The sequence below is a fragment of the Ovis canadensis genome, chromosome 8 (genome assembly GCF_042477335.2).
Source record: "Ovis canadensis isolate MfBH-ARS-UI-01 breed Bighorn chromosome 8, ARS-UI_OviCan_v2, whole genome shotgun sequence".
In the NCBI taxonomy this organism is placed as follows: domain Eukaryota; kingdom Metazoa; phylum Chordata; class Mammalia; order Artiodactyla; family Bovidae; genus Ovis; species Ovis canadensis.
In genome coordinates this window covers 60,048,139-60,120,227 of record NC_091252.1, presented here as the reverse complement: position 1 = coordinate 60,120,227, position 72,089 = coordinate 60,048,139, and the positions used below count along the sequence as shown (strand labels likewise).

At 39.3% G+C, this 72,089-nt stretch overlaps 1 protein-coding gene across 1 annotated transcript; it reads left to right on the top strand.

Annotated features, from left to right (window-relative positions):
• The first annotated feature begins 12,888 nt into the window (after positions 1 to 12,888).
• SPACA1 (sperm acrosome associated 1) lies at positions 12,889 to 44,698 on the top strand. Its single transcript, XM_069598898.1, has 7 exons — positions 12,889 to 13,102; positions 18,154 to 18,210; positions 26,506 to 26,607; positions 27,338 to 27,444; positions 36,766 to 36,901; positions 42,616 to 42,736; positions 44,474 to 44,698. The coding sequence occupies exons 1-7, from the start codon at positions 12,889 to 12,891 to the stop codon at positions 44,628 to 44,630; spliced, it is 894 nt and encodes a 297-aa protein (XP_069454999.1). The 3' UTR covers positions 44,631 to 44,698.
• The last annotated feature ends 27,391 nt before the right edge of the window (positions 44,699 to 72,089 follow it).

Here is a 72,089-nt window from a genome sequence, read left to right as displayed (position 1 = left end):
TGCTGAGTAATGTTTTGTTGTATAGGTGTATCACAATGTACCCATTCATCTCTTTGTTGCTTCTACATATTAGCAGTTATGAATAAAGCTGCTATAGATACGTGTGCATGTTCTTGTGTAGTCTTAGGTTTTCAACTCATTCTGAATAAACATCAAGGAGCTCAAGTGTTCCTTGTTTGATAAGATGGTAAAACTATTTTTAGTTTTAGAAATACTTCCAAACCATCTTCTTTGCAATTCCCCTAGCAATGAGTGAGAGCTCATGTCATGAGAGTTATCAAATCCTCACCAGCATTTGATGTTTTGAATTTTAGGTATGTGTCATGTATGGATGTGAGAGATGGACTGTGAAGAAAGCTGAGCACAGAAGAATTGATGCTTTTGAACTGTGTTGTTGGAGAAGACTCTTGAGAGTCTTGGACTGCAAGGAGATCCAACCAGTCCATTGTAAAGGAGATCAGTCCTGGGTATTCATTAGAAGGACTGATGCTAAAGCTGAAACTCCAGTACTTTGGCCACCTCATGCGAAGAGTTGACTCATTGGAAAAGACTCTGATGCTGGGAGGGATTGGGTGCAGGAGGAGAAGGGGACAACAGAGGATGAGATGTCTACATGGCATCACTGACTCGATGGACGTGAGTCTGAGTGAACTCTGGGAGTTGGTGATGGACAGGGAGGCCTGGAATGCTGTGATTCATGGGGTCGCAAAGAGCTGGACATGACTGAGCAACTGAACTGAACTGAACTGAGCAATGTATTATTGTTGTTTTAATTCACAATTCTCTTATGATATTTGGTGTTAAGCAGCTTTTCATATGTTTATTTGCTACATATTCAAATCTTTTGCCCATTTTAAAAAAGGTTGTTTTATTATTGAGCTATAAGAATTCTTTGTATGTTTTAGATACCAGTCCTTTAACAGATATGTGTTTTGCAAATATTTTCTCCTAGATTGTGGCTGGGCTTTGTATCCTCTTAATATGTCTTTCACAAAGCATATGTTTTTTAATGAAGTCAACTTATCGATTTTTTCTTTCATGGATGAAGCTTTCGGAACGGTATTGTATCTAAGAAATGACTGCCAACCCCAAGGTCCCCTAGATTTTCTATGTTATCTTCTAGTTTTATAGTTTGATTTTACATTTAAGTATAAGTCCAATTTGAATTGATTTTTTGCATGTGATCATCTGTTATTGTGAAAGTCGTGTCCGACTCTTTGTGACCGCATGGACTATATAATCCATGGAATTCTCCAGGCCAGAATACTGGAGTTGGTAGCCTTACCCTTCTCCAGGGGATCTTCCCAATCCAGGGATCTGTTATTATAGCACCATTTGTTGAAAATGTTATCCTTTCTCTACTGGATTGCCTTTGCTCGCTCCTCTCAAAGATTCATTGACTGTATTTGTTTGGGTCTATTCCTCGGCTCTCTGCTGTTTTATTGAACTGCTTATCATTTTTTTTTTAATTTTGGCATGAGGAGGACAATATTACATTGTCTTGATTACTGTAGCTTTATATTAAATCTCAAAGTCAGATAATGTCCTTGACTTTGTTCTTCTCCTTTAAATATAGTGCTGGCTACTTTGATTCTTTCATCTTTCCATGGAAACTTTAGACTTAAGTTATTAACATGCATAAACTAGAACTGTGATTGTGATTATGTTAAATTTACAGATCAAGTTAGAAAGAACTGACAAGCTGAAAATATTGAGTCCTCCTATTTGTGTTCATGGAGTCTCTCTCAGTCATATCTCTATATATGTAGATATTCCTTATTTTCTCCATCAGAGTTTTGTAATTTATCACATACTGTCTTATATATATACTTAAGTGGGTTTCTTTGGTGCTTATATATATGATATTTGTGTTTTTATTTCATATTCCAATTTTCATTGCTGGCATATAAGAAAGCAATGACTTCTATATATTAACTTTGTCTCCTGCCACCTTGCTTTAATTGCTTATTAGTTCCAAAAGTATTTTTGTTGTTTATTCTTTCACACTTCTATATAATCATGTCTTCTGTGTATATATATATTTATAAAAATCTTATATATCTATAAAAATCATGAGTTTTTTCCCTTCTTTCCCAATCTTTATACTTTTATATTCTATTCCTTATTTTACTTCATGAACTAGGACTTCCAATACAGTGTTGATAAGGAGTGGTGAAAGCAGAAATTTTTGCCTTCTCCCTTATCTTAATGAGAAAGTATCTCATTTTTCACCATTTAATTATGTGTTAGCTGTAGAATGTTTGCAGATATTCTATATCAAGTTGAAAGTTCTCTGTTCTTAGTTTGTTCAGGGGTTTGTTTGTTTTTTAAATCATGACTGGGTGTTTAGTTCAGTTCAGTTCAGTTGCTCAGTCGTGTCTGATTCTTTGCAACCCCAAAGACTGCAGCATGCCAGCACTCCTTGTCCACCACCAAGTCCTGGAGTTTACTCAAACTCATGCTCATTGAGTCGGTGATGCCATCCAACCATCTCATCCTCTGTGAGCCCCTTCCCCTCCTGCCTTCAATCTTTCCCGCAAACAGGGTCTTTTCAAATGAGTCAATTCTTCACATCAGGTGGCCAAATTATTGGAGTTTCAGCTTCAGCATCAGTCCTTTCAGTGAATATTCAGGACTGTTTTCCTTTAGAATGGACAGGTTGTATCTCCTTGCAGTCCAAGGGACTTTCAAGAGTCTTCTCCAACACAACAGTTCAAAAGCATCAATTCTTTGGTGCTCAGCTTTCTTTACAGTCCAACTCTCACATCCATACTTGACTACTGGAAAAAAAATAGCTTTGACTAGACGGATGTTTGTTGGCGAAGTAATGTTTCTGCTTTTTAATAAGCTGTCTAAGTTGGTCATAGCTTTTTTTCCAAGCAGCAAGCATCTTTTGATTTCATGGCTGCAGTCGCCATCTGCAGTGATTCTGGAGCCCCCAAATATAAAGCATGTCACTGTTTCCACCGTTTCCCCATCTATTTGCCATGAGTGATGGGACCAGATGCCATGACCTTAGTTTTCTGAATGTTGAGTTTTAAACCAACTTTTTTAGTCTGCTCTTTCATTTTCATCAAGAGGCTCTTTAGTTCTTCTTCACTTTCTGCCATAAGGGTGGTGTCATCTGCATATCTGAGGTTATTGATATTTCTCCCGGAAATCTTGATTCCAGCTTGTGCTTCCTCCAGCCCAGCATTTCTCATGATGTACTCTGCATATAAGTTAAATAAGCAGGGTGACAATATACAGCCTTGACGTCCTCCTTTTCCTATTTGGAAGCAGTCTGTTGTTCCATGTCCAGTTCCAACTGTTGCTTCCTGACCTGCATACAGGTTTCTCAGGAGGCAGGTCAGGTGGTCTGGTATTCCCATCTCTTTCAGAATTTTCCACAGTTTGTTGTGATCCACACAGTCACAGGCTTTGGCATAGTCAATAAAGCAGAAGTAGATGTTTTTTGGAACTCTCTTGCTTTTTCGATGATCCAGCAGATGTTGGCAATTTGATCTCTGGTTCCTCTGCCTTTTCTAAATTCAGCTTGAACATCTGGAAGTTCATGGTTCACGTACTGTTGAAGCCTAGCTTATAGAATTTTGAGCCTTACTTTGCCAGTATGTGAGATGAGCGCAACTGGGTGGTAGTTTAAGCATTCTTTGGCATTGCCTTTCTTTGGAATTGGAATGAAAACTGACATTTTCCAGTTCTGTGGCCACTGTTGAGTTTTCCAAATTTGCTGGCATATTGAGTGCAGCACTTTCACAGCATCAGCTTTTAGGATTCGAGATAGCTCAACTGGAATTCCATCACCTCCACTAGCTTTGTTCATGCGGTGCTTCCTAAGGCCCACTTGACTTCACATTCCAGGATGTCTGGCTCTAGGTGAGTGTGAGTGATCACACCATCAAGATTATCTGGGTCGTGAAGATCTTTTTTGTACAGTTCTTCTATGTATTCTTGCCACCTCTTCTTAATATCTTCTGCTTCTCTTAGGTCCATACCATTTCTGTCCTTTAATACAGATTATCACCAAGTGTCAATAGTACATACCAAAATAAACCATATCCTGGGCCACAGAACAAACCTCAACAAATTTAAGAGAAGTGAAATCATACAGTGTGTTCTCTGACCACAATGGAATCAAATTAGGACTCAATAACAGAGAGATTACAGGAAAAGTTTCAAACATATGGAAACTGAACATTATGCTATTAAATAACCCATGAGTCAAAGAGAAAAATCTTAAGGGAAATAAAAATTTAAAATAAATAAAAATACAATATTATCAAAATTTCTGGGACACACCTAACGCTGAGATGAATATTTATAGCACGAAATGCTTACAATAGATAAGAGGAAAATTCTCAAATAAATAACCTAAGCTTGCACCTCAGGAACCTAGAAGAAGTCTTATCAAGACCTGGTTTGATTTCCCTAGAGTAGTGGGCTGGGGAGGGAGGAAGGGACGTTCAAGTGTGAGGGGACATAGGTAAACCTATGACAGACTGGTTCCAAATAGGAAAAGGAGTATGTCAAGGCTGTATATTGTCACCCTGCTTATTTAACTTACATGCAGAGTACATCATGAGAAACACTGGGCTGGAGGAAGCACAAGCTGGTCAAGATTGCCAGAAGAAATATCAATAACCTCAGATGCAGATGGCACCACCCTTATGGCAGAAAGTGAAGAGGAACTAAAAAGCCTCTTGATGAAAGTGAAAGAGGAGAGTGAAAAAGTTGGCTTAAAGCTCAACATCCAGAAAACTAAGGTCATGGCATCTGGTCCCATCACTTCATGGCAAATAGATGGGGAAACAGTGGAGAAACAGTGGCTGACTTTTTATTTTTCTGGGCTCCAAAATCACTGCAGATGGTAATTACAGCCATGAAATTAAAAGATGCTTACTCCTTGGAAGGAAAGTTATGACCAACCTAGAGAGCATATTAAAAAGCAGAGACATTACTTTGTCCACAAAGGTCCGTCTAGTCCAGGCTATGGTTATTCCAGTACTCACGAATGGATGTGAGAGTTGGACTATAAAGAAAGCTGAGCACCGAAGAGTGCTTTTGAACTGTGGTGTTGGAGAAGACTCTTGAGAGTCCCTTGGATGGCAAGGAGATCCAACCAGTCCATTCTAAAGGAGATCAGTCCTGGGTGTTCATTGGAAGGACTGATGTTGAAGTGGAAACTCCAATATTTTGGCCACCTGATGCAAAGAACTGACTCATTTGAAAAGACCCTGAGGCTGGGAAAGATTGAAGGCAGGAGGAGAGGGGGCCGACAGAGGATGAGATGGTTGGATGGCATCACTGACTCAGTGGACATGGGTTTGGGTAGACTCCGGGAGTTGGTGATGGACAGGGAAGCCTGGCGTGCTGCGGTTCATGGGGTCGCAAAGAGTCGGACACAACTGAGCGACTGAACTGAACTGAACTGATGACTGACTTATGTTGATGTTTGGTAGGAACCAATGCAATACTATAGAGCAAATATCCTTCAATTAAAAAAAAAGAAACTAGAAAAAGAAGTGAAAAATAAACCAAAAGCAAGCAGAAGAAAAGAAATAACATATGAATACAACTCAATGAAATTAAAGATAGAAATTAGGGAAAATTAATGAAACAAAAACGTCTCTCTTTGAAAAGATCAATAAAATTGACAAACCTCTAGCAAGTCTGACAAAGAAAAAAAGAGAAGACACAAATTATCAATATCAGGAATAAAACAAGGGGTGTCATTACAGACACTTCAGGCACCAAAAAGATAAGGGAGTTCTACAAAGAACTCTACACCTATAAATCTGACAACTTAGACAAAATGGACCAATTCCTCAGAAAGCACAAACTGCTAAAACTCACCCAACATGGAACAGATCATATGAACAGCCTTACAATTATTAAGAAAATTGATTTTGTAATTTAAAAATTCTCTCAAAAGAAATTAGAAGCCTAAATGGGTTCACTGGAGAATTCTTCCACGTGTTTAAAGAATTAATAGAAATTCTACAGAATCTCTTCCAGAAAATAGAAAGGGAATACTTTGCAATTCACTTGGTGAAACCAGTTTTACCCTGATATCCTCCCCAAAACAAAAACTAGTACAGAAAAAGAAAACTAGAGACCAACATCCCAAAAGAATTCAACTGTAAAATATTTAACAAAATACTAGCAGATAGGATTTAGCATTATATAAAAAAGAATTATACATTATGATCCAGTAGATTTATTCCAGGGATGCAAAGCTGGGTCAAAATTCAAAGATCAATCAATGTAATCTATCATATAATGAAAGTGAAAGTGAAGTCGCTCAGTCGTGTCCGACTCTTTGCGACCCCATAGACTGTAGCCTATCAGGCTCCTCCGTCCATGGGATTTTCCAGGCAAGAGTGCTGGAGTGGATTGCCATTTTCTTCTCCAGGGGATCTTCCCAACTGAGGAATCAAACCCTGGTCTCCTGCATTGCAGGCAGACACTTTACTGTCTGAGCCACCAGGGAAGCCCAATCCATCATATAAACAAGCTAAAAAGAAGAAAAATCACGTGATCATATCAACTGATGCAGAAAAAGCATTTAACAAAATTCAACATCTGTTCATGATATAACTCACAAAAAAATAGGAATAAGGATGACTTCCTCAACTTGTTAAAGAACATCTGCAAAAACCAATAGCTAATTTTGTACTTTCCTTCCAAAGCTGGGAAAAAGGCAAAGAGGTCTGTTCTCACCACTTTTTTTCAACCTTTTGATGGAAGTTCTGGGCAGTGTAGGAAAACAATGAAAGGAAATAAAAGTCATTCATATTGGAAAGGAAGAAATAACACTGTCCTCTTATTTACATATGGCATGATTGTGTGGAAAATTAAAAAAAAAAGCTGCACAAAATCTAGAACTAATAAGTGAATTTAGAAAGTACACTGGATACAAGATAAACATACAAAAGTCAATTGTATTTCTGCATACTTAATTTAAAATAAAATACCATTTAAAATCACCCCAAAACAGAAAAATGCTAAGGTATAAATCTAACAAAATGTGTAAAACACACATGGTAAAAACTACCACATAAATAAATAATAATTGGAAAAAAATCATGAGCACAATTGGCAGAGTCACATAGTGAAAATGTCAGTTCTCAAACTGATAAACAGGTTTAATATAATTCCTATGAAAATCATCAACATTTTTATAGATATAGATAAATTATTTTAGAATTTATATGAAAAGGTAAAGGAATTAGAAAAGCTAAAAAACATTTTTGTGGGGGGGGAAGAAAAGGAGTTGTGGAGAACAATCAAGATGTTCAAGATGTATTACATAGCTACAGTATCAGGACTCTGTATTGTTGACAGAGGGAGACACATAGATCAGTGGAATAGAACAAATAACTCAAGAAACAGGCCTGCAAATATGGCCATCAATCTTTGACAGAGGAGCCAATGCTATTCAGAGGAGGAAGAACAGCCTTTTTTTAACAGACTAACCTGGAATAACTGGATATCCAAAGGCAAACCCTGCCCCTTCCAAAACCAAACCAAAACAAACAAACAAGAAATCTAAGACTCAGTACTTATACAAAAATTGACTCAAAATAGGTCATAGACTTAGATACAAACTGTAAAAAAAAAAAAAATAGGAGAAAATCTTCAGGACAGGGCTAGGCAAAGAGTTGTTAGACTTGACAGCAACAGCCAGATCAATCAATGGAAAATTGTTTAACTGGTCTTCCTTAAAGTTAAAGCTTTCACCCTGTGTAAGACTCCATGAAGAGGTTGAAAAGACAAGCTACATATTCAGAGAAAACATTTTCATACCACATATCCAACAGGGGACTAGTAGCAAGAACACATAATACACTTATCAAAATAGGTAAAAATATTTTTTAAAAATATTTTTAAATTGAGAATACCCAGTACATCCGAGGTCAAGGGCAGAAGCTGGGAGGACCCCATGCCCGAGGGGCAGCGGCCAAGGGGAGTTACCCCTTGTGCGAGGTCAGGGGCAGCGGCCGAGAGTGCCAGTCTGCGACGGCACAGGAATGGCGAAGAGGAGCTAACCCGCATCCGAGTTACAGGAGCTGTTCCACATTCAAGGTCAGGAGGGGTGGCAGTGAGGAGATACCCCTCATCCAAGGTAAGGAGCAGTGGCTGCGCTTTGCTGGAACAGCCGTGAAGAGATATCCCACGTCCAAGGTAAGAGAAATCCAAGTAAGACAGTAGGTGTTGCAAGAGGGCATCAGCAGTGGCCACAGAACTGGAAAATGTTAGTTTTCATTCCAATTCCAAAGAAAGGCAATGCCAAAGAATGCTCAAACTACCGCACAATTGCACTCATCTCACAAGCTAGTCAAGTAATGCTCAAAATTCTCCAAGCCAGGCTTCAGCAATACATGAACCGTGAACTTTCAGATGTTCAAGCTGGTTTTAGAAAAGGAAGTGGAACCAGAGATCAAGTTGCCAACATCTGCTGGATCATGGAAAAAGCAAGAGAGTTCCAGAAAAACATCTATTTCTGCTTTATTGACTATGCCAAAGCCTTTGACTGTGTGGATCACAATAAACTGTGGAAAATTCTGAGAGAGATGGGAATATCAGACCACCTGACCTGCCTCTTGAGAAACCTATATGCAGTTCAAGAAACAGCAGTTAGAACTGGACATGGTACAACAGACTGGTTCCAAATAGGAAAAGGAGTACGCCAAGGCTGTATATTGTGACCCTACTTATTTAACTTACATGCAGAGTACATCATGAGAAACGCTGGACTGGAAGAAACAGAAGCTGGAATCAAGATTGCCAGGAGAAATATCAATCACCTCAGATATATAGATGACACCACCCTTATGGCAGAAAGTGAAGAGGAACTAAAACGCCTCTTGATGAAAGTGAAAGAGGAGAGCGAAAAAGTTGGCTTAAAGCTCAACATTCAGAAAACAAAGATCATGGCATCTGGTCCCATCACTTCATGGGAAATAGATGGGGAAACAGTGGACACAGTGTCAGACTTCATTTTTTGGGGGCTCCAAAATCAGGGCATATGGTGATTGCAGCCATGAAATTAAAAGATGCTTACTCCTTGGAAGAAAAGTTATGACCAACCTAGATAGCATATTGAAAAGCAGAGACATTACTTTGCCAACAAAGGTCCATCTAGTCAAGGCTATGGTTTTTCCTGTGGTCATGTATGGATGTGAGAGTTGGACTGTGAAGAAAGTTGAGCACTGAAGAATTGATGCTTTTGAAGTGTGGTGTTGGAGAAGACTCTTGAGAGTCCCTTGGACTGCAAGGATATCCAACCAGTCCATTCTAAAAGAGATCAGCCCTGGGTGTTCTTTGGAAGGAATGATGCTAAAGCTGAAACTCTAGTACTTTGGCATCTCATGCGAAGAGTTGACTCATTGGAAAAGACTCTGATGCTGGGAGGGATTGAGGGCAGGAAGAGAAGGAGACGACAAGGATGAGATGGCTGGATGGCATCATGGACTCGATGGATGTGAGTTTGAGTGAACTCTGGGAGTTGGTGATGGACAGGGAGGCCTGGCTTGTTGCAGTTCATGGGGTGGCAAATAATCAGACAAGACTGAGCAACTGAACTGAACTGAATGCTGGTGGGCTCACCTGGTAGCTCAGACAGTAAAGCATCTGCCTACAGTGCAGGAGACCTGGGTTCGATCCCTGGGTCAGGAAGATCCTCTGGAGAAGGAAATGGCAACCCACTCCTGTACTCTTGCCTGGAAAATCCCATAGATGGAGGAGCATGGTAGGCTACAGTCCTTGGGGTCGCAAAGAGTCGGATTTGACTGAGCAACTTCACTTCACTTCACTAATGCTGGTGAGCATGCAGAAATACTGGATCAGTCACACATTGCTGGTAGGAATGTAAAATAGTATAGTTACTCATTTGCCCATGAAACAAACATCTTTGTGTCTCAAGATCATGTCTTCTCATTTCTAACTTCCCTCATAATCTTGTGAGGTGCTATATTATGGTGTTTTAAATTATACAAAACATTATCATGGACTCCTTACTAATATCAATTTGAACTTTAATACTAACCATTGTTAGCAGTTCTTGTCTATTTTCAAAACTAGAAGCATTTTTTAAAGAAAAATTCAAATAAAAATTTCATTTATGTTTAAAGTAATTTACTTTTGGCACTAATAAGTGAGGCTGAAGATCCTCCTAGTAGGTATCTCAGATACTTGCTTAGCTGTTAGTTTGCTGAGGCTGGATGTAGTGTCATTGTCAGTTGCTCAGTTGTGTCTGACTCTTTGAGTCCCCAAGGGCTGCAGCACACCAGGCTTTCCTGTCCTTCACTATCTCCTGGAGTTTGTTCAAACTCATGTCTATTGAGTCAATGATGCCTTTCAACCATCTCATCCTCTGTCATCCCCTTCTCTTCCTGTCCCCAGTCCTTCTCAGCATCAGGGTCTTTTCCAGTAAGTTGGCTCCTCACATCAAGTGACCAAAGTATTGGAGCTTCAGCATCAGTCCTTCCAATGAATATTCAGGACTGATTTCCTTTAGCATTTATTAGTTCAATCTTCTTGCTGTCCAAGGGAGTCTGAAGAGTTTTCTCCAGCACCACAGTTAAAAAACATCAATTCTTCAGCACTCAGCCTTCTTTATGGTCCAACTCTCACATCAGTACATCTGGATGTATATATGTTCTAAAAGTCAGTTTATGTCTTAAGTTCACTCTGTAGTGATCACTCTTCAGCCCATGTGTCACAGCAATTTAGAGATTAAATCTCAAGGTAGGAGATAACATCACATAGAAACATAACCAAAAGAGCTTTGTTTTAAATCCCAGATAGAAATCCATCAAACTATCTCTTCATCAATACTTCTTAATACCACATTGTAGCCACTAGATCAAACCAAATGTGAAATAATGAATTTAACAAGATTAAAAAAATTTTAACCCTAATTTGTTTTCAGTGCTTGAACTCTTGGACAACTCCACTGCCTGTTTCTTTATTGTTAATTTTAAATTATACGAAATCACTAACATTGAATGAGCATTCAGGAAATGTAGTATGAAGCTCTGCATTGCAAATAATTTTCTGGATGATCTTGGATAAGTCATTTAATCTCTTCAGTTTCTAATCTCTTCACCTAAAAATGTGGAACTTGGACCCTTAGATTCTTTCTAAGCTTCTTTTGGACTCAGAAAAGTCATTGAATCTCTTAAAGAGGTCTTAATTAGAGCTGATTTCTTGAAATTAAATCATCAATTGAAGGAACCTAATGGATTTCATTTCTTTCTATGACAAAACTGGACACACTGATACTAAATACCATCAGGAGAGCAGTGGGGAAGTTACACCTCTAATGTTTTCCACTGATTTAAGCGGGAATGTCAAGGTATTCTTGCTTCCAGTCCGATTCAACCTTAGTAAAAGACACGACTCCTTGGGTTAAATCAACATGCGGATTAGTGGATCACTGTCAGAGACTGACTTCAGTTCAATTCAGTTTAGTCACTCAGTCGTGTCCGAGTCTTTGCGACCCCATGAACCGCAGCACACCAGGCCTCCCTGTCCATCTCCAACTGCCAGAGTCCACCCAAACCCATGTCCATTGAGTCGGTGATGCCATCCAACCGTCTTATCCTCTGCCGGCCCCTTCTCCTCCTGCTCTCAATATTTCCCAGCATCAGGGTCTTTTCAAATGAGTCAGCTCTTTGCATCAGGTGGCCAAAGTACTGGAGTTTCAGCTTTAGCATCAGTCCCTCGAATGAATAGTCAGGACTGATTTCCTTTAAGATGGACTGGTTGGATCTTCTTGCAGTTCAAGGGACTCTCGAGAGTATTCTCCAACATCACAGTTCAAAAGCATCAATTCTTCAGCACTCAGCTTTCTTCACAGTCCAACTCTCACATCCATACATGACCACTGGAAAAACCATAGCCTTGACTAGACAAAGTAATGTCTCTGCTTTTCAATAATATAGCCTGTTGCCCTTTAAAACATTTTCGTTACTGATCTGAAGGAAACATTTTCCAAATCAAACTTGGGATAAATATATTAAGGTAACAAAATCAGCCCCTAAAAGAATCTCAACGAGATTTTAAAAATAGGCCCAAAGCACAAAGACAGACATTCACAAGGAACAAAGATTAAGTCCGATATTTGGCTCCAAAAACATCAGCTCTCCGAATACAGAATGGAGAAAACTAGTTTGACAATACTTACATCCTCCCCTGCCCTCCTTTCCCACGCCACCTGGCATTCTAGCTCAGTGAAGTCCCATGTGGAGCTGACAGCACTGCACAAAATCTTGAGACGTGAGTACATGCTTGAGGTGCATTAACAAGAGTGTTCGGATCAGAGTGTGAAAGTGTAGCCCCTATATCCTCTACAAATCAAGCCTCGCCGGCTGTTACGGTTTAAGTTTGGGGCAACCTACTTGACAAGGCTTAACAAGATGAATCATTCTTGATACACACTGAATTGGATACTGTGCATAAGGAATCTGAAGCCAAGTCACAGGGAGCATACTCGAGGGTTCTAGTGAGTCTGGTTTAGAAAGGAGACATCACCTTTCAAAAATACACACGGTGAGTAAGAAAAATCACCCAGGGCGCTTGGCGAAGCTTGCTAACTGAGGAAGAGTGAGGGCGTGGCCCCGCCCAGTGAAGCAACACGTCCTGCAACGCTGGAAGGGGTGGGGCGTGGCCCGAGCGCCGTCGGAAGTGGCCCAGGGGGCGCCATGTTGGAAGCCTTGCAAGTGTTCTATGGGCTGCGGGAGATGGTGACGACCTGTGACGCCCCAGTGGTTGCTGGGGCACGGTGCAGGCGTTCGGAGTCTGGCGGCTCCTCTTTTTTACACATCAATCGTCAGGAGCGGGCGGCTGCGACTGCGCCTTGGGCAGCCGTCCGGGCCTAGAACCATGAGATCCGGGGGCGCGGGCTGCTCTGCTAGGCTGCTGCTGACAGTCGGCTGGCTGCTCCTGGCGGGCCTCCAGTCAACGTGCGGGATTAACGTCACCGCGATCCAAGATCCCAGCTTGGCCCGCGAAGGCGAGGGCGAACCGGAGGGCGATGAGGAGCCCGAGAATGATAGCGAGGCGGAGAACGAGCCCCAGGCTGAGCCCGAGGATGATAGTGAGGGTGAGAGGCTCTTTGGCGGGGACCCAGAGGCACCTGTTGAAGGCAAAGCCTTCCCTGCTTTTTGAGGAAGATGAGAATTACCCAAGTTAACGTCTGTTAACTCTCGAAAGCTTTCTCGAAAGCAGCCCCAAATGTATACATTATTGCAAACTTAATGGCCCTGCAAAAAAGGATGTGCTAATTCTCCAAAACCTCAGCAAGATAAACTAGCATGTATATAGAAATTGCTACAGAAATGTTGTTAAATATTGCTCTGGACAAGGGAATAGATGCTTAATTTTCTAAGGGTAGGAGTCACAAAGTAACCGTCCACCCACTTGCAGTTATGATTTTCTTTCCCGTTTGTGTGTGTGTGTGTGTTGCTCAGTCGTGTCCAACTCTTTGCGACTCCATGGACTGTAGTCCACCAGACTCCTCTGTCTATGGAATTCTCCAGGCAAGAATACTGGAGTAGGTTGTCATTTCCTTCTCCAGGGCATCTTCTTGCTCTAGGGATGGAACTCAGGTCTCCTCTCCTGCATTACAGGCGGAGTTTTTACTAACTGAGTCACCAGGGACCTTCCCTCTGTAGCTTTTTTTTTTTTTTTTTTTAGTGCAGATTGCCTGAAGTCTTTCTTTTCACATTTGCCCTTTGGATTGGAACTCAAGGGAATTCCAAATTCCCTTCATTGTGACACATCTAGATAAATCAAGGTGCTGACAGAATAGCCCAGAAAACCTCTGTTAGTTTCATGCAGCCCCTCCACAGTGTGATGGTGTTTTAAGTTCAACTTCGAATCACAGAGAAAGGGTGGCAGTAGAAAACACCTATCAAGGGATTCAACTAGAGGCTTTGTTAAATGATATACATTTTAACGAAAGAAGACTAGCCTATATTTGATACATAAATTTGCTTTATTCTCCTGGCTCATTAAGCAATAAAACTTAACAAGCTGGGATATTGATTAGTTAGCTCACATGCTGGTAGGTAAAAGGTCAGTTGCAGGTTTGCAGTCATCTAAAGGAGAATGATTCTCTTCCCTCTGTAAATGACCCAGTTGAGATTCTTTTTAATATCTTTGGCAGTCTCCTGCCTCCTATACATATCAAGTAGGTGATGCATTCTTTTATATCCTGATGACAGTGACCCTCAGTGACATAAAGAAATTGACTGTCTGAGGTTAGTGGTGTAATTGAGGTTTGTATTACCTTGATAAGGTTACATGTAAGAGAGCTTGGAGAGGTCCTCTACTTTGGAAATGTGAAAAGAGAACTAGGGTAGAAAAGAACTTTCTGAAGCATAGTTGCTTTTGTTTTGAAAGTAATTGAGTTAACAATATTAAACTGGTTAAGGGATAGTTGTAAAATGCTAGAGTGTAGGCAGGTGATGGAGTTATAATGCCTTAGATTTCAGTTCAAATGTAGGCAAGTTATTCTCTCAGTTTCTCCGTTTCATCCTCTGAACTTCAGGGAGCCCTTGTACCATTTAATATATACAATTATATGTGCAGCTATTTTATTTTTTTCTGGGGAGAATGAGAATCCAGAACTTAATCCAAGATATCTGAGATCTAAAAATTTCCAGAATCATTAATTAAAATTTGGCAAAGTCCCTTTTAACCCTCAGCAGACCAGTAAAAGCAATCATCATTATTTATGTATATATATAAAGCTTAAGGTATTTACAAATGACTTGCAAATGTAAGAGTAAAGGGATAGTGAATACAACTTATTTGAGATTATAAGTTGTTTGTAATAATAAGAATTTAAACCTGGAAAGCTCCAAATTTTTATTCTATATTTCTTGGGTTTGAAGGAATATATACCCTAATTGGGCAAAGTACTCTGAATGCAGCTGAATGCTCATCAGCTGTTATGCATGAATCTGGAATGTATCCATTTTGTAAATACTGATTCCAGATTTCAAGTACATCCCTAACAGATTCTAGTTTATCATTACTTTGGTTTCTTTTTGCACTGGCATTGCCAAAACACAGTACTTTTGAAATCTATGAAGGCACATATTTTGTTCAGTAGAAGACTGCCATCTTGTTTGTTCCATAATTTCAAAGATATGGAGAGTATTCTTTCCCAACATTTACTTGATAAGACTTGTAAATGAACAAATCATGATGGCAGGTGTGTATATAAAGGTGATCAAAGAAAACATTACATAGAAATGAATAAAATTCATTGGACTGATCATTCTAATTGGCATTTATAAATCTAAAAAGAATACTCTCCACATCCTTTTTAACAAAATAATATGGTCTGGCTTGTTTTCCCCAAATATTTTAGAATCAAGTTCTTCCTGTTGAAAGACCAACTAGATGAGAATAGCATATATCCTTCTCATCCTTCAAAATATAATATTCATTCACTGATTCTTGAGTGAAAAGAAAATTCATCTAGAATATTTATTTAAGATACCATCTCTCACTTTGCTTATGGAGTCAACTTCACTATTATCATCTAAAGTGTTGCTCTCTCTTTGCATTTATCTTCTACTTCATCCAATAACTGTGAATGGTATTCCTCTGTCATCTTTATTCTCTGCCATTATAGACAAACAAAAAAGAAAAATTCAAAAATCTCAACTCTGTCCAATGAAAGCTGAAAATAGACTACAAGAAAGGTGCCTTTAGACTTATTTTATATCTTCCTGAGAGATTATACAATACATTGGACAAAGTAGCAAGAAAACAAAGGATGATGTAAAAGCTGTGATTTATTTCACAGTTATGTCATCTTTCCCGGACAGCCCCACCATTCTTCCATTTTATTCAGTCTTTTCTTTTTAAATAGAGTTGGGAATAATTGATGAGCAATAATGAAATCTATCATTATGGATGATAAAATAACAAAATGTTTCAAAATATAGAAAAACTAAAAACAGACTATGAGAAAGTTTACTCAAAAATTAAAATTGATTTTTGATGGTATATACCAACAGTTAAAGTGTGCTGTACAGAATTGAAGAGAACATTTTAGGATCTGGCCAGAAAAAAAGAGATCAGGATCATTACATCATTGTGGATGCCAAGCTTTTATCTGCATGGTGAAAGACTCAGTAGATTTTTAGGAAAGCTTTGTCACTTTCTTGACTCCTGGTGAACTCTTCACTCATTTTCACCTGTTCTATCAAATTAAGATAGCCTGTATAATATTTTGGGAACAGTTGACTTTTCAGCTGTATGTGCAGAAGTTTTTGATCCTCTGACATTTCCTTTTGTTAGATTTGCCCATTATTCCACCCTGTCAGTTTTAAATCCAGATTTATCTTCAGTTTTTTTTTTGTCCTTCCTAGTTTTGCATGATCCCCAGATTCAGTCACTATGGTATCAGTATTTTTCAAATCATTCGTAAAAATGTTGAACAGGACAGAGTTCTGTGACAGATCACTAATAACACATGACACCAACCAATCAGTTAGCTTCAGTGGATCTTACTGTTTAACAAGTTACACATGAAACCTAACTGACCATACTTTTTATTCACAGGTATATAATGGGAAATTTTGACAAATACCACGCAAGTCAAGATACATAAAATTTCCCAGACCCACTGCTATAGGATTTCCACCAAAAAAGAAAGTTATTGAATGTCCAATAGGGCAAAAGGAACTTTAGAGACTATTAGACTGAATCTCATTTTTTTCTAAAGTTAGAAGTAGTTAAGTATTAGCAACTTTCCTAAAGTAGCATAGCAGAGCTGATAAATTATTTTTTTGGAAAGAGGTTATATTTAAGGTAGTCTAGTATTCATTTGCATACTCTTGTTTTCTGTTTTTAAGATTTGGCTTTTAATTTCTATTTCTTAATGTACCAGCAGAACGTATCCAAACATTTCAAGCAAAAATGTCAATTCAGAATCGATCATCATGATAATCCAATTTCACAAAATCAATATTAATTTACTTGTATATTCATCAAGTATAAATTTGTTTACTGTATATTCAAGGCACTGTATTTGGTGCTTGTAAGTATAGAAATGTTTATGAAAAATTATAATAATAAAAATGGAAAAAAATTCTAGACTTGAATAGAATTAGTAATTACAAATGAATGAATGAAATGTGAGTGAGGTTATATCTTAGGCATGTTTAGAAGGCTAAACGATATACAGAATGCTTGCATATATGTTATCACATTTAATTCTTACAATAATATCAGTGATATAGGTTCTCCTTTCCAAATTTTACAGAGAGGTTAATTAGGCCTGACTCAGTTTAAGGAATTTGTCCAAACTCAGAATAGCTAGTTAGTGGTAGAAGTAGCAATTTGGACTCCAATTTTGATGCATTTTCCCATGTAATAAATGTTGTTGCCTCACAACATCATGCCTTTTTAAAATTACCTTCTAGCACCTCATTTAATTTTTTTTCCTGAGATTTTAGTCCTAATCTGAGTGAGCAAGAATTGATTATATACAGCTAGTAGAATTCATGTCAAATTGCAGAACAATTAGAAAAAGAGAAACATGAGATTTAAAACCAATAATTTTTAACTACTCAAATACTTGTAAATTCCTTGATCACCCTGCTAAATAAAATGTTGAAATAAATTCTTAGGAGTAACTTACCATCTTAACCTGAGAATGAGTAGAACCAATTTATAACATAATTTTAATGAATACTTAGCATGAAGGTTTCTTTTTGGATAGAAATAATACACTCAAAATTTTGTGAAAGTAGAGAATAGAAAAAATTGGGCCCTGTAATTGGCAAGCTTTTTTTTTTCTTTTTGTAATTTTTCTGACCTTCTATATAACTTTTAACTCACCATATATTAAACTGATGAAAAGCATTATTTTAAAAATTATGTATAGGTTTAAATATAAATCTTTGCAAGTTATTTCCTAATTTAATTCTTTAAAGGTTTAGCTTTCTTTTGATTTAAACAATAATAGAAGATGTACTAGTAATGGCATTCCTTTTCTGATTTAATATTTTTTAAATGTCTGCTTCCCATATGATTAGTGCTTATATCCTCCATCTCCAAGTAAGAGTTTTTCACTTAGAAAAGTTTTCCTATGATTAAATAATGTATTTTTGCATTTATTTTTAGTTTCAAATAGGACGATAGTCAAAGAAGTAGAATTTGGGATGTGCACCGTTACATGTGGTAAGTAACATAGAGCAGATAAATAACATTGTAGTGGAGATGGGGGAACAAAGTGTACTATCATGCATCTCTTTCTGATTTCTGTTTGTAATTGTGATTTACACACAAAACTCAAACTGGTTGCTTTCTAAGGGAGGATATTTTCAGTTCATAACCTCTAAATCTTATTTTAAGCCTGCTCTGTAATATATACATATTATTATTTTGTGGGGCGGGGGTGAGCACATAAACTGCTTTCACAAGAGTAAAACTTTATCTCACAGGTTTGGAAGATTAAAGGTCTTCTGATGCATCTCACAGATGTCTTCCACATACTGTGTTGGCAAATCTATCAAAAGATTTGCTTTTTAAAATAGTCTATTCTAAATTTTACAGTTTTCCATTTTATATGTCATGTCTTAGAAAAAAGAGGTATTGGCTTTGTGGGAAAAATAATATTCAAAGACTGTGATTTGTTTTGATCATTCCTTGGATAGAAATTGGACGTAAAATCTCTTATATAAGTACTAAGACTACATGTGCTGTAATAAGACCGCGAGTGCTCAGTTGTGTCGGACTCTTTTGTGATCCCATGCACTATAGCCCACCAGGCTCCTCTGTCCGTGGGATTTCTGAGGCAAGAATACTGGACTGGGTTGCCATTTCCTTCTCCAGGGGAGCTTCCCAAATCAGGGATCCAACCTGCATCTCCTATATCTCCTGCATTGGCGGGTGAATTCTTTACCATTGCACCACCCCAGACTTAAAAGTGTTCACCATAAGTGCCTGAAGGGCTTGTTAAAACATGGATTGTGAGTCCTACTTCAGAATTTCTGACTCACTTAGGTCTTCAATGAGGTCTAAGAATTTATATTTCGAAAGTAAGTTCACAAATGAAGCTGATGCTGCTTTTTCAAAGACCATTTTTGAGAACCACTGTAGACTAATATACTAAGAAGACAGTAGATAATTCACAATGTAATTAAGTTTATTCTAAATAGAGTCTGCCTTGGAAAAAGATAGTGTCAGAAGGGAAGAACAAAAGCCAGAGGGGAAGAAATCAAAGTCCATGCAGATATAGATCAAAATGGTTTTTATTTGTTTGGTCAAAAATTATAGCTAAATTGTTTTTATTTGAGATAAGGTTTTAAAAATGATGCTGAGATAAACTTAACAAAATTTACACTTTTAACCATTTTTAAATGTATGTTTTAATGACGTTAAGCACATTCATTTTGTCATGCAGTCATTACTGCAATCCACTTCCAAATTTTTCATCATCCCAAACTGAAACCTCTGTACCAGTTAAACACTAATTTCCCACTTAGCCCAATCCCTTGCAACAGTTATTCTACTTCCTGTCTCTTGAGATAGTTTTAAACCTGTTTTTTTACCTTAATTTCTTGGTCAGTCACAGACAGAGATGAGAGGAATCTTTGTAATAATCTTGTATTTATTCATTTGCAATTTATATTTTTATTCTGCTTACTTGTGAAATTCTCACAGAGAATGATTTTTATGACAATTCTAATAATTGGTATTGTCCTACTCTTTAAAGATGTACTTCAGCAATTATATATCTTTATTCAATAAATTTGGGCTTCCCTAGTGGCTCAGATGATAAAGGATCCATCTGCAGTGTGGGAGACCCAGGTTGGATCTCTGGGTTAGGAAGATCCCTTGGAGGAGTGCATGGCAACCCACTCCAGTATTCTTGCCTGGAGAATCCCATGGACAGAGGAGCCTGGTGGGCTACATACAGGGCCTGGGATTGCAAAGAGTCGGACACAACTGAGTGTCTAACACACATTCAACAAGTTGGTTTTTCTTTTTTCCTTTTAAGTTTTTGCCTACTATGTGCCAGGTATTATTATAGGTGTTAGAATACAGCAGTAAACAAAGCAGTGAAAACTCTGCCTTTACGGAATATATTTTTTAGTAGAGTCAAAGAGATACATAATGTAAAACATGTAATATGTCAGATGGTGGTAAGTTCTAAAAATAAACCATAAAAGGCAATATTTCACATCTATAATATTTAACTATTAAAAATATTTTCAATCTGTAAAAATTATTTAAAAGAAAAAAATGCTTTAGTGAAAATTCTGTTGAACTCCCAAAACAATATTTTAGCATTCAAAAAGTCTTGTTTTCTTGGAACACACAAGCATATTTTTAAGTATTGACTTACATGTCACATCTACACACATCATTGCAATGAACTCTATTTGGCTAAATAAATAAATACATAAAATACCTGCTTGGAAAATATTTATGCATTTCAAAATAAGACTATCCCCCTAAAGAAGTACTATTCATAAATTTAAGTGGAGCCATTCTACAGCCATTCTTAAGAATCTCATTTAATCAAAAGAGACCTTTCCCCATCCAACCTTCCCTCTCCTTATCTCGTATGGAGGACTCTCTTGTTTGCTTCTCAAAGTTTGGTCCACAGGCTAGCTACATCAGCATAGCCTGAGAGCTTGTGAGAAATTTAGAACCTCAGGACCTACTGCAGACCTACTGACTGCATCATAATATGCACGTTAGTATATCTCAGGTGTTTTGCATGCACTCTGAAGATTGAAACACGCTCTTATAAGCCATCTTTTATATGATAAATCAACAGATTATAAGCCATCTCTTGTATTATAAGCCAAGCTCTATACAGTCAGCCAAAACAAGACCGGGAGCTGACTTTGGCTCGGATCATGAACTCTTTATTGCAGAATTCAGACTTAAATTGAAGAAAGTAGGGAAAACCACTAGACCATTCAGGTATGACCTAAATCAAATCCCTTATGACTATACAGTGGAAGTGAGAAATAGATTTAAGGGACTAGATCTGATAGAGTGCCTTAAAAACTGTGGATGGAGGTTCATGACATTGTCCAGGAGACTGATAAGCCATCCCCAAGAAAAAGAAATGCAAAAAGGTAAAATGATTGTCTGAGGAGGCCTTAAAAATAGCTGAGAAAAGAAGAGAAGTGAAAGGCAAAGGGAAAAAGGGAAGATATACCCATCTGAATGCAGAGTTCCAAAGAGTAGCAAGAAGAGATAAGAGAGCCTTCCTCAGTGATCAATGCAAAGAAATAGAAGAAAATGAGAGAACAGGAAAAACTAGATATCTCTTCAAGAGAATTAGAGATACCAAGGGAACATTTCATGCAAAGATGGGCACAATAAAGGACAGAAATGATATAGACCTAACAGAAGCAGAAGATATTAAGAAGAGGTAGAAAGAATACACAGAAGAACTATACAAAAAAGATCTTAGTGACCCAGATAACCACAATGGTGTGATCACTCACCTAGAGCCAGGTATCCTGGAATGCAAAGTCAAATGGACCTTAGGAAGCATCACTATGAACAAAGCTAGTGGAGGTGATGGAATTCCAACTGAGCTACTTCAAGTCCTAAAAGCTGATGCTGTGAAAGTGCTGTACTCAGTTCAGTTCAGTTCAGTCACTCAGTCGGGTCCGACTCTTTGCAACCCCATGAATCGCAGCATGCCAGGCCTCCCTGTCAATGACCAACTCCCGGAGTTCACTCAGACTCATGTCCATCGAGTCAGTGATGCCATCCAGCCACCTCATCCTCTGTTGTCCCCTTCTCCTCCTGCCCCCAATCCCTCCCAGCATCAGAGTCTTTTCCAATGAGTCAACTCTTCACATGAGGTGGCCAAAGTACTGGAGCTTCAGCTTTAGCATCAGTCCTTCCAAAGAAATCCCAGGGCTGATCTCCTTCAGAATGGACTGGTTGGATCTCCTGGCAGACCAAGGGACTCTCAAGAGTCTTCTCCAACACCACAGCTCAAAAGCATCAATTCTTCGGTGCTCAGCTTTCTTCACAGTCCAACTCTCACATCCATACATGACCACTGGAAAAACCATACCCTTGACTAGACGGACCTTTGTTGGCAAAGTAATGTCTCTGCATTTGAATATGCTATCTAGGTTGGTCATAACTTTTCTTCCAAGGAGTAAGCATCTTTTAATTTCATGGCTGCAATCACCATCTGCAGTGATTTTGGAGCCCCCAAAAATAAAGTCTGACACTGTGTCCACTGTTTCCCCATCTATTTTCCATGAAGTGATGGGACCAGATGCCATGATCTTCATTTTCTGAATGTTGAGCTTTAAGTCAACTTTTTCATTCTCCTCTTTCACTTTCATCAAGAGGCTTTTTAGTTCTTCTTCACTTTCTGTCATAAGGGTGGTGTCATCTGCATATCTGAGGTTATGGGTATTTCTCCCGGCAATCTTGATTCCAGTTTGTGCTTCTTCTAGCCCAGCGTTTCCCATGATGTACTCTGCATATAAGTTAAATAAGCAGGGTGACAATATACAGCCTTGACGTACTCGTTTTCCTATTTGGAACCAGTCTGTTGTTCCATGTCCAGTTCTAACTGTTGCTTCCTGGCCTGCATATAGAGATACCAAGGGAACATTTCATGCAAAGATGGCCTCAATAAAGGACAGAAATGGTATGGACCTAACAGAAGCAGAAGATATTAAGAAGAGGTGGCAAGAATACACAGAAAAACTGTACAAAAAAGATCTTCATGACCAAGATAATCACGATGGTGTGATCACTCACCTAGAGCCAGACATCCTGGAGTGTGAACTTAAGTGGGCCTTAGGAAGCATCACTACGAACAAAGCTAGTGGAGGTGATGGAATTCCAGTTGAGCTATTTCAAATCCTGAAAGCTGATGCTGTGAAACTGCTGGACTCAATATCCAGCAAATTTGGAAAACTCAGCAGTGGCCACAGGACTGGAAAAGGTCAGTTCTCATTCCAATCCCAAAGAATGGCAATGCCAAAGAATGCTCAAACTACCTCACAATTGCAGTCATCCCACATGCTAGTAAAGTAATGCTCAAAATTCTCCAAGCCAGGCTTTAGCAATACGTGAACCGTGAAGTTCCAGATGTTCAAGCTGGTTTTAGAAAAGGCAGAGGAACCAGAGATCAAATTGCCAACATCCGCTGGATCATGGAAAAAACAAGAGTTCCAGAAAAACATCTATTTCTGCTGTACTCAATATGCCAGCAAATTTCAAAAACTCAGCAATGGCCACAGGACTGGAAAAGGTCAGTTTTCATTCCAATCCCAAAGAAACACAATGCCAAAGAATGTTCAAACTACTGCACAGTTGCACTTCTCTCATACACTAGCAGCTTCCCTAGTGGCTTAGAGGGTAAAGGGTCTGCCTGCAATGTGGGAGACCTGGGTTCGATCCCTAGGTTGGGAAGATCCCCTGGGGCAGGAAATGGCAACCCACTCCAGTATTCTTGCCTGGTGAATCCCATGGATGGAGGAGCCTGGTAAGCTATAGTCCATGGGGTCACAAAGAGCCAGACACAACTGAGCGACTTCACTTTCACATGCTAGCAAAGAAATGCTCAGTATTCTCTAAGCTAGGCTTCAGCAGTACGTGAACCAAGAACTTCCAGATGTTCAATCTGGATTTAGAAAAGGCAGAGGAACCAGAGATCAAATTGCCAACATCCATTGGATCATAGAAAAAGCAAGAGAATTCCAGAAAACCATCTACATCTGCTTTATTGACTATGCAAAAGCCTTTGACTGTGTTGCTGCTATTGCTGCTGCTAAGTCACTTCAGTCATGTCCAACTCTGTGTGACCCCATAGATGGCAGCCCACTAGGGTCCTCTGTCCCTGGGATTCTCCAGGCAAGAATACTGGAGTGGGTTGCCATTTCCTTCTCCAGTGCATGAAAGGGAAAAGTGAAAGTGAAGTCGCTTAGTGGTGTCTGACTCTTAGCGACCCCATGGACCACAGCCTACCAGGCTCCTCCATCCATGGGATTTTCCAGGCAAGAGTGCTGGAGTGGGGTGCCATTGCCTTCTCCGTGACTGTGTTGAATAAGTCTTAAAAGAGATGGGAATACCAGACCACCTTACCTGCCTCCTGAGAAACCTGTTTGCAGGTCAAAAGCAACAGTTAGACCTGGACATGAAACAAAGGACTGGTTCCAAATTGGGAAAGCAGTACATCAAGGCTGTATATTGTCACCTTGCTAATTTAACCTATAAGCAGAATCTGTCATGCGAAATGCTGGGCTGGATGAAGCATAAGCTGGAACCAGGATTGCAGAGACAAGTATCAATAACTTCACATATGCAGATGACACCATGGTTATGGCTGAAAGCAAGAAACTAAAGACTTGCTTCTTAATGAAAGTGAAAGAGAAGAGTGAAAAAACTGGCTTAAAACTCAACATTTGAAAAACTAAGATCATGGCATAGGGTCCCATCACTTCATGGCAAATATATGGGGAAACAATGGAAAGAGTGACAGACTTTATTTTCTTGGGCTCCAAAATTACTACACACGACTGCAGCCATGAATTAAAAGACGCTTGCTCCTTGGAAGAAAAGCTATGACCAACCTAGAGAGTGAAAGTGAAAGTTGCTCAGTTATGTCTGACTCTGCAATCCCATGGACTGTGCAGTCCATGGAATTATCCAGGCCAGAATACTGAAGTGGGTAACCTTTCCCTTCTTGAGGGTATCTTCCCAACCCATGGATCAAACCTAGGTCTCCTGCCTTGCAGGCAGATTCTTTACCAGCTGAGCCAGAAGGGAACCCCAACTATGACCAACCTAGACAGTATATTGAAAAGCAGAGACATGACTTTGCTGACAAATGTCTGTCTAGTCAAAGCTATGGTTTTTCCAGTAGTCATGTATGAATATGAAAGTTGGACCATAAGGAAAGCTGAATGCTGAAGAATTGATGCTTTTGAACTGTGGTGTTGGAGAAGACTCTTGACAGTCCCTTGGACTGCAAGGAGATCAAACCAATCCATCCTAAAGGAAATCAGTCCTGAATATTCATTGGAAGGACCGATGCTGAAGCTGAAGCTCTGATACTTTGGCTACCTGATGTGAAGAACTGACTCATTAGAAAAGATTGGGAAAGATTGAAGGCGGGAGGAGAAGGGGATGACAGAGGATGAGATGGTTGGATTGCATCACAGACTCAATGGACATGAGTTTGAGCAAGCTCTGGGAGTTTGTGATGGAAAGGGAAACCTGGGATCCTGCAGTCCATGGGGTCTCAAAGAGTCAGAAATGAGTGAGTGACTGAACTGAACTGAAGCCATCTCTAGACTTCAGCTTACCCTTGTTTTGAGATTGGGTGGTATGATTAACATCTTACAGGGACTGAAAGAAGGAACTTGGTAGGAAGAATATGAAGATGGACTACTCCTTAGCCTGTGACAGCACAGTCTCATCATAGGACATGTTCGCCATGTCACTGAACCAGCTTTTAACCAGCTTTTATAATCTCTCTCACTTCTGGTGTTGAGATCTGAGATGGGCCAGTAAAAGAGAGATCTGAGATGGGTCAGTAAAGACTTGATTTCTTATGAAATGTGTGGCAATTCTAACAAGAGTTATCACTTTGAAAATGGAGGTCTGGTCATTAAGTCTATCTTGATAAATTTAATACAGAGATTTTTATCAGTCTAGGTGTTAAAAAGCATCATTTATGTTACAATGTAATTTTTGTAATTTCCTCTGCAAGATCCAACTCCCCCCATTCCAAAGTTCCATGGTCAAATAAATTTGGAAGATCCTGTGTGTTACTGCTTTCTACTATTTCAGTAGTAGGCTTTATTAGCTGTAATAAGCACATTTTATATATCTCTAAGAAGGAAAAATACTGTCATTCTTGACATGCTGTCAGCTGAAATGCATTCAGATCTCAAAAATGTTAGCATGTAAAACTTTTGCATCTTTGATCAATGAAAATTTACACATAATAGCACATTCATTTACTAGCATATTAAAAGGTCCTCTAAAATTCTGAGGAGATTCATTTCATTTTAATTTAATGTATAATTTCCAAATGTAACTAATCATGGAATCTCTTTTCTTATGTTATCAACCAGAGGAACTAGTGTTTCATGTGACTCATTTTGGAAAATGTTTTATGAAATAATTCAAATTGCTTGTGCTCATGCTTAGTCACTTCCCTTGTATCCTACTCATTTTGAACTCATGGACTGTAGCCCACCAGGCTCCTCTCCAGGCAAGAATACTGGAGTGGGTAACCATTCCCTTCTCCAGGGGATCTTTCTGACTCAGGGATCAAACCCAGGTCTCCTGCATTGCAGGTTGATTCTTTACCTGCTGAGCCATCTCTAAATGTTATTACCTTGAATTTAGGAATTTAATTTCTGAAATTAGGAGAAAAGTTTCAAAATGACCTAGGTGGAAAAATAAAATAACCCTGGAATTCTTCTTTTTTCTTTTAACATTTGCCAATTTCTTTTATCAAAGGTATTGGTATTAGAGAAGTTATATTGACAAACGGATGCCCTGGTGGTGAATCCAAGTGTATCGTACGAGTGGAAGAATGTCGTGGACCAGTAGATTGTGGCTGTGAGTTGGAGGGAGACAGAGGGGCCATGTTTACTCTGGGGAGATATCCTTAACCTCAGTTTGCCTTGAGTGGAGGGAGATGATCAAAATGATTTACTGAAAGGAAATCATAAGAAAACTTAAAATTCCACTTCTCCAAACAGTTATAGGTCTTTCTACTTTTCTTTACATTTTTTCAGTTGTGTCTAAATTGAACATACATTCTCTCTAGCACACTGGAACCTTACTGCACTCAGGTTTTGGTTGAAGCCATCCTCCAGAGAAATACTTTCGACCTTGTGGTTGTGACAGTCTATCAGTAGATTGGTAAACTCTACATTGGGAACTTTGAGAGCTTTTCTGTATCAAATTTCACTAGTCTGAGGTTTCATTATCCTAAGCCAGAAAGAGGTAGACAGGGGAGGGGTTGTTCCTAACCAGAAAATTGGCAGCCACTAGTAAGTATATCTCAAAGTTTAATAGATCACTAAGTAGTTTGCCCTTACTGTCTCTTCTCTATAGTTTATTTTGCCAAAGGAACAGACAGGTATGGTGTTTACTTGCCTCTTCCGTGACTTCATCGTTGCATCCATGACGACTTCCTGCTCCTCTACAGTCAAACTTCCAGTAAACGTTTACTAACTTCCAGCATGTAATTTCTTTTCAAATTGGGAGTGACTTTTAAAAGTAGTATTGTGTATAAAGCAGTTCACAAGGCCCATTGGTATATATGTATGTAATTTTTTTTCAGGGGGAAGACCAATTTCAGAAAGCCTTGAACGTGTTAGGCTTGCATGTGTTCATACATCTCCTGAAAACCGTTTCAAATATATTTGGAGACTTCTAAGGCCAGACCAGGTGAGTAATGAATGTATATAATTTGGTGCTTTCCAGTGAGTCTTAAGATTTGTTTCCCAGTGCTTGATGACTCTCAGAGGACTTTCTCTTCAAAAGCAATTTGCAAAAATGAAGTAAAAATCATACAACTTTATTATTATTGGGATTTAAATTGTTTTTCATTTCTTAGTAGGGCTAAAACTTTATATGTATATATAGGGCCAGCTATTATCAGAACTTAGAAACATCTATTTTATAAAAAGTGTTCTATTTTGGAAGCAAGGTTTTCATTTGTATGTATAATACTTGTATAATGATAACAGTAGCTAACATTAGTTGAGGGCTTATTAAATGCCAGATATACACCAACTGCTAGAGTTTCTTTTACTCATATAACAATCTATGAGGTAATTCCCATCATTATACGCATTTTGCAGATAAGTACAATTGTTGCTCAGTTTCCTCAGGGAATTGACTCCAGGACCCCCTTCAGACACCAGAATCAGAGATGCTCAATTTTCTTATATGACATGGTATTAATATATAATACCATGGTATTATATTACTATATAACATGGCTAATTATATAGCATTTGCATATAACAGATACTTGTGTCTGTATACTTTAAATCACCTCTAGATTATATATAATATATTGTAAGTGCTATATCAGTTCAGTTCAGTCACTCAGTCGTGTCTGACCATTTGCGACCCCATGAACCACAGCGCGCCAGGCCTCCCTGTCCATCACCAACTCCCGGAGTCTGCCAAACCCATGTCCATTGAGTCAGTGATGCCATCCAACCATCTCATCCTCTGTCGTCCCCTTCTCCTCCAGCCCTCAATCTTTCCCAGCATCAGGGTCTTTTCCAGTGAGTCAGCTCTTTGCATCAGGTGGCCAAAATATGGAGTTTCAGCCTCAACATCAGTCCTTCCAATGAACACCCAGGACTGGTCTCCTTTAGGATGGACTAGTTGGATCTCTTTGCAGTCCAAGGGACTCTCAAGAGTCTTCTCCAACACCACAGTTCAAAAGCATCAATTCTTTGGCGCTCAGCTTTCTTTAAAGTCCAACTCTCACATCCATACATGACCAGTGGAAAAACCGTAGCCTTGACTAGATGGACATTTGTTGGCAAAGTAATGTCTCTGCTTTTGAACATGCTGTCTAGGTTGGTCATAACTTTCCTTCCAAGGAGTAAGCGTCTTTTAATTTCATGGCTGCAGTCACCATCACAATGATTTTGGAGCCCAGAAAAATAAAGTCAGTCACTGTTTTCACTGTTTCCCCATCTCTTTGCCAGGAAGTGATGGGACCAGATGCCGTGATCTTAGTTTTCTGAATATTGAGCTTTAAGCCAACTTTTTCACTCTCCTCTTTCACTTTCATCGAGGCTTTTTAGTTCTTCTTCACTTTCTGCCATAAGGATGGTGTCATCTGCATATCTGAGGTTATGGATATTTTTCCCTGCAATCTTGATTCCAGCTTGTGCTTCATCCAGTCCAGCATTTCTTATGATGTACTCTGCATATAAGTTAAGTAAGCAAGGTGACAATATACAGCCTGGACGTCCTCCTTTTCCTATTTGGAACCAGTCTGTTGTTCCATGTCCAGTTCTAACTGTTGCTTCCTGACCTGCATACAGCTTTCTCAAGAAGCAGGTCAGGTGGTCTGGTGTTCCCATCTCTCTCTGAATTTTCCACAGTTTATTGTGATCCACACAGTCAAAGGCTTTGGCATAGTCAAGAAAGCAGAAATAGATGTTTTTCTGGAACTCTCTTGCTTTTTCGATGATCCAGCGGATGTTGGCAATTTGATCTCTGGTTCCTCTGCCTTTTCTAAAACCAGCTTGAACATCTGGAAGTTCACAGTTCATATACTGCTGAAGCCTGGCTTGGAGAATTTTGAGCATTACTTGACTAGCGTGTGAGATGAGTGCAATTGTGCAGTAGTTTGAACATCCTTTGGCATTGCCTTTCTTTGGGATTGGAATGAGAACTGACCTTTTCCAGTCCTGTGGCAACTGCTGAGTTTTCCAAATTTGCTGGCAAATTGAGTGCAGCACTTTCACAGCATCAGCTTTCAGGATTTGAAATAGCTCAACTGGAATTCCATCACTTCCACTAGCTTTGTTCATAGTGATGCTTCCTAAGGCCCACTTGAGTTCACATTCCAGGATGTCTGGCTCTAGGTGAGTGATCACACCATCATGATTATCTGGGTCATGAAGATCTTTTTTGTACAGTTCTTCTGTGTATTCTTGCCATTTCTTCTTAATAGGTGCTTTTGTTAGGTCCCTGCTATTTCTGTCCTTTATCGAGCCCATCTTTGCATGAAATTTTCCATTGGTATCTCTAATTTTCTTGAAGAGATCTCTAGTCTTTCCCATTCTGTTGTTTTCCTCTATTTCTTTGCATTGATTGCTGAGGAGGGCTTTCTTATCTCACTTTGCTATTATTTGGAACTCTGCATTCAAATGGGTATATCTTTCCTTTTCTCCTTTGCTTTTCACTTCCCTTCATTTCACAACTATTTGTAAGGCCTCCTCAGACAGTCATTTTGCTTTTTTGCATTTCTTTTTCTTGGAGATGGTTTTGATTCCTGTCTCCTGTACAATGTCATGTACCTCCATCCATAGTCCATCAGGCACTCTGTCTATCAGATCTAGTCCCTTAAATTTATTTCTCACTTCCACTGTATAATCATAAGGGATTTCATTTAGGTCATACCTGAATGGTCTAGTGGTTTTCTCCACTGGCTTTAATTTCAATCTGAATTTGGTAATAAGGAGTTCATGATCCAAGCCACAGTCAGCTCCCGGTCTTGTTTTTGCTGACTGTATAGAGCTTCTCCATCTTTGGCTGCAAAGAATGTTATCAATCTGATTTTGGTGTCAACCATCTGGTGATATCCATGTGTAGAGTCTTCTCTGGTGTTGTTGGAAGTGGGTTTTGCTATGACCAGTGCGTTCTTTTTTTTTTTTTTTTTTAGTGTTTATTATTCGTTTTATTTATTTTTTTTAAATTTTTTAAATTTTAAAATCTTTAATTCTTACATGCATTCCCAAACATGAACCCCCCTCCTGCCTCCCTCCCCATAACATCTTTCTGGGTCATCCCCATGCACCAGCCCCAAGCATGCTGCATCCTGCGTCAGACATAGACTGGCGATTCAATTCACATGATAGTATACATGTTAGAATGTCATTCTCCCAAATCATCCCACCCTCTCCCTCTCCCTCTGAGTCCAAAAGTCCGTTATACACATCTGTGTCTCTTTCCCTGTCTTGCATACAGGGTCGTCATTGCCATCTTCCTAAATTCCATATATATGTGTTAGTATACTGTATTGGTGTTTTTCTTTCTGGCTTACTTCACTCTGTATAATCGGCTCCAGTTTCATCCATCTCATCAGAACTGATTCAAATGAATTCTTTTTAACGGCTGAGTAATACTCCATTGTGTATATGTACCACTGCTTTCTTATCCATTCATCTGCTGATGGACATCTAGGTTGTTTCCATGTCCTGGCTATTATAAACAGTGCTGCGATGAACATTGGGGTACATGTGTCTCTTTCAATTCTGGTTTCCTCGGTGTGTATGCCCAGCAGTGGGATTGCTGGGTCATAAGGTAGTTCTATTTGCAATTTTTTAAGGAATCTCCACACTGTTCTCCATAGTGGCTGTACTAGTTTGCATTCCCACCAACAGTGTAGGAGGGTTCCCTTTTCTCCACACCCTCTCCAGCATTTATTGCTTGCAGATTTTTGGATCGCAGCCATTCTGACTGGTGTGAAGTGGTACCTCATTGTGGTTTTGATTTGCATTTCTCTAATAATGAGTGATGTTGAGCATCTTTTCATGTGTTTGTTAGCCATCCGTATGTCTTCTTTGGAGAAATGTCTGTTTAGTTCTTTGGCCCATTTTTTGATTGGGTCGTTTATTTTTCTGGAGTTGAGCTGCATAAGTTGCTTGTATATTTTTGAGATTAGTTGTTTGTCAGTTGCTTCATTTGCTATTATTTTCTCCCATTCAGAAGGCTGTCTTTTCACCTTGCTTATATTTTCCTTTGTTGTGCAGAAGCTTTTAATTTTAATTAGATCCCATTTGTTTATTTTTGCTTTTATTTCCAGAATTCTGGGAGGTGGATCATAGAAGATCCTGCTGTGATTTATGTCTGAGAGTGTTTTGCCTATGTTCTCCTCTAGAAGTTTTATAGTTTCTGATCTTACATTTAGATCTTTAATCCATTTTTAGTTTATTTTTGTGTGCGGTGTTAGAAAGTGATCTAGTTTCATTCTTTTACAAGTGGTTGACCAGTTTTCCCAGCACCACTTGTTAAAGAGATTGTCTTTACTCCATTGTATATTCTTGCCTCCTTTGTCAAAGATAAGGTGTCCATATGTGTGTGGATTTATCTCTGGGCTTTCTATTTTGTTCCATTGATCTATATGTCTGTCTTTGTGCCAGTACCATACTGTCTTGATGACTGTGGCTTTGTAGTAGAGCCTGAAGTCAGGCAAGTTGATTCCTCCAGTTCCATTCTTCTTTCTCAAGATTGCTTTGGCTATTCGAGGTTTTTTGTATTTCCATACAAATCTTGAAATTATTTGTTCTAGTTCTGTGAAAAATGTGGCTGGTAGCTTGATAGGGATTGCATTGAATTTGTAAATTGCTTTGGGTAGTATACTCATTTTCACTATATTGATTCTTCCAATCCATGAACATGGTATATTTCTCCATCTATTAGTGTCCTCTTTGATTTCTTTCATCAGTGTTTTATAGTTTTCTATATATAGGTCTTTAGTTTCTTTAGGTAGATATATTCCTAAGTATTTTATTCTTTTCGTTGCAATGGTGAATGGAATTGTTTCCTTAATTTCTTTTTCTACTTTCTCATTATTCGTGTATAGGAATGCAAGGGATTTCTGTGTGTTGATTTTATATCCTGCAACTTTACTATATTCATTGATTAGCTCTAGTAATTTTCTGGTGGAGTCTTTAGGGTTTTCCATGTAGAGGATCATGTCATCTGCAAACAGTGAGAGTTTTACTTCTTCTTTTCCAATTTGGATTCCTTTTATTTCTTTTTCTGCTCTGATTGCTGTGGCCAAAACTTCCAGAACTATGTTGAATAGTAGCGGTGAAAGTGGACACCCTTGTCTTGTTCCTGACTTGAGGGGAAATGCTTTCAATTTTTCACCATTGAGGATAATGTTTGCTGTGGGTTTGCCATATATAGCTTTTATTATGTTGAGGTATGTTCCTTCTATTCCTGCTTTCTGGAGAGTTTTTATCATAAATGGATGTTGAATTTTGTCAAAGGCCTTCTCTGCATCTATTGAGATAATCATATGGTTTTTATTTTTCAATGTGTTAATGTGGTGAATTACATTGATTGATTTGCGGATATTGAAGAATCCTTGCATCCCTGGGATAAAGCCCACTTGGTCATGGTGTATGATCTTTTTAATGTGTTGTTGGATTCTGATTGCTAGAATTTTGTTGAGGATTTTTGCATCTATGTTCATCAGAGATATTGGCCTGTAGTTTTCTTTTTTTGTGACATCTTTGTCAGGTTTTGGTATTAGGGTGATGGTGGCCTCATAGAATGAGTTTGGAAGTTTACCTTCCTCTGCAATTTTCTGGAAGAGTTTGAGTAGGATAGGTGTTAGCTCTTCTCGAAATTTTTGGTAGAATTCAGCTGTGAAGCCATTTGGACCTGGGCTTTTGTTTGCTGGAAGATTTCTGATTACAGTATCAATTTCCGTGCTTGTGATGGGTCTGTTAAGATTTTCTATTTCTTCCTGGTTCAGTTTTGGAAAATTGTACTTTTCTAAGAATTTGTCCATTTCTTCCACGTTGTCCATTTTATTGGCATACAACTGCTGATAGTAGTCTCTTATGATCCTTTGTATTTCTGTGTTGTCTGTTGTGATCTCTCCATTTTCATTTCTAATTTTATTGATTTGATTTTTCTCTCTTTGCTTCTTGATGAGTCTGGCTAATGGTTTGTCAATTTTATTTATCCTCTCAAAGAACCAGCTTTTGGCTTTGTTGATTTTTGCTATGGTCTCTTTTGTTTCTTTTGCATTTATTTCTGCCCTAATTTTTAAGATTTCTTTCCTTCTACTAACACTGGGGTTCTCCAACTCTTCCTTTTCTAGTTGCTTTAGTTGTAGAGTTAGGTTGTTTATTTGACTTTTTTCTTGTTTCTTGAGGTATGCCTGTATTGCTATGAACTTTCCTCTTAGCACTGCTTTTATAGTGTCCCACAGGTTTTGGGTTGTTGTGTTTTCATTTTCATTAGTTTCTATGCATATTTTGATTTCTTTTTTGATTTCTTCTGTGATTTGTTGGTTATTCAGAAGTGTGTTGTTCAACCTCCATATGTTGGAATTTTTAATAGTTTTTCTCCTGTAATTGAGATCTAATCTTAATGCATTATGGTCAGAAAAGATGCTTGGAATGATTTCGATTTTTTTGAATTTATCAAGTTTAGATTTATGGCCCAGGATGTGATCTATCCTGGAGAAGGTTCCATGAGCACTTGAAAAAAAGGTGAAATTCGTTGTTTTGGGGTGAAATGTCCTATAGATATCAATTAGGTCTAACTGATCTAATGTATCATTTAAAGTTTGTGTTTCTCAACTAATCTCAAAAATATACAAGCAACTTCTGCAGCTCAACTCCAGAAAAATAAACGACCCAATCAAAAAATGGGCCAAAGAACTAAACAGACATTTCTCCAAAGAAGACATACGGATGGCTAACAAACACATGAAAAGATGCTCAACATCACTCATTATTAGAGAAATGCAAATCAAAACCACAATGAGGTACCACTTCACACCAGTCAGAATGGCTGCGATCCAAAAATCTGCAAGCAATAAATGCTGGAGAGGGTGTGGAGAAAAGGGAACCCTCCTACACTGTTGGTGGGAATGCAAACTAGTACAGCCACTATGGAGAACAGTGTGGAGATTCCTTAAAAAATTGCAAATAGAACTACCTTATGACCCAGCAATCCCACTGCTGGGCATACACACCGAGGAAACCAGAATTGAAAGAGACACATGTACCCCAATGTTCATCGCAGCACTGTTTATAATAGCCAGGACATGGAAACAACCTAGATGTCCATCAGCAGATGAATGGATAAGAAAGCTGTGGTACATATACACAATGGAGTATTACTCAGCCATTAAAAAGAATTCATTTGAATCAGTTCTGATGAGATGGATGAAACTGGAGCCGATTATACAGAGTGAAGTAAGCCAGAAAGAAAAACACCAATACAGTATACTAACACATATATATGGAATTTAGGAAGATGGCAATGATGACCCTGTATGCAAGACAGGGAAAGAGACACAGATGTGTATAATGGACTTTTGGACTCAGAGGGAGAGGGAGAGGGTGGGATGATTTGGGAGAATGACATTCTAACGTGTATACTATCATGTGAATTGAATCGCCAGTCTATGTCTGACGCAGGATGCAGCATGCTTGGGGCTGGTGCATGGGGATGACCCAGAAAGATGTTCTGGGGAGGGAGGTGGGAGGGGGGTTCATGTTTGGGAATGCATGTAAGAATTAAAGATTTTAAAATTTAAAAAATAAAAAACTAAAAATTAAAAAAAAAAAAAAAGAATGAAAGGTAGCAGAAGTGGGCAAATATAAAAAAAAAAAAAAAAAGAGTGCTAAATTTGGGGAGTTGTTTTCCAAGCTTAACCTCGGAATCTGTTGATGTTTGTTTATTAACAGGACAAACTAGTTACTAACCAGACTTAGGAATGCATCCCAAAGAATTAAAGGCTCCTTTCAGTTGAAAAGTTAAAAAAAAAAAAAAAAAATAAAGTTTGTGTTTCTTTGTTAATTTTCTGTTTAGTTGATCTGTCCATAGGTGTGAGTGGGGTATTAAAGTCTCCCACTATTATTGTGTTATTATTGATTTCCCCTTTCATACTTGTTAGCATTTGTCTTACATATTGCGGTGCTCCTATATTGGGTGCATATATATTTATAATTGTTATATCTTCTTCTTGGATTGTTCCTTTGATCATTATGTAGTGGCCTTCTTTGTCTCTTTTCACAGCCTTTGTTTTAAAGTCTATTTTATCGGATATGAGTATTGCCACTCCTGCTTTCTTTTGGTCTCTATTTGCGTGGTATATCTTTTTCCAGCCCTTCACTTTCAGTCTGTATGTGTCCCTTGTTTTGAGGTGGGTCTCTTGTAAGCAGCATATAGAGGGGTCTTGTTTTTGTATCCATTCGGCCAGTCTTTGTCTTTTGGTTGGGGCGTTCAACCCATTTACGTTTAAGGTAATTATTGATAAGTATGATCCCGTTGCCATTTACTTTATTGTTTTGGGTTCGGGTTTATACACCCTTTTCGTGTTTCCTGTCTAGAGGATATCCTTTAGAATTTGTTGGAGAGCTGGTTTGGTGGTGCTGAATTCTCTCAGCTTTTGCTTGTCTGTAAAGCTTTTGATTTCTCCTTCGTATTTGAATGAGATCCTTGCTGGGTACAGTAATCTGGGCTGTAGGTTATTGTCTTTCATCACTTTAAGTATGTCTTGCCATTCCCTCCTGGCCTGAAGAGTTTCTATTGACAGATCAGCTGTTATCCTTATGGGAATCCCCTTGTGTGTTATTTGTTGTGACCAGTGCGTTCTCTTGGCAAAACTCTATTAGCCTTTGCCCTGCTTCATTCTGTACTCCAAGGCCAAATTTGCCTGTTACTCCAGGTGTTTCTTGACTTCCTACTTTTGCATTCGAGTCTCCTATAATGAAAAGGATGTTTTTTTGGGGGGTATTAGTTCTAGAAGGTCTTGTAGGTCTTCATAGCACTGTTCAGCTTCTTCAGCATTACTTTTCATGGAATAGACTTGGATTACCGTGATATTTAACGGTTTGCCATGGAAACAAACAGAGGTTTCCAATGGTTTGTGTTGGAAAATGCTATTTAAGTATTTGTAAATGCAATAGAAATGCCAAGTAAAGAGTTACTGTGCAACCACTTCCTGTTTTGCTTTTTGGAACTTTCTGGAAATTCTTTTTTTCTGAGTATTTTTAATCTATGATTTGTTGAATCTACTGATGTGGAGCCCAAAGATATGGAGGACCAACTGTAGCTGAGATGCAGAGAGTAACTCCTTCTGATTTACACAGTCAGAAATTTGGTACTTGTTCTGTCTGACTTTAAAATACATGTGCATAATTAATTACTGTCCTAGACTGAGAGAAAGTGACTCTTATTTTGTTATAAGAAATAAATTATTTTCTGATCTTAGATTTTCATGAAGAATATTGATATTTTTTTTTTCTTTTAAAATAGCAAGCCATTATACTCGCAAATGATTCAGCAATCCTGGAAGTTCACAGGGATACTCACCCCAAGGCTTTTGAGTGTGAAACATTGGATAATAATGAAATAGTAGCATCTATTAGATTCACAATCTATACAACAACTGGTAAGTACCCAGCAACATTTTGACTTGCTTATATCTCAAACTTCAGAGAGCATCAGAATCACATGGTGGTCTTGTTGAGACACAGATCACTAGCCCAACTCCTGTAGTTTCTGCATCTGTAGATCTTGAGTGAGACTGGGACAAGAATTTCCATTTCTGACAAGTTCCTAGTTACTGTTGGTCCAGAGATCACATTTTGGGAACCACTAGTTTTATACCATTAAGATTTTTCTACAAGGTAGTGTGAGTTTCCCTGGTGGCTCAGATGATAAAGACTGCCTGCAATGCAGGAGACCCAGCTTTGATCCCAGCTTTGGGTTGGGAAGACTCCCTGGAGAAGGAAATGGCTACCCACTTCAGTATCCTTGCCTGGAGAATTCCATGGACAGAGGAGCCTGACGGGCTACAGTCCATGGGGTTGTAAAGAGTTGGACACGACTGAGCGACTACCACTTGACTGCCCTTTAACTGGAAACAAGCTGAGGTATTTTGGAGGTGATTTAAAAAAATAAACTGTAAACTTTCTTTGATGTATTGTTCAGGATCCTTAAAAAAAATCTTTATAGTGAAAGCTAATAACCGTAGTCCTATATTGGGATATACTGCTGCTGCTGCTGCTAAGTCACTTCAGTCGTGTCCGACTCTGTGCGACCCCATAGATGGCAGCCCGCCAGGCTCCCCTGTCCCTGGGATTCACCAGGCAAGAACACTGGAGTGGGTTGCCATTTCCTTCTCCAATGTGTAAAAGTGAAAAGTGAAAGTGAAGTCACTCACTCGTGTCTGACTCTCAGCGACCCCATGGACTGCAGCCCACCAGGCTCCTCCATCCATGGGATTTTCCAGGCAAGAGTATTGGAGTGGGATATACTAGGTGTTATTAAAAGAATAATGTCAATAAAAGGCAAAAAAGGACCAAACATCATCAACTAAAAAAGATCTCAGTGAATCACAGTTCAGGCTGTTAAAGGTTTTGAGAGCTGTTCTCAGTTCGTGTCCCCCAGCTTAGTCCTTGTTAGGACTGCTTAGTGGTGGTTAGCTCTTCCTGTGATTCAGAGGCAACAGGTGTAAGCTAAGGACTGGGGCACAGTCCCCAGTGTCAGCAAGTGAGACAAGTTGACTTTTCTCTCTCATAGCTCTCCAGGACTGGTGGGGTGTCTCTGCCATCTTAGCACATGCACTGGTTAGATGACAAAATGTTTTCAGAAAATGTTGATATCTATTAGTTGCTTTTAAAAAGGACAATTGGGTATACTGCTGTGACAGACCCTTTTGGCTGTTTTAGACATCAGACAAATGTTTTGGCTATAAATGTCCTCACAGTATGGTACTGGCTCGAAACAAATACATGATTAAAATATTTTCAGGGTAGATATGGTTTAATTAATGAAAATGCCCCATCCATTCCCTCATATGACAGATTTTTCACTTCCACAATAATTGTCTTTTATAGTTAGGCATTATTTTGATTGAATCATGTCCCCCTAAAAAGATATTTTCGAGTCCAAACTTGTCTGCCTTAAGAGTGTGATGGTGTCTGGAAGTAGGGTTGTTGCAGGTATAGTTAATTCAGTTAAGACACGGTCTTACATACTAGAGAAGAGTGGGCTATTAATCCAGTTTAACTGGTGTCCTCATGACAAGAGGGAAATCTGGACACAGAAACCCAGAACATGAGAGAGGAGAACACATGGAGACTCAAGACACATGGGGAGAAGACAGCCATGTGAAGACAGACACAGAAACTGGAGTTACACTGTCACAAACTACGGGACATCTGGGGCTCCCAGAGCCTGGGAGAGTAAAGGAAGGATCCTTCCCAGAGCCACTGGCGGGAGCACGGCCTTACCAATGCCTGGTATTCAAACATTATCCTCCAAAACTGTGAGATAACATGTTTCTGTTGTTTCTAAGTCCCCTAGTTAGTGGTACTTTGTTATGGTGGCCTTCAAAAACTAATACAAGCATAAGCTTAGTTTTTCTAAAATGTAAGAGCATCAAAATTCAGTCTGTTTTTCATTAGAAAATTCCAACAGAAATAGAAACTATTTTTTATTAGACATAAAAGTACTCTAAGGGACCCTTGCAAAAAGACTACCATTAAAATGAACCAGAATCTTGATACCTCTCATTTTCCACCTCTCTTGACTAGTATTTCAGGGTAGTGGGTAAATGGAAAGAAATTTTGCATTTCTTCCCCTCAAGTTTTAATCCTAAAAGTTTTTTTTTTTTTCATTTGAGCTTAAAAATTCCACTGCTTCTATAAGTCTAAAATTATCAAAAGTTAAAAACTTTTAAATTTAACAATGTTAGAATATAAATATGATATAAATTGGCTTGCCTGGTGGCTCATTCAGTAGTCTGCCTGCAATGCAGGAACCCTAGGTTCAATTGCTGGGTTGAGAAGATGCCCTGGAGAAAGGAATGGCAACCCACTCCAGTACTCTTGCCTGGAGAATTCCATGGACAGAGGAGCCGGGTGGGCTACAGTCCATGGGGTCACAAAGAGTCAGACACGACTGAGTAACTAACTTTAACTTTTTAAAATTGTTTATCATACTTGGAAGTATTTAATGAGATTACTAAATTGAGTTTATAGCTCTTGAACTACTAATAAAAATGGAAAATTATACTTCATAGTGTTTAAATAATAGAAAGAAAATCAAGATGAATAAGCAGTTGAGATTGCCTGAATAGGAGACCAAGTCTGTTAGAGTGTTGTGTGTGTGTGTGTGCAGGCAATCATGTCCAACTCTTCATGACTCCATGTACAGTAGCCCACTGGGTTTCTCTGTCCATGGAATTCTCCAGGCAAGAATACTGGAGTGGGTTGCCATTTCCTTCTCCAGGGGATTTTCTTGACCCAGGGATCAAACTTGCGAATCTTGCATCTCCTGCATAGGCAGGCAGATTCTTTACTGCTAGTACCACCTGGGAAGCCCCTGTTAGAATGGTACTTATCAAAATTAAAATATTAAAACACATAAAACCTAGCTTTCACAAATCATTAAATCTCCTTGGATGTTGGTTTACTTATCTGTATAAAAATTGTATCAGATGATCTTTCTGGACCTTCCCCACATGAATCTTTAATGAGTCTATGATTTAGGGACCAGGAAGAGCCATAAGAAAGGTATATAATTCAAAAGTAAGTAATATTTGCTATAAATTGCATTTTTATCAGCTTACAATGTAGCAGTGTTACAATACATATGGTAGACTTGTTTTGTCTCCTTAATAAGGAATAGCAGACAGATATGGGAGAGAATGCTGATTTAAAAGTGGTATTTGGATATTAAAACATATACAAAAATTAGAGATGTGTTACAGTCCTAAATGTATTAATAAAAGCTAAAATAATCAAGCTTAAAAAAGAAAACATAGAAGAGTATCTGTATGATTCAGGACTAGACAAGGCTTCCCTTTTAGATATGACAAAAACCAGTCACCATAAAAGGAAATATTGATAAATTAGGCTTCATAAAACTTAAAACTTCATATTCCAAAAATGGTATTGGGAAAATTTGACAGCCACATGCAAAAGAATGAAAGAAGGTCACTGTCTTACACTGTACACAGAAATAAACTCAAAATGGATGAAAGTGTTGAACGTAAGACCTAAAATCATGAAATTCCTAGGAAAAAAACATAGGCGGTAACCTTATTGATATAGGTCTTAGCTATGTTTTTGTAAATTTAACTTCAGAGACAAGGGAAACAAAATCAAAAATAAACAATTGACTGCTTCAAACTAAAAAGCTTCTGCACAGCAAAGGAAACCATCATCAAAACAAAAAGACAGCTTACAGAATGGGAGGAGACATTTGTACATGGTATCTCTGATGAGGGGTTAATAGGCCAGAATGTATAAGGAACTCACAATAATCAACATTTTAAAAAAAAAACCTGATAAAAATCAGGCAGAGGATGTGAATAGATTTCCAAAGAAGACATACAGATGGTCAGCAGATGCATAAAAATATGATCAACATCACTAGTTGGGGAAATGCAAATCAAAACCACAGATACTACCTTATACCTATTAGAATGGTTGTTATCAAAAAAGACAAAAAATAACAAATGTTGGAGAGGATATGTAGAAAAGGGAACCCTTGTACACTGTTGGTACAGCCACTATGAAAAGCAGTATGGAGAGTCTTCAAAAAATGAAGAATAATACGACCACAGGAGACAGCTTTTCGGCTTCTGTATATTTATCTGAAGAACATAACACTAATTCAAAAAGACATATGCACCTCTGTGTTCTCTGAAGCATTATTTATAACAGCCAAGATATAGATATGTATTACACACACATACACAAAATAGAATACTGCTCAGCCAGAAAATGAATGAAATCCTGACATTTGCAACATGGATGGACCTGAAAGGTGTTACTGCTAAGTGAAGTAAAGTCAGATGGAGAAAGACAGATATAAAGGTTTCACTCGTATGTTGAATTTAAAAAAATAAACAGAATCACACTCCTGGATACAGAGAACCAGATTATTGGTTGCCAGAGGGGAAGAGGGTTTACAGTAGGTGAAATGGATGATGGGAAGAGGCAACTTTATGGTGATGGACAGTAACTAGACTTGTGGTGGGAATCACTGTATACAGATATCAAATTATAATACTGTACACCTGAAACTTACATTAAAACATTTAAAAATTTCAGCTTTTAAAAGGAATCACTAGAAAAATGAAAAGATAAAATCCATGAAAAAATTTAATAAACCATGTATAACAAGTATGATCAGTTTGGGAAAAGATCCTGTAATTTCTTAGAAAACTAAGCATACCTCTACTCTATGACCCAGCAGTTCCACTCATAGGTATTTATCCATAAGAAGTGGAAGTGTGTGTTCACAGAATGACTTGTATAAGAATGTTCATAGCAGTTTGTTTATAATAACCCCAAACTGAAACAGTGTGGGTGTCCATCAGGAGACTGAATAATTGAAGCATACTACCCAGTAATAAAAAAGAAAAAACTATTGATACATGCAACAATTATGGTTGAATCTCTAAAACATTATACTGAGTTAAAAAGCCTTACACAAAAGAAAGTATAATGAATGTTTCCATTCCTATGAAATTCTAGATCAGGCAGAACCAATCTATGTGGAAAAGAAAATCAGGACCGTAGTTGTGCCTGAAGGTTTGGGCAGGGATTAACTGGGAGGGGCTCAAGGAAACTTTCTGGGGTAGAGTAATAGTCTGTGTGTTTTTAGGGATTTGAATTACATATGTGTGTTTGCATTTTCCATAACTAAATAACATATTTAAGATTTTTGTTCAATTCAGAGTCTGTACATTTTACCTCAAAAGAAAAAATATAAACAAATGTTGAACTCTAGTTAATGATATTCTCTTGATTCTGTAAGAAGTGTGTAGACATTAGCAAATTATCTTGAAATGCGTCAAAAAAAATAAGGTGGATCAGTGGATTGATAGAAGCATGAATAGAAGGATAAAATGTTGATGGTAGTGTCTAGGTGGTGGAAATGCAGAATGTTTATTGTCAGATTCTTTGAACCTTTCTGCATGATTGTAAAGAACATTTCTAACGTGCAGAGAAAGTTCATTAACACGTTCCACTAATTCTCCCTGTATATTTCTAGAGTATTTTTCCAGATATAAAGTTCCCATTTAGATGTTCATTTCCTTTTTTTTCCCGGTAGTAATAATCATTACTATGTCTTTTTTTTCTCTAGAATTACAGATGAAAAGAGCAAGCCAACCAGACACTGATGCAGTCCTAGTTTTTGTGCTGACCATAGGAGTTATTATCTGCATATTTGTGATCTTTGTACTGATCTTCATAATTATAAACTGGTAGGTGAAGAACTGCAGCTAAACCATTACCCTTGATAAAAAAAATCTGCGTGTCTGCCCCTCCTTGTCCAGTGAATCTAAGGCCCTGTCCATTATGCTTCTCATGCAGGTTTCAAGACTGTCCAACTCTCTTCATCCCTCCTGAGATAATCCTGGTTCAAGCTACCTGATCTCATGACTTGATCCCCAGCCATGAGAAAACTTTTAAATGCAGTTTTCACAATTTTATGTAGTAGTTGTTAAAGCAAAAAGTTTATTGAATTAATATTTGTGTTGTCTAGTTGAAAATCAGTTCAGTTCAGTCGCTCAGTCGTGTCCGACTACTTGCAACCCCATGAATCACAGCACGCCAGGCCTCCCTGTCCATCACCAACTCCCGGAGTCCACCCAAACTCATGTCCATTGAGTCGGTGATGCCATCCAACCATCCCATCCTCTGTCGTCACCTTCTCCTCCAGCCCTCAGTCTTTCCCAGCATCAGGGTCTTTTCCAGTGAGTCAGCTCTTTGCATCAGGTGGCCAAAATATTGGAGTTTCAGCTTCAACATCAGTCCTTCCAATAAACACCCAGGATTGGTCTCTTTTAGGGTGGACTGGTTGGATCTCCTTGCAGTCCAAGGGACTCTCAACAGTTTTCTCCAACACCACAGTTCAAAAGCATCATTCTTCAGCACTCAGCTTTCCTTATAGTCCAACTCTCACATCCATATATAACCACTGGAAAAACCATAGCCTTGACTAGATGGACCTTTGTTGGCAAAGTTTCTGCTTTTGAATATGCTGTCCAGGTTGGTCATAACTTTCCTTCCAAGGTGTAAGCATCTTTTAATTTCATGGCTGCAATCACCATCTGCAGTGATTTTGGAGCCTAGGAAAACAAAGTCTGATACTGTTTCTACTGTTTCCCCATCTATTTCCCATGAAGTGATGGGACTGGATGCCATGATCTTAGTTTTCTGAATGTTGAGCTTTAAGCCAACTTTTTCACTCCCCTCTTTCACTTTCATCAAGAGGCTCTTTAGTTCTTCTTCACTTTCTGCCATAAGGGTGGTGTCATCTGCATATCTGAGGTTATTGATATTTCTCTCGGCAATCTTGATTCCAGCTTATGCTTCTTCCAGTCCAGTGTTTCTCATGATGTACTCTGCATAGAAGTTAAATAAGCAGGGTGACAATATACAGCCTTGATGTACTCCTTTTCCTATTTGGAACCAGTCTGTTGTTCCATGTCCAGTTCTAACTGTTGCTTCCTGACCTGCATACTAGTTGAAAATAATCACAACTTTAAAATGTGGTTATTATGAACTACTAGTTCAGCATTTGAGAGTATTTCTATAATACCTACATGAGTATCACCCCCTGGTATATCTGAGGGCTCATCTACTATCACAATGCAGCTGATGCACTGCAAAATAAAAATAAATCCTGACTAAGGAGGCACTTCTATGGGTTTCTTTGATGGCTTAGCAGTAAAGAATCCATCTGCCAATGCAGGAGAGCTGGGTTCAATTCCTGGGTGGGGAAGATCCCTCAGACAAGGAAATGACATGCCATTCCAGTATTCTTACCAGGGTTATCCCATGGACAGAGGAGCCTGGTGGGCTACAGTCCATGGGGTTGTGGAGTCAGACACGACTTAGCAACTGAACAACAACAACAAGGAGACACTTCTATATATAGAAAACTAAAGTTTTAGTTTTCATTTCAGAAAATTAAAAAAAACTTTTTTTTCTTCCAGGACGGCAGTCAAAGATTTCTGGGGGGCAAAGGCCTCAACAACTGAGATACAGTCTGAGCTGAGTTCAATGAGATACAAAGATTCAACTTCTCTTGACCAGTCACCAACAGATATACCTGGACATGAAGATGATGCTTTAAGTGAATGGAATGAATGATGCATGGATGATGTATAACAAACCAAAGGAGATCAGAGCATATCAGATTCATTATTATAAAAATAAAATATATAGTTAAATACTTTAACAGTATTGTAAGAGATTTATTGTAGTTTGAAGGTAATGCAATATGAGAAGGGGCTTTTTTAATCAGTGCATCTTGGTGGTACAGTTATCAAAATTTTTAAAATTTGTTCTCAACATTTACCATTTCAGATAATCACTTTATCTAGAGGTACATACACAAAATCTTTTAAATACATTTCTAATGACTTTGATCACTTCTAAAGTGATTTGCCAGTTCGGTCCTCAGCAAGAAAAAAAACCATATAGAAGATACCTTGCATGTTAGACCTTCTCCTCACTGGGAGCACTGGATTGAACTTGCTTAAAGCAAACCAAATTTTCACATCCCTGAAGGGCAGGAGACATGCAAAGCATCACTTTTAAGACATAATAATAATATGAAAATAACTGACACTAAGTGTCAGTAAGTGCTTAGCTACTATGTGCCAAGCATTGCTCAAAGCATTTTACATGTATTAAGCCATTTAACTATGATTGCATATAGAGAGTATATAAAGAAGAACTTGGAAGGAATTTGGGGATGGCTGAGTAAATGACAAGAATTTAACATGCCCTGTAATTTATAGAAACAGTGAATTAAGGAGTTTTGTATGGCTACTGATAAGTGCCTTTGTTGAGTTTGGCATGCAGGTGGTAACATCTCAAAATTACCTCAATGCCATCACTGTCTTCTTGTCATTAACCACTGCGGTGTCATTAACTGATACAGTTGTGATCAACTATCAACCAAGATACTAACACATTAGATAATTTGATTTGGTAGACTTCATCAGAAATTAATTTTCAGAGGCTATGATAGTAAGTACAAAATACACTTAATTTTTTGTCTAGGTGAATTGTATGTCAACTTTGTTGGAATTAATGGGGTTTGTTAATTGCACATCTGTGAGGAAGATGCTGTGAATGGACATTTATGGTAAATCTCCCTCTGGTAGCTTAAACGTAGGCTGTGTTGTGGAATTTTCCATGCTTTCTGTTATAACTCATTCGTATTTGAGAGAAGCAATGAAGAATTGGCTGGGAAATTATTTTGTTATCTGTTGTAGGAATTCCACTAGAGACTAAGTGAAAAGAAATTGTTTTCATAAAATCTTCCAAAAAGAATGGTTTTGTGTGTGGTGTGTGAGAGAGGCATTCCTCTTTCCCCCAGATAAGTATGAAAATAAATAAGCCTTACTATTTCTTATTCCTGACTACGTATGGTCATGTAACTTTAGCATAGATGGTAAACATTCTTCAATAGTAATTACTATCAGTTCTTATTTTCAAAACCATGAACAGCAGTCATTTCCAACTATACTTCAATGACTTATTAGTGTTCAGTCAGGTTAGGAGGTTTAGTTGTGAGTGCTATTTAGTGAATATTTCTGACTATCTGTTTTCCAGCCATGTGTGAGGGTAGTACCTCCTCAGACCCTTGTGACTAGGTGGGGTCACATGACTAGTCCTGGTCCATGAGTTATGAGCCCAAATTCTGAATGTCATTTTCAGTCTAGAACATTTCATTGTGGAAACATCCAGAGCTCACTTTTCTCTGCTAGAACAACTAGAAATGCTTACAAGGTGGCTGCTCTAACACCTTGGATCCCAGAGTGAAGACCATGCAGTGCAGGATCTCCAGTCAATGAACAGTAAATGTGTAGTGTAAAAGAGAAATAAACCATGTTATTTTTAAGCCACTAAGGGTTAGAGGCTGTTTGATATAGCAGCCTTAATAAGACTATCCTGAGGGACACGTGTTTTCTGAAAAATAGGTTTTCATGGTTGAATGAGTTGAAAACTTTCGTGCAAGACTTCCTATTGACATGCTGTATGTACACTGTGACTCTCCGAAGTGGAGATGTGGGTGTAACACCACTATAGATAGGACCCGTCACTTTCCTCTCCAGGTAGAGCAGGCCAGAGGTATCTTCTAGTCCTTATCTACTCCTAAATTCCAGGCATCTGTTACTTCTGGTCACCGAAATAACACAGACACACTCACACACACACACAGTCTTGAAGTTTGCATCTGGGTTCAGGAGGTAAAGAGAACCCAAGCAATTCCACACCAAAAAGAGGACTTCCTCTTGGACCCCAAAGCATTGGTCTGCATATGCAGCAGCTGGATTTTATGCAGCATTCAAATGACACCCTACTCACCAAAAGACTCCTTCCTTTGCCCTGTCAATTAGCTGACATTCATTGGGCTACTCCTATGGGCCAGATACTGTACTAGGCACTAGGAATACAGACTGTGCCCCCCAGGAAAGATAAGGTCCTTCTCTTTGAGTTGGTCAATTACCCAAGACAGCCATTAAAACTAACAACTAACTACAACTGAGATGAATATATTGAAAGAAACCTGCAAATTTCCGTGAAGCTGTAGTAAGAGAAATGACATTTAAAGGAGACATAAAGCCTCCATAGGAGTTGCCCTGTTTAATGCAGAAGGGAGCCTATGGAGAGGGAACAGTATTTGTGAAGCCTCTGAGTCAGAAAGTAACATGGCACATCTTGAAGAAGGGTTAACTGAGCTGAAGTGCACAGAAAGAGAAAACGAGTAGTGGGAGATGAGACTGGAGATGTACGCAGGAACAGGTGATTGTGTGTGTACAATACATATGAAAAAATGTAGCTCAGTGGCCTAAGCATACATATTAAGGGAGTCCATGTTGAAATTGGCACTCCTGATTTTTTTTTTCTGCTTATCACATTTGCCCATGCCTTCCTGGAATTCACTTATTATTGGCCTTTTGACAATGATTTTGGTGCTTTCCTAGATAGGGTAGTTTAATCATTAATCTGCATTCTTTTGAGTCCTACTGAAATGCAAGATGTCATTAATCAGGCCTTAATTCTTATCCATAATAGTTCCTAATTCACTCTCATACAACAATGACAGGGGCTGTTGGGCATAATTTGGGGCCAGCAGCAAATGATAAGGTGGTTGATAGACAGAGTAGGTTGCAGTTTTCTACCATTTTGAATATGTCATGGAATTACTCATCCTGTTTAAATGCATTTCAGTTTTATTCAGTTAACACAGGCATAATGTTTCAACTCAAAGTGGGTTTCTTCCCAGAGTGACTCTAATATAATCCATATATTCTCTGTTTCTGTCTTCTTGATCTCTTGAAAATTGATGTGCTTTTTGTTGTTGTTGTTGTTCCACTTTATATTTTAAATCTTCTCCAGTCATTTATGGTTATATTCTGGAAAACAATCTTTTTGGAATTCATAACCCATCACTGTTATGATCCACCATCTGTCTCAAAAAAACACAGAACCCATTTACATGGTTATTTAGACTTGGAGTTTTGTGCAGTTTTATTATCTGTGATCAAGTCATTTGTGTGATGGAAAACAGTTTGCCTTTGACAGCTTTCTGATTCTTGTTGAAAAGGGAACTAGGATATTGAATATCAAGGTTTTTTCTTTACCATTTAAAGGAAATAAATTGCAAGAAGGAACACATCTTTCTTTGATATTCAACTTCTACATTTTGTGAAAATACCCCATGCATTTGAATAAATGATAGGTATTCAGGTTTTTTTTCTTGTTAGGAAGAAAATTTAGGACTAAGCAACAATGATTTCAATCGTGTTCTTAGAGATATGTGTACTAGTTTATTATTTTTTGGTACCTGTCCATGTATTTATAAATATAGACCTTATTTGAAATAATAAGGGTCCCTAGGCTCTGTAGTGAGTATTTTCACCAAAAACAAAGTGCATTACTATCTCTGCTAAGTGAAACTTGCATGAGTAAAAGTTCAAAGGTAGTAATACAAACGTTCTCTTTATATGATGACAGTAGATATGTCCTTGAGGAGTGTTTTCATCACTTAGAGGAATTATGCTGAGCTACCAACAATGCCCACTGAGCTTCTTTTTCACTTGGATACTTTTTTTTTTTTTGGTGTGCACTATTTGTCGAGGACAATAGGAACATCACAGCTCCCTTCTCTGACAGATACGGTTTTAGGTATTCCTGAGATAAAACTCAAGGTGATTTTGGACCAACCGGTTGGGCATTGTGAGATTTGTATTATTTATGCAGCACCCCCAGGTAATACCAATAAAGTGCTTTACAAGGAAAAGAAATCATCTGACAGTAATGAAATCATGTTCTTCCAGAACAAACAATATACGACCCTAGAGGTAGTAGGGACAGAAAATAGTACAATACAAGCAATAGTCTTTTGTATACTCCAGGGGAAAGCAGCATGCAGCATACAGTTATTAGAGCGAGCAAGCTTCAGAAAGGGAGTGGATGTGCTGGGTTTCTTTGCAGCAGGAATAGGAGCTGCATTGATGTGCACAAGTGGGGAGCTCTGTGTGGGAGGATGACGTAGGGTGTTGGCCTGAAGTTACCAGTGCCTGAATCTGCTGTCTCAAGATGCCAGAGGCATTGGCAGGGCCAGAGGAAGGAGTTGGGGGGGTGGGGTGAGGGGGGCCAGGGACCGCAGGAAGGATGAGAAAGAGTTGCAAGCGGGTGCAGAGTTGTGGGGAGGCTGGAAGGTGAAGAGACGCCAAAGAAGAGTAGGAGAAACAGAGTCTGCACAGCAGGAAAGGAAAATGGACTTGGCAGTCACAGTTGGCAAAGACTGGAGTAGGGAACTGATGAGAAAGAGGCCAATGAGAAGGAGTTTGTGTAAATCAAGGCAGGACGTGATGAGTGTCTTGGCAGCAGAGAAAAATTAAAAAGAACAGACTTTAGGGGGAAAAAAGATTTTAAGTAAAGCTAGATATGAGGATATACAGGAAAAGAGAATGTGAATACAGAATCCAAGTTTAATTTCTTTCCATCGTTACCTTCCCTGTCACCTATCTGTGTCAATTAGCCCCTTCCCTCTTTTTCCATCAAAAATCTCCTTTGACTTCAGTAACCCTGCTTCCCATCTACCTCCCTGTCATCCTCTTTCTTAAGGCTTAATCCCTTAGTCTTCCTCATCTCTCTTTTGGATTCCTCTAATTGTATATCTCCAAGATGCTTACTCCTTGGAAGAAAAGTTATGACCAACCTAGACAGCATATTAAAAAGCAGAGATATTACTTTGCCGACAAAGGTCCATCTAGTCAAGGCTATGGTTTTTCCAGTAACCATGTACGGATGTGAGAGTTGGACTGTGAAGAAAGCTGAGTGCCGAAGAATTGATGCTTTTGAACTGTGATGTTGGAGAAGACTCTTGACCCTGGACTGCAAGGAGATCCAACCAGTCCATCCTAAAGGAGACCAGTCCTGGACGTTCATTGGAAGGACTGATGTTGAGGCTGAAGCTCCAATACTTTGGCCACCTCATGCAAAGAGTTGACTCATTGGGAAAGACCCTGATGCTGGGAGGGATTGGGGGCAGGAGGAGAAGGGGACGACAAAGGATGAGACGGCTAGGTGGCATCATTGACTCGATGCACATGAGTGTGAGTGAACTCCGGGAGTTGGTGATGGACAGGGAGGCCTGGCGTGCTGCGTTCCATGGGGTTGCAAAGAGTCTGACATGACTGAGCGACTGAACTGAACCTGAACAGATCCCCAAAGCTTTAATTCTGTATTTCTGCCTGTATGTTTGGATATTTCTTCATGGATGCACTGCTATTATCTTCAGAAACTGAAGCTTTCTTTATATGCATATTTTTGAAGTACCTCCTGTGTGATATCGCTGTCTTCCAGTCATGCAGCCTCAAAACCTCACCTCTACCTATCCAAATAATCTCCAAGGCCAGCAAATGTCTCCCTAGAATCAGTTCTTCCTTTTTGTCCAAGTTCAGATCCATCTTTCCTTGACTCCTCTAGGTGAATATCTCTCCCAGCTGTCTCTGGCCATTCAGTGCCCTTCAGACAGATTTTCTAATAAAATATTGATCCCTTTTTCATGTGAAGAATTTTACTTCACTTATTCAAGTGCTACCACAATCTGACCCAAAACTAAACTTCCAAACTCTATCTTTCATTCCTCCTGTATGTGCATCTTTAGCTTCAACAAGATCAATCCATCAACCCCTCTCCAAGCATGTCAATAGCCACATCTTTGTTCTTATTTTTCTGCCTCAAGGGGGAATTCTCATTCTCATTCTTCCTTGCATCTCTCATTTTCACTTTCCTTTAATCTAAATCTAAGCCAACCTTCAAACCATTCCATCATGAAGCTTCCCTTTTACTCAGTACAGGTTAAGCCACCATTATAAAGGGACTAAAGCGTTTAACAACTCAAATAAGAGATTCATTTTCCTCTCCTATGTAATAATCTAGAGGCTGGCAGGCAGTCTGGGATGACTTGGTGAGTCTTGTCTATGAGATAATTCAGAGATCGTCCATCCTGTTGCTTTATTCATTCACATGGCGAGAGCTTCAGTAGGAGCAAAAGGCACAATTTCAGACCACGGTTAAGGCAAAAGAGAAAACTCAGGATAAAGCAGCTTCTTTTGAAGAGTGTGACTTGGAAGTTGCACACACCATTTACCACTTACATCTTATTGGATGCCCTTAGTCACATGACTGCACTTAGCTGCAAGGGAGGCTGGGAGTCTGATCCCAGCTAAAGTTCAGAATTGCATTTCTAATGGAAGAAGGCCGAATACTGTGGGAGGTGCCAAGAGTGTTAGGGGTGATGGGAGGAAGAATTAGCTTGCTGTGCTGCAACCACCAACCCCACAAGGAGCTCTACTGCCTCTCATCCTCTGCACTAATCTGCTTACATTGAATTTATGCTCTTTATTTCTTCTTTTACATTTTTCTTGCCAGTCCACCTAAAGTATAAGCTTTTGATGACTCCAACTGCATGATATAATCTTTGTGGCTATGTACCTAACCCAGTACTTGGTACACAGTGAGTATGTAAAAATGATCATTCCAAAAAATTAGAGTGACGATGAGGCCTTTCAAATCTCAACATGATTAGAATTTATGATGCAATCTGAGAGAGGAGAATTTATTCTGAATGGTACATTAAGACTTTTTGGTAGGAAGAATATTACAAACTCCAAAAGAACTGAAAGACTGAGTGTACTGCTACTCTCTAGAGTGGAATATTCTCACATAATGAGGCTTAAAATGGGAAATGGTCTTACTCAAAATCTTTGTGTGCTTCTCAGTTTCCCTGTATTCACAGGGGAAGCTTTCCTACATGCTCAGCAAGAGCAAACATAATGCATTCTTTTGGCTGCCATGTCCAAAGTCTCCATGGGATGGTCTGTTTAATGGCTGTCTTTACAAAGTAGAGATGGCTCCTTCTCTCTTTCCTACCCAACCAGCGGCAGAACCAGGGCAAGACTTGGTATAGGTTGGAGGCGGGGGATCCAGTGGAACTTTTAGGTTCTCGTAAACTTCACAGTCTCATCAGTTCTGTGCTATGAATAGTAGAAGACTTCTGAGATATGCAAATATAGCTTCCCTTATCTGCCCCCTCATACTAGTATGTTGCCTCTAATTGCTGCTTTCACAGAAACTCTAGAGCTATTACACTCAGATAAGTAAGGTATTAGAGGCTTTCCAAATGCAATGGATGGGAGGATAATGGGACAGCAAACATCTGATTGTATTCAAGTTTTACCTTCAGCATCATTTGGCTAACCTTGCTGCTTTCATGTGCTACTGCTACTGCTAAGTTGCTTCAGTCGTGTCTGACTCTGTGCGATGCCATAGACAGCAGCCCACCAGGCTCCCCCATCCCTGGGATTCTCCAGGCAAGAACACTGGAGTGGGTTGCCATTTCCTTCTCCAATGCGTGAAAGTGAAGTCGCTCAGTCATGTCTGACTCTTAGCGACCCCATGGACTGCAGCCTACCAGGCTCCTCCATCCATGGAATTTTCCAGGCAAGAGTACTGGAGTGGGGTGCCATTGCCTTCTCTGTCCTTTCATGTGAGTAGAGTGCTAATCACCATACCTGAGGAGTTTACACCCAGACTCATGATCTCATCCAGTCCTTATAAGTACTAGGTGAGGTCGGTATTAGTTTCCTTTTAAAGATGAGAAAGCTAAGGCTTAGAGGAGGTTAAAGAACTTACCTAATACTATGTGAGTGTTAAGGGATATAGTGTCAGACTTTATTTTTTGGGGCTCCAAAATCACTGCAGATGGTGACTGCAGCCATGAAATTAAAAGATGCTTACTCCTTGCAAGAAAAGTTATGACCAACCTAGATAGCATATTCAAAAGCAGAGACATTACTTTGCTGACTAAGGTCCATCTAGTCAAGGCTATGGTTTTTCCTGTGGTCATGTATGGATGTGAGAGTTGGACTGTGAAGAAGGCTGAGCACCGAAGAATTGATGCGTTTGAACTGTGGTGTTGGAGAAGACTCTTGAGAGTCCCTTGTCTGCCAGGAGATGCAACCAGTCCATTCTGAAGGAGATCAGCCCTGGGATTTCTTTGGAAGGAATGATGCTAAAGCTGAAGCTCTAGTACTTTGGCCACCTCATGTGAAAAGTTGACTCATTGGAAAAGCCTCTGATGCTGGGAGGGATTAGGGGCAGGAGGAGAAGGGGACGACAGAGGATGAGATGGCTGGATGGCATCACTGACTCTATGGACATGAGTCTGAGTGAACTCCGGGATTTGGTGATGGACAGGGAGGCTTGGCATGCTGGAATTCATGGGGTCGCAAAGAGTCAGACACGACTGAGTGACTGAACTGAACTGAACTGAACTGAAGGGATATATTTTTAACTCTGGTTTTGCTGATCTCAAACCCAGCTCCCTTCCTACTACTTTATGGGAATGCTACATTAAAGATGGCAATAAGATAAGCAGACAATCTAGATACGAATCAGGGTGATGTTTCAAAAAAGAAAGACAAAATTTAATAGAGAAACCCATGAAAATGAATGAGATTATGCAGCCAATGGTACCTTTAAGTTAGAAATTGGATGAGACCTCACAGAAGCCATGCTGTAGTATTTTAACACAAATGGGGTTTTCCATCACTTCAAAAAGCTAAAGGTCACGACTCCAGATGATAAATTGTTAGAGACAAATTTCAGACAGACACATTGACTCTGTTAGCTATCATAAAAGGTAAGACAAGAAAGTTAAAGTGGCCAGGGGAGTGGGATGAAGGCAGGAGGATTTCAGAAAAAAGAGGAAAGGAATTACATGTGAATAGTCAGGAGGCTGTCATCTTGTTAGCCAGGGACTAGGTCAGGATGCAAAACCCTGCAGTGAAAAGACAGAGTGTGTGTGAAAGGAGTCACATGACTCGAAAGAAGTGACCCTCTCAACAAGGAAAATAGAACTTAGGAGAATGGGAAGAGAACTATAGATGGCCAAGAAGCCATTGACATCAATTACAAGCACACCACACTGAATGAAATGGGCGAAACCGAATTCCAGCCTGGTTCCATAACGGAGTGAAAGAAACATGAGGTACAGAGATAATCATTGACTAATGTAGAGTGCGTGTTTGTGTGCTCAGTTGCGACTGACTTAGCAATCCCACGGATGTAGCCCGTCAGGCTTCTCTGTCCCTGGGATTTTCCAGGCCCAAGAGTACTGGAGTGGGTTGCCATGCCCTCCTCCAGGGGATCAGCCCAACCCAGGGATCAAGCCCATGTCTCCTGGGCATTGGCAGAAGGATTCTTTACCCCTGAACCACCTGGGAAGCCCTAATAATGTAAAGGCTTCTGGCAAATGGAGGGGTCAGAAGAGGCTGGGTAATGAAAGAAGCTTTTGAGTAAGAATTTTAAACACAAGACCCTGGCTTTGAGTGGTGCTGACTTTATCGAGAAGACGCGACCAGCTCCCAGTTTTCCTGCAGCGTGCATGGGAGTACACAAGAACCTTCTACTGTGTGATTAAAGATGGCTGAATGTGTGCTTCAATTTTTTTTCACTAGGAAAAAAAAAAGCACCTTCATGTTATTAAATTATTTATTAACTTATTGATATAATTCCATTCTGTGTCAGGAATACTATATTATTCTGGTCCCAAGGATCTTTCACAAGGATTTTTCTTTCCAGAAAGGAAAATGCTAGGGAAAATACAGCCATCAACATTTGTTTTTGTTTTTGGAAAATTTGATAGGATCAGCTGCCTTTTGTCTTAACAATGGAGATGATAACCTTTATGGTAATGTCAACGATATATTTCCTGTGCCTCATTTTACAGGGTGCTTGCTATACCTGAGAATGGATATTCTTTAACAGGAGTGGGGATAAAAATCTGAAACTTCTACTAGAGACAGATATGAGTTCAACTTTAAGAGAAAATTGTCCTTTTTTTGTATTAGAAAAGTATCTATTTTAGGTCTATGAGCAAGATAGATGAGCAAAAAAAATTGTTTTATTTTTTTGAGTGGTAAAAGTCAGGGGGCTGAGTTGCATATCCCAATGACAAGTCTCTCCCTTTAGGAGAGGAATTATATCCCAGCAGACACTGCTCTGAGCCTGGGAGTGAGAGGAAGCCTCTGGATTGGGTGAAAAAGGGTCAGGTTGGCACTGGCACTTGGAGAGAGGTCATGGCCTAAGGAGAGAGACACCAACAAAGGTTTCTAGAGGGTCATAATATAGACCCCTGGAGGGTATGTGTGTGTGCTCAGTCATTTCCAACTCTGCAACCCTATGGTCAATAGCCCACCAGGCTCCTCTGTCTGTGGAATTTCCCAGGCAAGACTACTGGAGTGGTTTGCCGTTTCCTACTCCAGGAGATTTTCCTGACCCAGGGATTGAACCAAAGTCTCTCATGTCTCCTGCATTGGCAGGCAGTTTCTTTACCACTAATACCACCTGGGAAGCTCTTTATCAGCATTAAGATTGGGCTTAAACATGATTGTCTGGTTGAAATCATGCTTTGGAAAACTGAGGGATAGATCTGTGGTAAGGTATAAGCCAGGACAGATGTGTAGAACTTGCAAGCATTCCTTGTAGGTTCTAGAAATAATCAGTGAGGGAAGCCTTGTAAAGGGCTGGACTTCTGCAGTCAAGTGGATTGGGAATGGAGCTATGGCTGTTCAGGCCCCAGAAAGGAATGCCATCGAGGGCACTCAGAGGGATAGAAGACAACTGCATTAAACATTTGACCCCCCCCCCCAAAAAAAAGCCCCCAGACTTTCCCCTCTGTAATAATTTTACACATAAATATCAACTCTATTCATCAATTAAATAAATTCAGATAAATATTTGTTCCCATTGATTGGGTCACCCAGTGCCTTGAGCAGCTCATTTCCCATTCTTTTTCTTTATTCTGCATTGTTCAAACCAAAAGGCTCATCCAGGCATTGTCTGGAGTCAATCATCTCCTTTCTGCAGGCTAGAGCACCTTCTCCTGGAAATGATGGGTTTCCCTGAGGCCAAAACAGACACCAGCAAGGCTGGGGTCTCCCAAACCAGGTTCCCCATTTATGGTGTAGGGTACATGCATGCTCAGTCATGTCCGACTATTTGAGACTGCATGGACTGTAGCCAGTCAGTCTCCTCTGTCTGTGGGATTCTCCAGGCAGGAATACTGGAGTGTGTTGCCATGCTGTCCTCAAGGGGAGCTTCCTGACCCAGGGATTGAACTCTCCTCTCCTGTGTCTCTTGCATAGGCAAGCAGATTCTTTACTACTGAGCCACCTGGGAAGCCCTTCCTCTTTCTATCCTTTGCCGTTTTGTCAACATCCTAGAGGACAATCAGACATGATCAACCAAGGAAATTAGTGTGAGAGACATATAATGCAGGGGAGATAGTATGAGAAATTGTGGCAATTTTAACCACTAATCCGTCACTTAGCAGTCATGACCCTTCATGGGCATGTGGGTAAACTTTTGTAAAAGATAAAGCTTTCTTGGTGACCTAATTCTTGGGAAATTTTACTGACCAGATGGCATCTTTCATGCAATGCTCTAGTTCAAGGGCAACTCAAAAAAGAAAAATCTTCTAAAAGAATTGTCAGCCAAAAATGTCACCATGTTTTGTCTTGATATCCCAGTTTCTCAGTCTGTTACCAAAAGGGTCCAGCAGAGGAGGGCTGTCTGAGTTACGGAAGTCAGGATCTTCTTTCTTTGTGATCATCTGTGGATGGGTTCCTCACTGTGCTTTGGAGAAATTTATTTCCTAAATTTTACCCACCAGTGGGACAAGAAATCTAGAAAAGAAGACAGTTATTCTAAAGCAATTATTTGGGATCAGCTGAAAGAACAAGATAATGAAAGGAAAGTCATTATGGAAATATCAGGTATTCCAATAAATTTGAGATTAACAAAAATTTATCTTGGGGAAAGAGGCGGTCTCAAAGTTTTTTACAGAAATTTGCTTCCTATGCTATTATTTCCATTGCTGCTGCTGTTGCCTTTAGCATTTCCTGTTCTGTTTTGATAATAGAAAATAACAGGCTTCTGAAACCTTATAACATTTATCAACAGAAATGACATGGGATTTGAGGTTAGAGAGACATGGAAAGATATTATGTTTCTGCCACTTATTTTTTGTGTGACCTTGGGGAAGTTATGTACACTCTCCAAGCTTATAATTATCTATAATTAGACCTACCTCACTGGGTTTTAAGAGAAGTAAAAGAGACTCAAGTATAGATCAGTTAATATGCTGTCTGGAACATATTAGACACAATAAATGGTAGCTGTCATTATTACTACTATTACAATTTTTGTAACTAGGGCAGCACAAATCCCACACTCACAAAATTAGAACAGCAGACATACAGCATAATAAAATCTTAGAGTCAGATTTGTAAGTTAGTGATTTTATTTGCAAGTTTCTAAGGAATACCAGAATTTCCAAGACATTACACAATATTCATATTCACAACACAACTTTCGACTACAGACGAACGAAAGAGTGGGAGGTGGCAGCCCCCAAACCCCAGGAGCTGGCCTGATATTCACAACTAGGCTATGGCATTCAGTATAAACAACTTCATAGAAAACCATCTTCAGACAAAAACATGGACATTGTCCAAACCACAAAAATGATCAAACATCCCCCTATTCTGTAAAGCATGAGTGATTGTTGACACTTTACCAATCACGATGTTAGCTTTGCTTCATTTTTTCTCACTTTTAACAATTATTTTAGGTACCCAGTTCTCAAATTACTCCTACTTCCTGCTTCCTGACCACATTCAATCCAAAGAAAATCCCCATTTCTTCTTAACCTCCTTCAATTCTTGAATATACTTTATCTCCCTTTGAAGTTTGCAGATACTGATCTGCTATTTATGACACATTGTTACTGTAGATAAGCCTCTGGGGTCAAGTGGATTATTTCTTAATTATTTAAAGGAGTTTTACAGATCAGATGATAATTTAAGTATTTAAAGTATTTATTTATTTTTGACCATGCTGCACATCATGTAGGATCTTTATTCCCCAACCTGGATTGAAACCATGTCTCCTGCGGTGAAATCAAGGAGTCTTAACCACTAGACCACCAGGTAATTTCCATCAACTGGATTATTTCTGCTTCTGGAAACTTATTTTTCTACTTGGGATAAATTTAACGTTAGTTTGTTGTTCTTTTTTGTAATTTTAAAAATTTGTTTATTTTTAACTGGAAGATAATTTATTTAATTGGAAGATTATTGCTTTACAATGTTGTGTTGGTTTCTGCCATATATCAACATGAATCAGCCATAGGTATATGTATGTTGTTATTCATGAAGATCAGTAATCTTATCAGGATACAACTTGGTATTGATTGTGCTACATTATCTTTTCTGGGTTGAGGTTTTCCTCTCAACCTGTAGATTCAGTTCTGTCAGTTTCTCCAGAAGAGTTTTCTTCTATTGTACTTGAATGCTTTTGCCTGTGTTGTGTGTTCTGTTTCTTGTGTATATTGGATCCCCTCAGCTGGGCACTTTGGCTCTTATGTCTCTTGATCTCTGTCAGTCACATTACCTGCTTTTTTTGTAGTCAATCCCCAGCTTCCAAATCTTGCTCTTGTGATTACAAAATCCTTGGATGAGGCTTTCCAAAGTGACACGTTTTTAGTTCATATGTATTTTGCCAGTGACCTGAGAAAGTCTGTGTTATCTCTCAAGCTCCTTATTTATTTTGATCCCGATTTTATAATATTTTGCAGATATTTCATAGTATGTGATATGGGATTGTTGCCCCCATACTCATATCCTTTTTGTTATTTTGGAAAAGTTTCTAAAGAAAAAAATGTCATCTTTCACTAAAAGCTTCAGAATTGTCTTAACAGTTGTTATACATAGTCCTGGCACAATGATGATGTGGTTGACAATGATAGTTTTCTCCTTGATGCCTGTTTCATGCCCCTACTTTGTATAGAAGTCATGTGACTCAGGGGATGATGTCAGTTTCAGAGTGTGATGGCATAATTCCTGAGTAAGAGATTGGTTCAAGATTGGGCATGTGACAGCGAGATGATGTTTGCAAAACTTCTGGAAAATATCTTTTCTATCTTAAGAGAGAACACAGGAAAAGGACAGATTTTTGTTCCTCTATTACTACTCTGCCTTTTCATACTGTTGGCAAAGTGGTACAGGGCCGTCCCCATCACTTCATGGCAAATAGATAGGGAGTAATGGAAACAATCGGAGAAGGCAACAACTCACTCCAGTACTCTTGCCTGGAAAATCCCATGGATGGAGGAGCCTGGTAGGCTGCAGTCCATGGGGTCGCGAAGTCGGACACCACTGAGCGACTTCACTTTCACTTTTCACTTTCATGTATTGGAGAAGGAAATGGCAACCCACTCCAGTGTTCTTGCCTGGAGAATCCCAGGGACGGGGGAGCCTGGTGGGCTGCCGTCTACTGGGTCGCACAGAGTTGGACACGACTGAAGCGACTTAGCAGCAGTAGCAGCAGCAATGGAAACAATGACAGACTATTTCCTTGGGCCCCAAATCACTGCAGACAGTGAATGAAGCCATGAAATTAAAAGATGCTTGTTCCTTGGAAGAAAAGTTATGGCAAACTTAGACAGCATATTAAAAAGCAGACACATCACTTTGCCAACAAAGGTCCGTCTAGTCAAAGCTATGGGTTTTCCAGTAGTCATGTATGGATGTGAGAGTTGGACCGTAAGGAAAGCTGAGAGCTGAAGAACTGATGCTTTTGAACTGTGGTGTTGGAGAAGACTCTTGAGAGTCCCTTGGACTGCAAGGAGATCAACCCTAATCAATCCTAAAGGAAATCAACCTTGAATATTCATTGGAAGGACTGATGCTGAAGCTGAAGCTCCAGTAATTTGGTCACTTGATGTGAAGAGATGATTCACTGGAAAAAAAAACCCTGAGGCTGGGAAAGATTGAGAGCAGGAGGAGAAGAGGGTGACAGAAGACAAGATGGCTGGAGGGCATCACTGACTCAATGGACATGAGTTTGAGCAAGCTCCGGGAGATGGTGAAGGACAGGGAGACCTCGTGTGTTGCAGTCCATGGAGGCACAAAAAGTCAGACATGACTGAGAGACTGAACAACAAATTACCCTGCATAGATTTAAGGTCCAGAAGTGATGCAGCCACTTTGATTTCACCTTAAGGATGGGACACTTAGCACCACACAGAATATTCAGAGACAGAACCCTAAGGCCAAAGAAACTGGATCAACTAAATTATACTATTTCTTAAGTTACCCTATCTGTGGACTTCTGTATTCCAGCCAATGCCAACATAGTTCCTCATTGTTTAAACATGTTGAGTTTTTTGGCACTTCCAGATTGAAACCATCCTACCTACAAATGTGGCAATGGGGTTCTTGTTCTACCTCAGCTGGGCAAGCAATGTGTGACTGGTGTTTCAACAGCAGAGGAAGTTCACTGAAAAATGTGTCAAAATATTTCAGGTACCAACAAGGCAACCAATGCCAAGCTCACCTTGGATACCTTGGGCTATGGGATGTGCACTGAAATGCCCCAGTGAAATTTTTGTATTTCCTTTCATTGTAACAATTGTAGGCAAAGTAATCATGATCAAAGCCCTTGTTGGCTCCGTCTCTGTGATTTTTAATAATGGCTGTGATTTTCTGTGTAAGAAAAGTAAAACTTCCAGAGGCAAAGCTTACAGATTAAAGTACAAAGCGACCTACTGAATAGAGTTCTTGCTCTCTTGGAAATCTTCAAAGGAAGTGATGGTGTGCAATAGAGATATTTAGGAACCACAGAAGAGTTGGAGAGTGATAGAATGGACCACCTATGGCTGAAACGGGGTCTTTATCATAATCCATTCCTTTTCATGACTGCTAACCTTATACTGGGGATAATTTTGCTTCGATGAAAAGAATTTAAAATAAAGGTGATTGTTTTTCCCATGATGAAAAGAAAAAAACTCTCTTGTAGTTCTACCCCTGAATTTTGGAATCAACTAGCTCTATTTTGTATTTAATTATTAATTATTTTGTTCAATAGCCATCTATTGAGCACTATTTGCTTGTTACATTGCCAGACATTAAGGCATTCAGGGAAAGTAGAGACAAGAATACATACCGATGACTAAGGAGATTTCTCTGTCTCTGAGAAGCACCCCTTCTCTGAAGACACCTTCACAGAGAAAAAAAAACTCTTTAGAAGGTAGTAAAAGCCATAAAATAATCAGAATCCATTGGTGAAAATAGTCACTAATCTACTGCCAACTAAATTATGTTAATATGTTAATTGTTCACAGTTCCCATCCTAAGTAAATCTTTTTTTATTTTTTGTGAAATGAGCTTCTTGCTTGCCATGTTTTAATTCTTAGCAATGCTGAATAATGAAGAAGAATTTTGAAGAAAACCATCTCGAGTAATAAGATGCAGAGAGCCACTTCCTCAGCCCAGGTATGCTGAAAGACAGACAGAGACATTTGCATTCATTTTAGCAAATGGAAATCAAAGTGAGTATGAGTTACACTTTATAATGACAGATATTTTCAACTAGACTGAGTTTTCTATTGCAAAGCTTTGCTCAATCCCTTAGATAAACTTGGAGGTTACAGTCATTTCTTCAGGTTATTCAAATGCTAGTCATTAAATTAAGGCTGCAATGTATTCAAACATCAGGGAACCAAAGGTGTTCACTCTGCTTCAAAAGATGCCTGACTTATATTCAGGAAATAGCTCATCATATCTAGTTCATATTTATGCATGCAGTTTGGGACTTTCTTTGACAGGTTAGAATATATCTTCAAACTCTATTATCCTGAGCACAAGTGACTCTTAGAATGGAATTTACAGGGCAAGGATTATTATATGTCTGGCTTTTGGATTATTTTTATCTTAGAAATGAACACAGCTCTCCCTCTCATGATTAGCAATGTACATAAAGCACTAATGTTCTGGAGATGAATTAGCATATCTCTTGGTAACATCTTATAATGGTAACTGCCATCCAGGGCAATGGATTCATCAATAAGTGATTTGTGGGAATTTTACCTTGGAGAAATAGTCAGAACTGTCACTCACAAGTCACAATGCCAAGACTTTTTAGACGATGATTATACGCTGTTACAAAATTTTCAAACCCAGCCCCAGGTTTTCCCATTGAAAATGAAAAACTTCAAAAGGAACGTAGGATTAAAGCTCAGGATAACACAAGAATATTTTCGTGGGAGTGATGAATTTGCCTTCTTTGTGGCTAGACTTCCCAGGTGGCACTAGTGGTAAAGAACCTGCCTGCCAATGCAGGAGACATAAGAGATGCAGGTTGGATCCCTGGGTCTGGAAGGTCCCTTGGAGAAGGGCATAGCAACTCACTCCAGTATTCTTGCCTGGAGAATCCCATGAACAGGGAGCCCGGTGGGCTACAGTCTATGGGGTCGCAAAGAGTCCAACATGACTGAGGGGACAGCACACAGGCATGCTCTTGACTAGGCTCATAGGCTTGCACCATTCCTTGTTTCTGTGAAATTAGATGCAAGTTCTATTTTGAAAGCTTAATAACTATCTGCTGTTTTGTCTACTATGTGATTTTCAAATGCTTAATAATTTCTGTGCAAATCCAGAACAACATAGATCCAGATCCAGATAAATGTAGACCCTTTCCCACTGATGGAGACATAGAGCTGTGTCTCCATCCTGTTGGTAAGTCTCATGGAGTCATTAACTCAAGGTGGTCTAACTATACTCTGCATGGAACACAGTCGCCTGACTTTCAAACCAAGTGCTCTCCAATTTCTTATCCTTGGTCCCCAGACTCTTAAGAGCCACATGACTTTGAGACAAATTGCTTCCTCTTCAACACCTTGAGTCAGGCTGTCCCTGGGTGTCTCCTTGGTCCACTGAGGATTGACTCCCTTTAACTACCTGTAGCCACAAGAAACCTTGTTTCATTAACAGATGTCCCCTTCCCCCTCCCCATCAGCCTTTTGATAGACCCAAGAAAACCTGGAGTTTGTTTGAAAGGCTGCGGGATACAAACAAAAAGGCCTCTGCCTCCCACCAGCTACACGGAACCTATGTACAGAAAGTCAGCCACATCTTCTGCTCTCCTTGGGCAGCATTGCAGGTCTGACTTATGAGTTGAGCAAAGGCTTAGGAGCAATAAAGGAACCACTTATTGAGCTGGAAGATCCAGACACAACTGGCTCACAGTCCGTGCAAACATACGATATCCACCAAAGGCAGGTGACCCAAGATATGCGTCCTGATTCTATATTTCCCTATATCTTTAGGTTCCCTACGTGTTCCAACACTACTAGGCTTTTGGTGCTTCATGGAACATACAAATGATTTTCAGAACTTTGTAGACTCTATGCCTTTGCTTTCAGAAAATCCCCATTCTCTTGTTTCTACCTGGTAACATCACCCTCAATGCCAATGTCGCATTCTCCTTGGCAAAAGTTCCTCTGCTTCCACCCCTGACAAAACAACTGCTCTTTTCTCTGTGCCCTCTGTAGTACTTTTACCAAAGGTTCCTACAGAAATGGCTTTGTGAGAACCTATTCTTTGCTGTCTCTGAAACTCTGGTGGTGAACTTTATCCACTGAAACACGCTCTGCCTCTTAGACAATGCCCACATAAAAAGTTTCTTTCAGTTTGATAGAAAGCAAGTGTTATCTCATGATCAATTGGTATTCTTTCTTCCAGATATTTCTTCCTTTGTCTTGACCACCAGGAAATTTCAAGCTAGGTATTATATTCCTTTTCAGTGATGGTAGGGCTTTAAAAAATCTGCCCAGTTGCTTGTAATCCGTGGGTTCTCTGTTTTCATTTCCATATCATTAATTTTTTCTATTTGTCATTTTTTGTGGGAACAAATTCATTATTTTTAGGGATAAGTAGCATAGAAGGCAATGGCACCCCACTCCAGTATTCTTGCTTGGAAAATCCCATGGATGGAGGAGCCTGGTGGGCTGCAGTCTATGGGACGCGAAGTTGGACACGACTGAGCAATTTCACTTTCATTTTTCACTCTCATGCATTGGAGAAGGAAATGGCAACCCACTCCGGTGTTCTTGCCTGGAGAATCCCAGGGATGGGGGAGCCTGGTGGGCTGCCGTCTCTGAGGTCGCACAGACTCAGACACGACTGAAGCGACTTAGCAGCAGCAGCAACAGGGCATAAGTAAAGATAAGATTGAAGTGTTATAATAGAATGATTCTTAGGGAAGCTGTTCATGTGAAAGAGTGTAAGAATTAAGTTCAAGTGGATAGCCTCCCCAGGACTGAACTTACTCCACTGACAGAGCTTAGAGTGCCTAGGGAACAGGGCGACTATCACATTGTTTTCCTTATGAAATTATTCTCTTAATTTTTTTTTTTTTTGATGAAAACTAGACGATGATGGCACCCACTCCAGTACTCTTGCCTGGAAAATCCCATGGATGGAGGAGCCTGGTGGGCTGCAGTCCATGGGGTCATGAAGAGTCAGATGCGACTGAGCGACCTCACTTTCACTTTTCACTTTCATGCATTGGAGAAGGAAATGGCAACCCACTCTAGTGTTCTTGCCTGGAGAATCCCAGGGACAGGGGAGCCTGGGTGGCTGCCGTCTCTGGGGTCGCACAGAGTCGGATACACCTGAAGTGACTTAGCAGCAGCAGCAAACACCAGATAATTTAAACAATGGCATTGAGAATGTGAACAAATTGAATGGAAAAGGATGTGAATCAATGACTTTGGGCATCAGAGAGGAGAAAAGATTTAACTTGGAACACTGCTGGAGTCAAGTGATTTGAGAGAGGGGGTCCACACTGAAGCATCTCCTGGATGAATACTTACTCCAAACAGAGGGGGGCTTACACTGCAAAATTCTTCCTGCCTTAAATTTGGCAGCAGGTGTCAAGTCAGGTGGAGATCTCAGGGGTATGTAAGGTGGAAGGGGAGGAGGAGGAGCAAGATCAAGAGCCTTGGAGAGCTAGGACAAATCAGGCCCCAGGAAGCAAGACTGGGGCTGGACATATAGATCCATGCTTCTGTTTTCCTTGTCAAATTTTCCAAAGTCCACCACCTGCTAGTGCTCCCGTCCAGTCATACTGAATCTGTCTCTACATCACCATTTTTTTTTTTTTTTTTTGCAAGAGCTCACTCTGAGTTCGAAAGAAACTGAGAGCAGGTAGGCCCCAGGGACCAAGTATTTCCCACCATCACGAAGCCCCAGGTAAACTGGCCACAGCTCTCAGACCACCCCATTCTGGGCATGACCACCTGGTCCCTTCCGTCCACTAACAAATTCTCTATTGGGAGAACTTGGTGAGGGGAGAGTAGAGATGAAAATCTAGGGGACTCTTTTCTCTTTCATGACTGCTGAGACAAAGGAAAATGGAAAATGGAAAAAGGAGTGGCAAGCCTTGTTCTTTGCTGTTGTAGTTCAGCCACTCAGCCATGTCTGACTCTCTGTGACCCCATGGACAGCTGCAGGCCAGGCTTCCCTGTCCTTCACCATCTCCCAAAGTTTGCTTAAACTCATGTCCATTGAGTTGGGGATGTCATACAACGATCTCATCCTCTGTCATCCCCTTCTCCTCCTGCCTTCAATCTTTCCTAGTATCAGGGTCTTTTATAAGGAGTCTGCTCTTTGCATCAGGTGGCCAAAGTATTGCAGCTTCAGCTTTAGCATCAGTCCTTCCAATGAATATTCAGGGTTGATTTCCTTTAGTATTGACTAGTTTGATCTTGCTGTCCAAGGGACTCTCAAGAGTCTTCTCCAACACCACAATTTGAAAGCATTTGTTCTTCGGCACTCAGCTTTCTTTATGGTCCAACCCTCACATTCATACATACTGGAAAAACCATAGCTTTGACTAGACAGATCTTTGTCGACAAAGTGATGCCTATGCTTATTGTTAGGAATGCTTTTAGATGAGGCATAAGCTCTTCAAATTACAATAATCTGAGAATGCCAAATATTTATCAGAAAAAATAGGCAAAACTGTTTTATTTTTCTTCATAAATTTCCCAGCCAAGACAATGTCAAAAAAGGCAGCTTTAAAGTATGGGAGTTCCCAGTAAAAAATGTCGCATTCTCTATGTTAAACTTTTATTCCCCTTTCACTACCCATGACAGGAATCGCCAGCTTCCTCATCCCTCAATTTATGTTTCAAGTTCTTGTCTCCAAAGGGGACTCCAACATTCACCATCCACTCATTTCTAATTCTGGAGGGGAGATCCTGCCAGAGAATGATCCTCTGTTTCAATCCCAGCTTCTTATGGAGCAGATGATGATGGTTACTTGAAGCATTATATTTCTGACTTGTCTACCTTTTCTCTGGGCTTCCCTGGTGCTCAGCGGTTAAAAATCCACCTGACAATGCAGAAGACATGGGTTCAATCCCTAGGTCAGGAAGATCCCCTGAAAAGGAAATGGCAGCCCACTCCAGTATTCTTGCCTGGAGAATCGCATGGAGAGAAGAGCCTTCTTTCTCATCAAAGGACAAGCGAGCCATTCTCATTTGCCAGAGGGCACTTAGAAATCTCTTCTTTTCTTTTCCCCTTCTTTCCTGTCCTTAATATCTATTAATATTTCAGTGAATTGCTTACAAGATCAGACCAGATCTCAACAACAAGGTATAGAGTTCAGGGGTGAACTTTCATTATTAACCACACCTTGGTTTCCTTTTAAAAAAATAAGTTTCCCAAAATATCTGAAATTAGAAATATTTCCAAATGAAAAATCTATGCGTTTATTTCCTTAAATTAGCTTTCATATTTACTTCAGATAAAAGATAACAGTAGCATCTTAACAATGTAACCTAATTGGATACCCAGAAGACAACCCTTTGTCCTCTTGCTTATTAGACTCTGCCAAAGCAAGCAACTTAAGATGAGAGGCTAGATAAGAGCAGAAATAAGTCCTAATTACATAAAAGGCAGATTGGAGGTCACCTTCAAATCTTTAAATCAGATACTTATTGCCAACTGTTTGTTCTTTACTCTTGTTTTTCTTTTCCTGCCTGGATTGTATCTTGACATTTTTGCCCAATATAAATTTAAATAGTAGCAATGAAGCATCAACAAAATAATGCTCAAAAATGTCACCTTGGCTTGGTCTGAAAAGCAAAATCCACAAACTGGAGGAAGAAAAAGACCCAAATTTTTATTTATTCTTTGAATCATTGTACCTTTCAGTGAAGACTTCAGAATGTCTTCAGTCTTCCTCTGTTAGTCTGTTTGTTCTTCCCTGAGACTATCTAGGAAGTGTTATGATAGATTTCAGGGCTTATAAGTGTATTGACCTCTGTGCAGTTCACTTTGGATATTAAATAAAACTAAAGCATAAAAGCAGGAGACATTAAGAACAGGTGGCAAGAATACACAGAAGAACTGTACAAAAAAGAGCTTCACGACCAAGATAATCATGATGGTGTGATCACTCACCTAGAGCCAGACATCCAAGAATGTGAAGTCAAGTGGGCCTTAGGAAGCATCACTGTGAACAAAGCTAGTAGAGGTGATGGAATTCCAGTTGAGCTATTTCAAATCCTAAAAGATGATACTGTGAAAGTGCTGCACTCAATTTGCCAGCAAATTTGGAAAACTCAGCAGTGGCCACAGGACTAGAAAAGGTCAGTTTTCATTCCAATCCCAAAGAATGGCAATGCCAAAAATGCTCAAACTACCACACAATTGCATTCATCTCACATGCTGGTCAAGTAATGCTCAAAATTCTCCAAGCCAGGCTTCAGCAATACATGAACCGTGAACTTCCAGATGTTCAAGCAGGTTTTACAAAAGGCAGAGGAACCAGAGATCAAATTGCCAACATATGCTGGATCATCGGAAAAGCAAGAGAGTTCCAGAAAAAATATCTATTTCTGCTTCATTGACTATGCCAGAGCCTTTGACTGTGTGGATCACAATAAACTGTGGAAAATTCAGAGAGAGATGGGAATACCAGACCACCTGACCTGCCTCTTGAGAAATCTGTATGCAGGTCAGGAAGCACCAGTTAGAACTGGACATGGAACAACAGACTGGAATAGGAAATAGGAAAAGGAGTACGTCCAGGATGTATATTGTCACCCTGTTTATTTAACTTCTATGCAGAGTACATCATGAGAAACGCTGGACTGGAAAAAGCACAAGCTGGAATCAAGATTGCCAGGAGAAATATCAATAACCTTAGATATGCAGATGACATCACCCTTATGGCAGAAAGTGAAGAAGAACTAAAGAGCCTCTTGATGAAAGTGAAAGTAGAGGGTGAAAAAGTTGGCTTAAAGCTCAACATTCAGAAAACGAAGATCATGGCATCCGGTCCCATCATTTCATGGGAAATAGATGGGGAAACAGTGGGAACAGTGTCAGACTTTATTTTTGGGCTCCAAAATCACTGCAGATGGTGATTGCAGCCATGAAATTAAAAGACGCTTATTCCTTGGAAGAAAAGTTATGACCAACCTAGATATCATATTGAAAAGCAGAGACATTACTTTGCCAACAAAGGTCCATCTAGTCAAGGCTATGGTTTTTCCAGTGGTCATGTATGGATGTGAGAGTTGGACTGTGAAGAAAGCTGAGCACCGAAGAATTGATGCTTTTGAACTGTGGTGTTGGAGAAGACTCTTGAGAGTCCCTTGGACTGCAAGGAGATCCAACCAGTCCATCCTAAAGGAGATCAGTCCTGGGTGTTCATTGGAAGGACTGATGCTGAGGCTGAAACTCCAGTACTTTGGCCACCTCATGCGAAGAATTGACTCATTGGAGAAGACTTTGATGCTGGGAGGGATTGGGGGCAGGAGGAGAAGGGGACGGCAGAGGATGAGATGGCTGGATGGCATCTCTGACTCAATGGACATGTGTTTGAGTGAACTCCGGGAGTTGGTGATGGACAGGGAGGCCTGGCATGCTGCGATTCATGGAGTCACAAAGAGTTGGGCACGAGCAACTGAACTGGACTGAACTGACTGAGAGTGTGAAAAGAACTGAGAGGAAGGAAAGAAATGAACATCTAATCCTTAAGTATGTATTTGCAGTTGTCTCTGACAATATGACGGATAAATAAGCTTCGTTTCCTTCCTAATATTGAAAAAAGTATCCTCCCAATCACTGGTGTGATTTTGTTCTTTCTCATATAAAGTTTTCTATATATGAGAAACTATAATTATAAAACTATAATTCAATCCACAGGAAGACATTTAGAGCAACTAAGAATCTACTGTACTCAAGTTGTTGCATTAAGCATGGCAAGTCATTTTATAAACACTCTTGTTTCATAAACATGACATTAATTTACTGCATATTCAGTTTGATTAAAGTCCTTCTATTGATAGTTATAAAGCAGTACTATTAGCCCACATTTGGGTCACTGGCAGGATACATTCGTGTCATATTGTGGCAGACAGAAGGATATCAGGAATTTGGGAAGTATGGATTGTAGATCTGATTTTGCTTATATTTATAGCAGATTTGAAATATTTTAATTTGTTAAATAAATCTTTCAGTTGTTCCTTCCTCTAAAATTTTTAATTAAAAAAACTTAAATTGAATTATAGTTAATTTACAATGCTGTTAGTTCAAGTGTAAAGCAAGGTGATTCAGTTGATCACTCTCCTATAATCATCAGGGTTGGTAATCAGACTGGCAATCATCTGAGGTTGTTCAATCCCATGGAAAAAGCAGGCGTAGCCTGGTCATGTACATATTTGACACTGAATATGAAATGGGAAGAGGGAGCTGGACACATAGGAAGAAAGGGGAAAACTTGCCTCCTGTAGTGGGGGTGTCCACATTCACTCCTACTGGTTCTATACATTATTTCTACTAATGTCTTGTTAGTTGGAATGTACCTTTTGTAGTGAACAAAAGGTATATATTACTGAGTTGATATGAGAATGAAGTTAAATATTTTGCAGAGACTAAATAACCAGCAAAGAAATTTCCATCTTTCTTCAAATCTAAAGTGTTCATCAGTTAGTTTTCTCAGAAAATGTTAAGAATACTGCATTAAATAAATGTGTGGATTAAAAGAGAGATCAGAAATGTTCAAAAGTAAAAAGAAGGTATCTTTGAATTTGAAAATTTATAGTAGTATATAAGAATATAGGAAACATAAAATCTATTTGCACAGATAAGATATAAAGAGGAATCAATTAGAAAAACAAAGCTTATCTACTACACCAAAAAAAACCCCACAACAAAACAGGTAAACATTGAAACACTGTGATTAATGAAGAAAATGAAAAGAATTTGAGCAGCATTTGGAAAAACAAGAGATAGAAAATAACTACATTTGGAAAGATAAATCAAGAAAATCCAATTCACTGAAGTATCTTTATCTGCTTACACATCCCTTCACTTTGAAATTTAGAGCCCTTTTGATATAACTCTAGAAAAAACATTCTCCTTAATTTCCCACTTATGTCAGGAGAAAGGCTTATTTCCTCAAAGTCACATGGTGAGTCTAATAAGACATTACATAGTATAATTTCAGTCTCCAAACAATCATTAAGGCCTTGAAAATAAGATTTAAAGGGAATATATTGAATAATAAAAACTCATTATTCTGTCTTCTTTATGAAAATGGATTAATTTTTAGGGCTTTCTGATGGTTTAGATTAAGTATATGTCTACATACGTTCCCTTGGGATTAAGCCATCTGGGAAACTCACATATGTTCTTAGGATACTGTATCTCAGCTGTAGTTTAAAGTGTTTCTGCTTTTCCATAACCTACATTTAAAAGTTATAATTGCTAAACTATGCAACATATTGCCTAATGGTTTTGAAAATACACTTGGCAAGGCAACAAGGTGGCTGGGTGAGGTTGGGAACAATAAAACTGCCAGATTAACTCTATTTAAATTTAAAAAGAAAAAAACAAAACTAAAGTCACTGATATTTCAGTGCTTAGTATTAGAAGACAATTTGAATTCTTTCAGGTTCCATAGAGTTGCAAAGAGTTGGATACAGCTGAGTGCACACACACACACAGGTTAGTCTGACAGCATCAGAAGAACTCTCTGAAACTCTTGAGGCAGAGTCTGGTCTTTGGTATTTTGCTTTACAAATACCTGGATGCTTAGGTGATTCTGAAGTGCATCCAGGATGGAGAATAACCGACCTAGCTCATTACTCTTCCTCATTTTTTTTCTTTAATATTGGTGATAAATGATCTATCATTCATTGTAGTATTGTTTCTTGTTTGTCTGTTTGCTTGTTTTTTAGTTAGCTTTAGTGATATGCAAAAAAGCAAAATGGCTGTCTGAGGAGGCCTTACAAATAGCTATGAAAAGAAGAGAAACAAAAAGTAAAGGAGAAAAGGAAAGACATATCCATTTGAATGCAGAGTTCCAAAGAATAGCAAGGAGAGATAAGAAAGCCATTCTCAGCAATCAATACAGAGAAAGAGAGGAAAACATTAGAATGGGAAAGACTAGAGATCTCTTCAAGAAAATTAGAGATATCAAGGGAACATTTCATGCAAAGATGGGCTCAATAAAGACAGAAATGGTATGGACCTGACAGAAGCAGAAGATATTAAGAAGAGGTGGCAAGAATACACGGAAGACCTGTACAAAAAACTTCATGACCCAGTTAATCACGATAGTGTGATCACTCACCTAGAGCCAGACATCCTGGAATGAGAAGTCAAGTGGGCCTTAGGAAGCATCACTATAAACAAAGCTAGTGGAGGTGATGGAATTCCAGTTGAGCTATTTCAAATCCTAAAAGATGATGCTGTGAAAGTGCTGCACTCAATATGCCAGCAAATGTGGAAAACTCAGCAGTGGCCACAGGACTGGAAAAGGTCAGTTTTCATTCCAATCCCAAAGAAAGGCAATGCCAAAGAATGCTTAAACTACCGCACAATTGCACTCATCTCACACACTAGTCACGTAATACTCAAAATTCTCCAAGCCAGGCTTCAGGAATATGTGAACCATGAACTTCCAAATGTTCAAGCTGGTTTTAGAAAAGGCAGAGGAACCAGAGATCAAATAACCAACATCTGCTAGATCATTGAAAAAGCAAGAGAGTTCCAGAAAAACATTATTTCTGCTTCATTATTATGCCAAAGCCTTTGACTGTGTGGATCACAACAAACTTTGGAAAATTCTGAAAGAGATGGGAATACCAGACCA

Excerpts from the sequence above, each read along its gene's own strand:
- SPACA1 (XM_069598898.1), top strand. The coding sequence starts at position 12,889 with ATGAGATCCGGGGGCGCGGGCTGCTCTGCTAGGCTGCTGCTGACAGTC. Across the intron at positions 26,608-27,337 it reads TGGACCAGTAGATTGTGGCT|GGGGAAGACCAATTTCAGAA; the intron begins GTGAGTTGGAGG and ends ATTTTTTTTCAG. Across the intron at positions 27,445-36,765 it reads GACTTCTAAGGCCAGACCAG|CAAGCCATTATACTCGCAAA; the intron begins GTGAGTAATGAA and ends CTTTTAAAATAG.